At 41.4% G+C, this 55,479-nt stretch overlaps 2 protein-coding genes across 4 annotated transcripts; both read right to left on the bottom strand.

Moving 5' to 3' along the window:
* Window positions 1-4,300: 4,300 nt before the first annotated feature.
* Window positions 4,301-13,183, bottom strand: ccr7 (chemokine (C-C motif) receptor 7). Its single transcript, XM_034189066.1, has 3 exons — window positions 13,113-13,183; window positions 6,174-6,223; window positions 4,301-5,886 (listed from the first exon to the last, which is right to left on the bottom strand). The coding sequence occupies exons 1-3, from the start codon at window positions 13,126-13,128 to the stop codon at window positions 4,816-4,818; spliced, it is 1,137 nt and encodes a 378-aa protein (XP_034044957.1). The 5' UTR covers window positions 13,129-13,183; the 3' UTR covers window positions 4,301-4,815.
* Window positions 13,184-24,159: 10,976 nt separating this feature from the next.
* On the bottom strand, window positions 24,160-48,342 carry LOC117526873 (SWI/SNF-related matrix-associated actin-dependent regulator of chromatin subfamily E member 1-like). 3 transcript variants are annotated; one of them, XM_034188949.1, is made up of 11 exons: window positions 48,246-48,342; window positions 47,179-47,229; window positions 43,225-43,268; window positions 42,837-42,941; window positions 38,809-38,889; window positions 38,377-38,508; window positions 37,987-38,158; window positions 31,309-31,481; window positions 31,089-31,190; window positions 27,499-27,760; window positions 24,160-24,453 (listed from the first exon to the last, which is right to left on the bottom strand). In XM_034188949.1, the coding sequence occupies exons 2-11, from the start codon at window positions 47,183-47,185 to the stop codon at window positions 24,245-24,247; spliced, it is 1,287 nt and encodes a 428-aa protein (XP_034044840.1). In that variant the 5' UTR covers window positions 47,186-47,229; window positions 48,246-48,342; the 3' UTR covers window positions 24,160-24,244. The 3 variants fall into 3 exon arrangements, with proteins under 3 accessions (XP_034044840.1, XP_034044841.1, XP_034044839.1); XM_034188950.1 differs by lacking the exon at window positions 48,246-48,342 and adding an exon at window positions 47,888-48,077 and having other exon boundaries at window positions 42,843-42,941; XM_034188948.1 differs by lacking the exon at window positions 48,246-48,342 and adding an exon at window positions 47,888-48,071.
* Window positions 48,343-55,479: the final 7,137 nt, after the last annotated feature.

Genomic DNA, 55,479 nt, shown 5'->3' on the forward strand with positions numbered 1-55,479 from the left:
AAAATTAAACAACTGAATGAACATCCTCTGAGGCCGGTGATTCCATAATTTTTGCCAGGGGTTGTATATGTGTGTGTTTCTATATATATAAAACAGAACTGTGTCATTTTTACATCAAAGTGGTTTGTCTGTGTAGACTGCAAAACTGGCCAAAGTCCACAAAATTGTTCAAATTACAATAATGTGCTATGATCTTCCTTTAATCGAGAACCTGTGCTGTTGAGTAAATTCAGTAATAAGTCACAGCAGGCTCCACACAACCTGTTACAATCCTCAGCCATGAAGCGGATGAGGTTCCCGTTAATTTTAAGGCTTTGAGCAAACTAGCTCCTAGTATAACCTTCTAGGTCCTGCAAATAATGTCTCCTTGTAATTCCACACTGAAAACTAAACTGAAGCTGTACACACCAAACAATTGTGTGCACAGTGACGTGTATGCACTTGTATTTGCTGGCCCACAAGACAAAGACGAGCAGGGTGTGTGGAAAACGTAAGTATTCTCTCTGTTAAATGGTGCATTCTGAAGTGTTTTTAGGTACTTTGTATGTTTAATAATTTGTTCATGTACATATTATCAAGTGCATCAGTATTTACTTCTTACTCATTATGTACAACAAAGATACAAAATCTGATTCGTTGTATTTCTGATGTATTTGATTTGTGTGCTTTGTATAAAATTGAAATATGTACTGTCACAACATTAAATCCGGTAATTTTGTATTGAGATTATCTGAAAAGAAAACTGCCTATTTATCTACTCAAACTGGGCAAATAGCTGATGAAATTCTACCAGTTGATCAGTCTGAACTGCTCTCTTTTCCCAAAATTCCAAGGATTGTCATGTCCTAATATGGTGTTTTTAACCCACTTTGATGGTGTTTTTAAAATATTCTGATTTTGTTAAGGTTAGTACACCTTAAGCCAAATTTGAGTGTCTTTAGTCTTATTTAAAGGTGTCTATTATTCACTGCAATGAGCGATTTAAGCCTAATTTTTTCTAATACAGTTAAGAAGAGCAATTTCTACTTTCTACATGGACCATCACAGAATCGTGTGATTTCAAGGAAGTTTAATATGAAACCTTAGAGATATTTAATTGAAAAATGTACATAAATACAGATTTTGCACACTGTAACGCATTTAATTATATGACAATATTGTCCATAACTTGCAAAATACAGAGAAAGCTAAATAATTTCAGATGGTAATTCATTTTTTCTGTTAGTTGAACAAGCTTTACATGATACACATCAAATGTAAACTATTTTACAAAAGTTCAACAATACCATTCATTTTAGCAAAAAAAACCCAAAACAAAACATATTTTTTTTTCAAAAAATAAGAAATGCTTTTGCCAATGCCAAAGTAATAACTAAGCATGCTTATCTCCAGCATAGCAGCTATGTTTTTATCTGCATCGGCTAGTGAGATTCTTAGCTGAATTTTTTAAAATGAAGGAACCAGCTTGGTGACTTGGTCAGAAAGGTCATCAGAAGTTTTAAATAGATACTGTTAACGGTAATGACTAAAAGGCGCTGTGGTGACTTGCCCTTTCAAAACAAACGAAAAACCCTCAAGTCTCAAATATATTACTGGTGCCTGTTTTCCTGCTCATGACTTGAAATGGAAAGGCTGTCCTTTCCTTAGAGAGGAGGAATCTCTCCTTTTTTTTTTACCTCTTTTTTTTGGGGGGGGGGGGGGGGTCTGAGGACATCATGCAAAGCATAGACGAGTTATTTGGGTGTATCTCACAGAGCAAGCAATATGTCACATAGAGTATATTACAGTGGCTGCAAATAGTAAATAAAAATTGATTTTATGCAACATGAAACCTTTAAAGGTGCTATGAATGATTTTTCTGCTACTAGCACTACATTTCATAATGTAAACAAGGTTTCCCTCCTTGGCCACTCCTCCTCAAACCTCCACCCTCCCTCCTCCACATCAAGTAGATGTATCAGCGGTTAGAGCCAGATGTTCTTGGATTCTGGTTCCATCATGTTCTTGATCAGAAACATTTTTAGCCTTTAAATGTGATGTACATATTTCTGGAAAATGAAAAAAAAAATCCAACAGGTTTGCAGTGAGTGCTGAGTATTGCTGTCTCTTTGTAAACAGGGGAAGTACTACTAATTATGTATCAGGATGGGGCCCATATGCACTAAACATACACATGCAGAAATTTCATGTGATAAATGTGCATATGCAGCCAGACTGAACAAAAAAAGCTTTGAGCGTTGCTTCATTCTCCGCACCAGATGCCAAAGCCACTGAATTTTTACAGAGAAAATAGCTGTCAGTTGCTACAGTAATTCACTTCGGCTTCTCCCTTTTTGACTCTGGGTCACGAGATTTGGCCACCAGGTTTTATACCACATACCGTTCTTGATGCAACTCCATATTACAAGTACATGGAGAACAGGCAGGGATGGTCTTAAACCGGGATACAATCGCACTAACTGCTTGGCCACCATGTTGCAGTTGTTAACTGCTATATTAATTTTGGACACCTTTTAAATATCTCACATAAGTTATTTGCAATGCAAAGCTAATGAGAAAGTGGGTCATTTCAAGCCTCAATACCAGGAGCTGCAGAAGTCTCTTAGCAGTACACACTTATAAAATCAAGAAATTCAACAGGCGAATAAGTAAAATGTTCCCATGTTTAGCCACGGGAACAGAAATAATGAAATGAAAGTACTGTATATATTTACAACCCCTGGCAATAATTATGGAATCACCGGCCTCGGAGGATGTTCATTCAGTTGTTTAATTTTGTAGAAAAAAAGCAGATCACAGACATGACATAAAACTAAAGTTATTTCAAATGGCACCTTTCTGGCTTTAAGAAACACTATAGGAAATCAGGAAAAAAAATTGTGGCAGTCAGTAACGGTTACTTTTTTAGACGAAGCAGAGGGAAAAAAAATATGGAGTCACTCAATTCTGAGGAATAAATTATGGAATCACCCTGTAAATTTTCATCCCCAAAACTAACACCTGCATCAAATCAGATCTGCTCGTTAGTCTGCATCTAAAAAGGAGTGATCGCACCTTGGAGAGCTGTTGCACCAAGTGGACTGACATGAATCATGGCTCCAACACGAGAGATGTCAATTGAAACAAAGGAGAGGATTATCAAACTCTTAAAAGAGGGTAAATCATAACGCAATGTTGCAAAAGATGTTGGTTGTTCACAGTCAGCTGTGTCTAAACTCTGGCCCAAATACAAACAACATGGGAAGGTTGTTAAAGGCAAACATACTGGTAGACCAAGGAAGACATCAAAGCGTCAAGACAGAAAACTTAAAGCAATATGTCTCAAAAATCGAAAATGCACAACAAAACAAATGAGGAACGAATGGGAGGAAACTAGAGTCAACGTCTGTGACCGAACTGTAAGAAACCGCCTAAAGGAAATGGGATTTACATACAGAAAAGCTAAACGAAAGCCATCATTAACACCTAAACAGAAAAAAATCAAGGTTACAGTGGGCTAAGGAAAAGCAGTCGTGGACTGTGGATGACTGGATGAAAGTCATATTCAGTGATGAATCTCGAATCTGCATTGGGCAAGGTGATGATGCTGGAACTTTTGTTTGGTGCCGTTCCAATGAGATTTATAAAGATGACTGCCTGAAGAGAACATGTAAATTTCCACAGTCATTGATGATATGGGGCTGCATGTCAGGTAAAGGCACTGGGGAGATGGCTGTCATTACATCATCAATAAATGCACACGTTTACGTTGATATTTTGGACACTTTTCTTATCCCATCAATTGAAAGGATGTTTGGGGATGATGAAATCATTTTTCAAGATGATAATGCATCTTGCCATAGAGCAAAAACTGTGAAAACATTCCTTGCAAAAAGACACATAGGGTCAATGTCATGGCCTGCAAATAGTCCGGATCTTAATCCAATTGAAAATCTTTGGTGGAAGTTGAAGAAAATGGTCCATGACAAGGCTCCAACCTGCAAAGCTGATCTCGCAACAGCAATCAGAGAAAGTTGGAGCCAGATAGATGAAGAGTACTGTTTGTCACTCATTAAGTCCATGCCTCAGAGACTACAAACTGTTATAAAAGCCAGAGGTGGTGCAACAAAATATTAGTGATGTGTTGGAGCATTCTTTTGTTTTTCATGATTCCATAATTTATTCCTCAGAATTGAGTGATTCCATATTTTTTTCCCTCTGCTTGGTCTAAAAAAGTAACGGTTACTGACTGCCACAATCTTTTTTCCTGATTTCTTATAGTGTTTCTTAAAGCCAGAAAGTTGTCATTTGAAATGACTTTAGTTTTGTGTCATGTCTGTGATCTGCTTTTTTCTACAAAATTAAACAACTGAATGAACATCCTCCGAGGCCGGTGATTCCATAATTTTTGCCAGGGGTTGTATAAAGAGTGAGAACAAGTAGAGTATGTGGCCACAGTTTTTTTAGTTTTTGTTTTGTTTTTGTTTTTTTAATTCTAAGATGTCGTAGAAGTTTCCTATGATTGGGATGGAAAATGTTTTGTAGCAACTTGATAAAGTGACGTAACAAAAATATGAAATACCTTTTAAAAAACTGCAAGATGGGGTGTTTTGGACCGTAGCAAGGGTTATGTGTTGTAATGACTTCCCCTATAGCTTGTTCTTGATGTACAAGTAAAACACTTTAAAAAGATGAAAGACAAAGCATTTAAAATGTGCTACAATATGTACAGATGCTGTAGCACCTGCTTTGCTTTGGGGTTTTATCCTGATGTTGAACAGTCCACTGTGTTGTTCGTAGGTCTGCGCAGATGATTGTCGGTGCTGAAGTCTGGTTTTAGGGGGAGAATGTGGTGGTGGTCTCTGTGTCTGTGGCTCCTGAGCTCCTCCTGCTCCTGGTATATTTGAAGAACCTTTCGTGGCTCATGCAACCCAAATCCTTCAACAGCTTCAGCAGGTCATGACGAAACTTCACGCCAATGAAGGCGTAGACAAAGGGGTTCAGGCAGCACCTCAGAAAAGCCACACCCTGGGTAAGATCAGTGGCATAGAGTAGACTGTTCTCATATTGGCAGTCTGTGGTTCCTCCTTTGGCTGTGACGATTGTGGTCCAAAATAAGACCACGTTGTAAGGCGTCTGGAAGACCAGGAAGACTGCCACCACAGCAAGAATCACTTTAATAGCCTTATTCCGTTGAAAACTGTGAGTTTGACAAAGACTTTGAATAATAATGCTGTAACACACGCTCATGACAAGGAGTGGAACGACAAAACCCAGTATGATCTGGCTGATCTGAATGCCAACACGTAGCGGGTCGGAACTACTGGAGAACGGTGTGCATGTTTTGTTATTCACACTGGTGTAAACAATTTCTGGCACAGAGAAAATCAGCGCCACCGCCCACACCAGAACTGATGTCACCTTGCTGAGAAGCACTGCTTGGGAGCGATGGCGGTGTGCAGAGACGGCCTTGGTGATGGCGAAGTACCTGTCCACACTGATTAAAGAGAGAAGCAACATGCTGCTGTAGAAGCTGACTTTGTAGACCGTGTGAATGGCTTTGCACACGAACAGCCCCAGCAGCCATTCCGACGTGGAGTTAGCCGCCCAAAACGGTAGCGACAGGACAAAGAGCAAGTCTGCAAACGACAAGTTGAGCAGGTAGACGTCAGTCATGGTCTTGAGACGCTTGAAGTAGAAGAAGGTGAGGATCACCAGCAAGTTCCCCACCAGGCCCAGAATGCAGATGATGGAGTAGAAGGTATTCATGAACCAGAGGCGGAACTTATAGTTGGATTCTTTCACACACAACTCAACATATCCAGTATAATCAATGCTGGAGGGGTTAATGTCATCGAAGTAATACTCCGTTGTGCTCGTATTGTTTTCCTGTTGAGCCGAGCAGGTCTGTAATCAAAGATAAGCTCAGATAAGAAAAATGGCAACTCAGATATCGTGTGAGAAAATTAAATTGGCTGCTTTTTCACTGGCACCATGACATTTTCACACCTTTACCACTTCCTTAGGAGACACAGAGCACGTGAGAGGAAGGCTGTGGTAACTCAATGGCTTGTTTTCCACTCTGTGTGGATTCACTGACAAGAACTACAACAGTCGTCTTCTCTATCATGTCACTGTAGCTTTGATACACGAGGCCTGCTGCGGTTGTTGTGAGCATATGTTTTTATTCTTACCTTGATATTCAGCAGCCACATCAGTAGAGTTGGCAGAAGGTTCTGGAAAGCTGTGAAAACAGATTGAATGAAAATCGAGAAGCTCAAACTTCATGATAATTATGACTGACAATACGTGTGGTTCAAAGATTGGTGACCAATGCAGCCAGTCATTATGTGGTTTTATTTTAGCTCGTATAAAAAGACCAAAATGTGTCTTTGTCGAAAAAGCTCTCATTTGCCAAATGATGCACATTGCTGTTGATTCACTACTACTACTTTTATTATTATCATTATTATTAATATTATTAATATTTATTTATTTATTTGTTTGTTTTGTAGGTGTCCTTCTAGACACTCAAGGCCACCTTACAAATATAAAAAGTACTATATGACATTAAAAAAAAGGGGAGGGGCACGGGGCACCCAGACTGACATGCGCTCGGCTGGGGGTGAACCCCTGTATGTCAAAGAGGGAATTTCATTCACCCAGAAACAACTTATGATGTGAGACTGGGTTTGTGTCTGATCACAGTGCATCGTCGGCATTTACAAATCGGCCGATTTTCGATTATGACTCTGGAATTCTCATGCTTGTCTTTACTGAGGGATTGGAAGCAATAGAATTGCATAAAGACATTTTTCGTGGATGTGCAGTATGTGGTTCTGAGCGAAGCAGTTGTCAATGTGGCACATTTGCTGATATCATAACTACAAGATTCTGATCTCATAATTATGATACCTGTTCTTGTAATTACAAGATAAGGTGTCTATTTTTTGTAAAAAAAAAAAAAAAACTCCAGTGAATGCAATGTGCATCTGTGCTATGGGGATACAAAACAGAGTAAATCCTCCTTACCTGGATTTTTAAATATTACTGTGTTTCCAATATTCATACCTGGAAGAATCTTGTAATATAATTTCAGACGCCCCCAACGTTAATGATGATAGTATTTCTTTACCTCAGCTGAACCTCTCCTCTGCCTGCCTCACTCCCATAATTGCATTAATTAAGCTTAAGCAGCTTAAAGTAGCTAGCTAGCTTCTTTAATGCACTTTACTTTCTCAACTTCAGAGGTTCTGAATTAATCTGTCACATCTATGGATGAATGCTGATGTTAGTTACTTTCTAACTTTGCCTTAAGTTACTGTTTAACTAACGAACATTAGCTGGCAGCCGTCTCTTCAACATTGTGTTGAGGTCTGGGACAGTCACAGTGCCTAGGGAGTGGCAAACTGGGGTTGTGGTCCCCATATTTAAAATGGGGACCAGAGAGTGTGTGCCAATTACAGGGGCATCAGATGACTCAGCCTCCCTGGTAAAGTCTACTCCAGGGTGCTGGAAAGGAGGATTCGGCCAGTAGTCGAACCTCTGATTGAAGAGGAACACTGCAGGTTCCATCCTGGTCGTGGAACAACTGACCAGCTCTTCACTGTCACAAGGATCCTGGAGGGTACCTGGGACTATGCCCATCCAGTCTAAGGGAAGCCAGGGCACAGTGGATGAGAAATGTTGTTTGTGGCAGCATATGCATAAAAATATGGTATAACTGCTGCAAAAATATGTAGTTTTGCAAATATAACTACTGATTCACTGTGCCCTGTGATTCACCGTGCTCCGGTTTCCCCTACACGTGTTTTGTGGACTTGGAGAAGGCGTATGATCATGTACCCCGGGGGATACTGTGGGAAGTGCTGCACGAGTATGGAGTGAGGGGGTCCTTTCTCGGGGCCATTCAATTTCTGTACTCACAAACCGAGAGCTGTGTTCGGGTGCTCGGCAGTAAGTCGGACTTGTTTCCAGTGGGGGCTGGCCTCTGCCGGGGGTGTGCCTTGCCATCAGTCCTGTTTGTGATATTCATGGACAGGATATCGATGCGTAGTTGGAGGGAGGAAGGTTTCCAGTTTGGTTGGGCTCAGGCTGTCATCACTGTTTTTTGCAGATGATGTGGTCTTGTTGGCTTCATCAGCCTGCGACCTCCAGCACTCACTGGATCGGTTCGCAGCTGAGTGTGAAGTGGCTGGGATGAAGATCGGCACCTCTAAATCTGAGGCCATGGTTCTCAGAAGGTGTTCCAGGCACGTCCATCTGGGAAGAGACCCTGGGGAAGACCCAGAACTAGGTGGAGAGATTATATCTCCACAGTGACCTGGGAACGCCTCGGGATTCCCCAGTCAGAGGTGGTCAATGTGGCACGGGAAAGGGAAGTCTGGGGTCCCCTGCTGGAGCTCTTGCCCCCACAACCCGATTCCGGATAAACGGTTGAAGATGATTGATTGATGATTGACGTTAGCTAGCTAAAGCTAGCATTTACCTTACCCAACATTAGTTAACTAATATTAGGTAAGGACCCATAATTCATCCTCTGTGTGCAAATATGCATTTTTACAGTAAATCTCGTGTGCCTACTCTGGACATGCTGTTAATTCACACTTATAACACACAACTGATACAGCTAACAATAGTTACTGGTTACGAATTACAACACAACATTGACATGACACAAATGCAACTGAAAAATTTGGCAAAACTCAGGACAATAAAATCTTTCTTCTCAATTTTATCAGGTTCTAGTATACCTGGTTTGACATGGAAGTTATTTATATTTGTTCTATCGCACCGGATTAAACAGAATAACAATAAGAAGGATGCCTAGAGAGTGAACCCCTGGTGCTGCACATGTTTCACACAGCAAGTTGATTTCTTGTGATTCAGTGATACCATAATATTTGGTTCTGTGTGGCCTTGACATTTCATCAATTCTGAATTAAAGTAAACCACTGAATCCTTCACTAACCTTTCTGCCAAGTTTATACTCCATTGGCACGACACAGTGAGTGAAGGTGGAACTGTTATCTTGAGTTTGATCAGAGGTGATGGCAAATACAAAAAGTAACTTCTCACTTCAGACGAATGCTTTCACACTCTCATGTGTCACCTGTGGTGCTTCATCCCACTCTGGGCTTGAACTCACATCTCTGAGATGGGAGCAGTCTGACCACGAGGCTAAAACCCACAGCCTCTATCAACTGAGGTTCACTCACTTCTTCTGCACGGCACGTCCGTTACACACGCACACCTATGGTCAATTTAAAGTTTCCAGTTCACCTGACCTTTATATGTGGAAGAAAACTGCAGCACATGAAGGGAATATGCAAACTCTGTGCAGAAAGGCCCCAGATGAGAATCCCACAACCTTCTTGTTATGAGCCAAAAGTGCTACTGTGTTTGTATATATAAGCATCAAGCCCAAGTTTTGACCATGGCTTGTGACCTTGATTTTTAACTATTATTTTTCCTAGGTGGGAAAAAAATCCACTTGGACCTTTGCTGACTTTCAGTCATTGCACCAAGTTTGATCCACATCGGATTAAAACTATTCAAGGTATTTTGTTCACACACAGACAAACACAGAACTGAAAATCATAGCACAAATGAACTACCTTGGGTGGCTGTAATAATACAAAAAAAAAAAAAAAACACAAAAAAAAAACAACTTACATCCTTACATCATGTGACAGGTGCAAACTTGTTCGGTTGATTCCGGTGCAGTCTATAATCAATATCTCAGGGGTGCTGAGGAAACGGGGGGTGCTATAGGGCTGGATCAGAATTCTTGGAAGGGCTACAGTCCATTCATACCCCAGATCCACCTATGGGTCTGGATCCAGTGTAGCCCAAGGTTGAGCAGTTTTGGGATGTTCTGTCATACGTTGATATTTAGTCACTCTTGGGGATCTAACCCAGCATCCCTTTGGTTAGTGAGCACCCTACTCACCTAACTGCCCCAACCATGTTGGATTTATTGATGGATTCTTAGAGTGCCTAAAAATGAATAAATAGATACATTTAACCTTAAATAAAGAGTATGCCAACAAGAAAAAAATTATTTTTGTCACTTTGGTCAGCGAATTGGGTTTTAAAAACTTCTTCTTTCGACTACCCCCATTAGGGGTCACCACAGTTGATCAATCATGTCCATCTCACCCTGTCCTCTGTATCTTCCTCTGTCACACCAACCACCTGCATGTCCTCCCTCAGCACATCCATAAACCTCCTCTTTGGCCTCCCTCTTGTCCTCCTGCCTGGTGGTTCCATCCTCAGCATCCCTCTCCCTATATAGCCTGAGTCCCTCCTCTGCACATGTCCAAACCATCTCAGTCACGCCTCTCTGACTTTGTCTCCAAATCGTCCCACCTGAGCTGTCCCTCTGATATGTCCATTTCTAATCCTGTCCATTCTCGTCCCTCCCAAAGAGAATCGCAGCATCTTGAGCTCTGCCACTTTCATCTCTGACTCCTGTCTTTTTGTTAGTTTTACCATCTCTAAGACATACAACATAGCTGGTCTCTCACTACTGTCTTATAAACTTTCTCTTTCACTCTTGCAGATATTGCAGATACCACACTCTACTTTGGACAGTTGACCCCAAGTATTTAAACTCATCTACTTTCACCACTTCTCCTCTTTGTAATGCCCCATTTACACCGGACTGAGACCTGTAGAAAACATACAAGATCATGACATTTTATCAACTCCCACAAGTCTTGGCTGGTCTCCGATGTGATCTGTTATTTACGATGACAACAAGCTTGCATTTCAACGGAATTGTGCGAATGAAACATATGTTAATATCCACGATCAGTGATGCAGCCCCATGCAGAGTCAATTGAGAGTCTATTACGACTCACAGGATCAAGCTGAGAGTGAGCTGAGACATGTGAGAATTTATCAAGACCAATTATGAGACCCATGTATCTGTTAACTGGTCGCACAACTTGTGCAAGTGTTTTAAACAGTTCAGTACATTTGCACACCTAATGGAGACTGATGGGGAGTGATGTAGAGTGATGGTGACCAAAAGGGGTCTTTTTTCTGACCATGGAGACCCCATTGTGACCAGCCTGCAACCCCAGTGGGAGTCATTAAGAGTGAGCAGAAGCTGTTTTTCAATCACAACTCGGTCATGGACTCTGTGTAAATGGGGTTTAACTGCACTATTCCACCAGGCACCCTCTCATTCACACACATGTACTCAGTCTTGCTCCTACTGACTTACATTCCCCTGCTCTCCAGAGCATATCTCCACCTTTCCAGGCTAGACTTGACCTGCTGTCTATGCTGACTACAGATCACAGTGTCATCTGCAACCATCATAGTCCATGGAGACTCCTGTCTGATCTCATCTGTCAACTTGTCTATCACCACTGGAAACAAAACAGGACTCCTTGTTGTAATCACACCTCCACTTTGAATAAATCTGTCATTCCTACTGTGCATCTCACCGCTGTCACACTATCCTTGTACATGTCCTGTGCTACCCTTACATACTTCTCTGACACTCCAGACTTTCTCATACAAAACCACAGCTCTTCTGTTTGTGTCCTGTCATAAGTTTTCTCTAAATCCACAAACACACAATGCAACTCCTTCTGGCCTTCTCTATACTTCTCCATCAGTACTCTCAGAGCAAACATTGCATCTGTGGTGCGCTTTCTCGGCATGAAACCGTATTGCTGCTCACAGATCTTCACCTGTTTTCTAAGCCTAGCTTCTACTACTCTTCCCCATAATATAATGCTGTGGCTGATCAACGTTATGCCTCTGTACATATTGCAGCTCTGTACATCAACCTTGTTCTTAAAACTAGGAACCAGCACACTTCATCTCCACTCCTCAGGCATCCTCTCACTTTCCAAGATTTTACTGTATTAAACAATCTGGTTAGAAACTCCACCGCTATCTCTCCTAGACATTTCCATGCCTCCAATGGAATGTCATCTGGACCAGCTGCCTTTCTACTCTTCATCTTCTTCATAGCTGCCCTCATTTCATCCTTACTAATCTCTTGCATTTCTCCACATCATCCAGACTTTTCTCTGTCTCATTTTCTTCATTCATCAGCTCCACAAAATATTCCCTCCACCTTCTCAACACACTCACCTCACTTGTCAGCATATTACCATCTGCATCTTTTACTACCCTAAATGGACTGCATTTATATAGCGCTTTTCCATCTGCATCAGACACTCAACCGCTTTACAATGATGCCTCACATTCACCCATCCACACAGACACACTCACATATCGATGTCAGGGTGCTGCCATGCAAGGCGCTCACTACACACCGGGAGCAACTCGGGAATTAAGGACCTTGCTCAAGGGCCCTTAGTGATTTTCCAGTCTGGTTGGGGTTTGAGCAGAGGATCCTCTGGTCTGAAGTCCAACGCTTAACCACTGGACCATCACCTCCCCTAACCTGCTGCACATCCTTTCCAGCCGTGTCCTTTTGTTTGCCCAATCGCTACAAGTATGCCTTTTCCTTTTCTTTTGCCACTTCTCTTTTCACCGTATACTGCATCTCCTTGTACTCCTGTCTACTTTATTCATCTCTCCGACTATCCCAATTCTTTTTCACCGTCTTTCTCCTTATGCTTTCCTGAACACCTTTGTTCCACCACCAAATCTCCTTGTCTTCCTTCCACTGTCAAGATGTCACACCCAGTATTTAAAACCAGTGTTTAAACCCAGATTTAAAAACAATTAAAATAACTTATTTTAGATCCAAAATAGATATGAATTTTCACATATGCAATTCATGAGGTAATTGTCAGACTATAATACACTGGTATGCGGCAGTGAATAAAAACTGCAATATTAACAACTTTCTGTAATTCTCCATATAAATATGTACATTAAATATAAACAATTACCAGTTTCTTGTTTTACACATCATAAATGATTTAATCATCTCAAAAAGTTAATTCATGCTTCACAGATCACAGTTGTATTGTTAATAATTAATCGATTTTTGTTTGTCAAGCACAATTAGTTGATTTAAAATAAAATATGAAGTCTGTCAGTCTATGTATAAATAAACTTTTGTTCTTTTACATAATAATTAATGGCAGCACACACATGCATGCTTTTATTTAGTTAAGTATCGATAAAGGACTCACGATTGGCAGAGATCATGTTGACTGAGTTGGATGCTGCAGGTGAAGCCACCAAACGCAGATGAGTCAAATGCTTTTGTGCTGGTGGTTTCCCCCTGCTGCACAAAGCAGCCTCACGAAACTTCCCTTTAGTGCTCGAGCATCGTACGACAAAACCACATGCTTCAGCTAAAATGTGCTTCATGCAAAATGAATTTAAACTCAATTAAATGTGGTGTATTACACATTAAGCTGCACTGGTAATAGATATAGTTGTATATATTGAAACTGATGGTACAATAACACTTTGAAACGAGACAGGGCTACAAACGACCATTGTATTGCATCTTGTTTGCTTGTAAAAAAGGAAAAAATGAAATAAAATAACTTTGATGTGTGTGTAATTAGTTGGCTTTTATCAGTTTTACTATGCATTCAACAAAACCATGAATGCAACACTTTTTTTCAGTCCTATTTTTCAAGAGCTGATTGAAAAGATGAAAATGTTTATAGGTTTGCCACGATACTCCATCCACCTGATTGGCCTGGAAGGTGGATCCTGAATAAACATGATCACATGATCACAATAAAAGGTAATGTACAGATTCTAAAAATTTTTCAAAATAAGGGAAATAAGTCTTTACTGTGTATAGAAGAATTCTTTGATCTTTTACTTCAATGCAGGAAAAATTAGGCCGAAAACAAAAGTCTTGCATTGATATTTTTGAGTATAAAGAGGCTATTTATTAATGCAGAGCAGCCAGGATTGAGGTATTACACATAACTATTTATAAAAGTACCACCATAACAGTCACACTACTACTGTTCAAAGTCACCACTCAGTCTGCAGAGGCTGAATTAACTTGGAGAGGACAGGTGCTTAACAGCTGCACAAATTTGTAGGCTTTCGTTTCCTGTAAATGGCACAGTAGGAAAAGGACTGCTTTGCTATAGTGCTTTACAATGCTGCCTCACATTTACTACTCCAGCCAAAGCCGGTACACATTTTTACAGCTGGGTGGACTGAGACAATACAGATTAGTGTCTCAATCAAGGACACAAACCGGTAACATGATGAGGATTCAAATCCAGGTCTGAACATTGGCTGGTGAGAACCTTATCCACTGAAATGCTCTGCAGTGAAATCTTGTTATTTTATTTGAAAACTGTATGTCTTTTGGTTCTTTGTTTTCCTGTAAAGGGTGTGTGATGTAATTATGTGATCCTTCATTGTTTTGCAGTACTACACAAGCCGGGTACCTTTTGCACACATTTCTTGCCCACTAACTCTGCAAAGACACTGTCTGCACACCTGTACATCAGTGCGGTTGTGGTTGCGAAGTTTCACTTGAGGCGGTGTTAACCACACCGTACAAAGCATGGCAAGCTGCAACACAGCACAGAATAAAGCACTGCCAGATATGATTACATCTTAACACGTAACCAAAACAAACAAAAAAATAAAGTTTGCGTATAACACCAATTCTTCTACAACTCATAACTCACCAAGAAACATGCTGATTTTTGTCAGTGTATAGCACAGCAAAGCACAAAAACTTTGGAGGATGGGAGATCTGAACTGAAAACAGGAAACTGGTTCGAATCCTTCTCATCTCACCCACTTCCATTACCTGTCTGCTGCAGAGGACAATTATGCAAACAAAACATAACAGAAAGTCACTCTGACACAAGACTTTGCATACAACTTCACTAGTTTTTTTTTTTTTTTAGATTAATGCTAAAACACTTTTTTACTAGGGTTGGGACAAGTAATGAAAATCATTAAAGGACTAATCGGTGATTAAATTTAACATTGAATGAATTACGCCAATTTTGAATCTTCATGGCAAAACTCAAATGTGACATTTATTTTAACAAATATAAGCACAAAATCAAATACAAGAAACAGCATTAGCATGAAGACAATACCTGCATTCATTTACTAGGCATAGACTACCTGTTTGAGATAATTCACCTGCCGAGATTCACACACTTTCTTCACTGAGTGAAGCGAGGGGTGGCAGCTCCAGCAGGTCTATTCTTTTAAAGGCTAAATGAACTTAATAAATGGCTTTCGACTAGTCGATGAATATCAAATAGCCGACTAGTCAGATGTTAGCTAGTCAGTCAACTATTACGACTAGTGGTCTCATCCATACTTTTTATGCATAGTTCTAGTATAGTGCTCGTGTTTATTTACAATCCCAAATGAGAAAAGTGATTCTCACATGACGTCTATTTCATTGCCATATACTCTATACATGACAGTCTGTATTATAGCAGGAGGGAAAATACACAATAAGTTGAGAAGCATTGGTGTCTCTTACAAAGTAATGCAAACGTCTCTCAGGTTTTCAGATTTTCCACATTTTACTTTTTCGACATTCTTGTGATATTAGAGACCGACTTGTTCATTGAGATGTGAGAATTCCCCGCCCCATGCTACCGAGCTCACTAATCCACCTGAGGGCTTTTATAAATGTGGAAACTGTGCACAATGCGCAAACTCTAGGAGACTAAATATTTTATTTCATCAATTGCAGTAGTACCCATGTGCTCTATGTGTCAAACTGTGAGTCTTGGGCACATTGGTCAAACAAAATCTCTACTAAAAGTTAGATGAATTTCAATTACGCTATCGCACAACACAATACTCAAATCAAATCAGTAATGGTTCCTGGGCATTTAACAAATTCTGGGGTATTCAGAGGGCCTCCAAATCTTTGAGAGGTGGTGACACTATTTTTAAATTCGCTATGTGGAGAAGTATACCGGATACACTTGGGTGTTTCTTTTTTTAAATTTATTTATAATAAACAGCGGGTACTTTAGATAGACGTTCATTTTCATTGTTAGTACTAAAATAAATAAATAAAATAGATAAAGTTCGGTCAACCCTTTTTGGGTGTAGTTTACATTTATTTACAGCTGTGTTGTACATTACTGATACCTTGAATAATTGTGTTATTACATCGTATTGATGTACGTTTGTACTTGGACTGGTTGTGTGCAGAGCAGTGACATTGGCTTAAGAGCGCCCCCTCTATCTTACACACCTGTAAGTGATTACAACCCCTGGCAATAATTATGGAATCACCGACCTCGGAGGATGTTCATTCAGTTGTTTAATTTTGTAGAAAAAAAAGCAGATCACAGACATGACACAAAACTAAAGTCATTTCAAATGGCAACTTTCTGGCTTTAAGAAACTATAAGAAATCAGGAAAAAATTGTGGCAGTCAGTAACGGTTACTTTTTTAGACCAAACAGAGGAAAAAAAATATGGACTCACTCAATTCTGAGGAATAAATTATGGAATCACCCTGTAAATTTTCATCACCAAAACTAACACCTGCATCAAATCAGATCTGCTCAGTTTGCATCTAAAAAGGAGTGATCACACCTTGGAGAGCTGTTGCACCAAGTGGACTAACATGAATCATGGCTCCAACACGAGAGATGTCAATTGAAACAAAGGAGAAGATTATCAAACTCTTAAAAGAGGGTAAATCATCACGCAATGTTGCAAAAGATGTTGGTTGTTCACAGTCAGCTGTGTCTAAACTCTGGACCAAATACAAAGAACATGGGAAGGTTGTTAAAGGCAAACATACTGGTAGACCAAGGAAGACATCAAAGCATCAAGACAGAAAACTTAAAGCAATATGTCTCAAAAATCGAAAATGTTGTGTGTTAGTATTTCATGTATAGCACAAAGGGAGAAAAATAAATGTGTTTTCTTTTTGGAACTGCTTCTGATTATTTCATGCTGGGTTCAGTCAGATACTGGACCGCTCCTCAATCCGCGTCTTATCCATAAGAGAATTCTCCGGCCAAACCAATATGGACCCAGCGGCAGAAGCAGTTCCATTTCAGGAGAAAGTCCAGAAGCCCCTGGAGATGATTCGGGAGCAATAAATCATCACTGCTAGAATCCTTTGATGAATTTTCCCGTGAACTTCGTTTGGTTTTTGATCATCCGATGAAAACAAATATCGTGGTTCAACGATTGCTGAACCTCCGACAGGGGCGACGAAGCACAGCTGATTATTCTGTGGATTTTCGAGTCTTTTCCGCTCAGTCTGGTTGGCATGCTGCTGCTTTGAGGGGGGTGTTTGTAGACAGGTTGAATGACTCCCTGAAAGACGAGCTAGCCGTCCATGATGAACCGAAGGATTTAGATGAGTTAATATCTTTGGTTATTCGTCTAGACGATCGGATTAGGGAGCGTGGACGAGAGAGAGGGCGAGTGTCCGAGCGGGGTGTTTTGTCTCTGGGTTTTCCCCGACACAAGTCTGGACCGCCTCTTCTTCGTTCCTCTGAGACTCCTCCGACGGGACCTCTAGCTCCTCTAGTGGATGAGCCAATGCAACTTGGAAGGGTCAGAACAGCCATATTGCCCCGGTCAAACGAGCGTCAGGAGACAGCATCATAACATGGCTCCAGGTGTTTTATGGACATTTTTGTGGGATATAAATGGGAGTTTTTGTAAACCAGGTTTTGTGTATAGCACTTGAGGTAGTTCTGGTGGGGTGAACAGGCTGGCTGGTCGGAGTTCGTTTGGACTCAGGTAAGCGTGTGGTTTTTTTTTTATATTGTTTATAGTTATTTAATTTTTGTTGGCGGAATGGGTCGTTTTATTTTGTTGGTTTTTATTTCCCTGTCCCCTAACCCCAGCCTCACTCACTTCTGGCCGTTCGTCTTTGGTGTTTTGGGGTGGTGCAGGTTGGTTGCTGGGCATTCCCATGAGGACCTCTGCACCTGGGGGGTCCAGGGCTCTTTTCTTGGATTTGTTGTTTCCCGGTTCCTCTCCAGCCTCAGCGTGCCTCTGACCGTTCGCCATTGGCATTGCTGAGGTGTCGGGCAGTGGGGATATACTCCAGTCAGAGCAGTGGGGCCGATCAGTGCCGTACGCCTTTTCCGCTGCCCACCCCTCCCGGTAGGCTGGAGTATAGTCGGGGGGTCGACACCGGCCGTCTTGCCGGTTTTCCCCTGCCCTTGGGGGTGGAGCTGGGTTGCGTTTTTCCTATTGGCTTCTCCGGCTTAGTAGTCCTGTGCCGATTGCCACGACGTGTTTCCCGACGGACCTGGAGGGTCTTTCGGGGTGCTGGGGAGGTCAATGGGGCTTTCTGTAGTTTTTGTTTGCTCCTGGGGTGGTTTTTGGAAATCCCTGGGGGTTTGGGGTTTTTGCTTCCTCCTGTTTCCCCCCGGGGTTTGATGGGACGGTCCTCTGGGGGGGGAGGTTGACTGTGGGGCCGACCGGCCGTGTTGGGCTGGGGTGGGGTTCCTGGGTTGTGGGGGTATCTCCTGGGGTTTGATGGGACGGTCCTCTGGGGGACGTTAAGGCTCCCATGTATGCCTGGGGATTCCTGGATGGCTCCTGCCGTGGTCGTTGCTCCTGGGGTTGACGATGAGGTCCCCTGGGGGAAGTCGGTCTCCACATGTTAGGGGAGGGCGTTGTTTGTTTTTTCCTTTGACCTGTGTTCTAGTGTGTTGGGGGGTTTTTGTTGGGGTTTTTGGGTTTGTGTGTTTTTTGTTCCTCCCCAGGGTTTGACGGGACGGTCCTCTGGGGGAGGGGGGGGGGGTGTTGGGTTGGGTATTGTGTTTTTCTTTTGTGTTTACCCTGGTGTGCTTCCCTGGGGTATGTTTGTGGTACTCTCTGGGGGGGATGCTGGGGGCCTTTTTTTTGTGTTTTGTTTTTGTGTGTTGGGGTTGTTTCGGGATGTTTTTTTTTGTTTTGATGCCGGCCAGCCTTTCTACTGCATCTCCCAGCTCTGCTGCCTGCTGTGATCTCTGCCCTCCTCCTGCTTTGGCCTTTGATGTGTGGGGTTGTTTTTGGGTCTGGTTTGTGCGGTCGCCGGGAGGCTTCCCGTTGACGGGGGGTACTGTTGTGTGTTGGGGGGGGGGTTTGGCTGGACAAGGTTGGGTTGTTTTGTGTTTATTTTCCTTCCCAGGTGATTTGGGGCTGTTCTCTGAGGAAAATGTGCTGCAGAAGAGTCTCTCTCCTCTGTTACGATGATTGGCTGCACCTGTTGCATTCTCGTGCGGCTCTCTATCAGGACAATCCATGACACCTGTGATGTTCACGTGCAGATCTGAGGACTTCCAGCTGGTACCAATGTAGTGATGAAGAACTACATTTAAACCAGCAGTGAGTTGGATAAGATTGCCGAAGAATACGACCTTGCGACGACCGTGTGGGGACGCTGAGGGCCGTTTCAGAGTCTGACATCGCACCTGTGAAGGAGGACGAGGGTGAGAGGCAAACGTTGTCAGCACACGACAGAGGTGAATATTCTGAAAAGTTTGTCTGTGAATGTAAATTGGCGTTTATACGCAGCTATAAGTAATTATTGGTGGAAATTGTTTGGCGTGCTCCTCACGGCAGTGGCGTGCGGATTAATGATCCTCCACTAGCTGTGAGCAGCAGCTTCTTTGAACTAAGTTTTGAAACCAGACCTAAACGTGTAGCTGATAAGTTTGCCTCTAAACAATATTTCGTAGTAATAAGTGTTGAATAATCTCATCTCTGTTCCTCCTTCGCAGAGTACAGTCTGGGAAAGTCACCTGGGGGGGTGTTGGCGGAACTCCTGAGTCCTGAACGTTCGGACTCCGACTGTTGAGACGCTGAGAGAGCGCACCGCCTTTTCACCTCACCAGAACTCTAATTATTTAGTATTTCATGTATAGCACAAAGGGAGAAAAATAAATGTTTTCTTTTTGGAACTGCTTCTGATTATTTCATGCTGGGTTCAGTCAGATACTGGACCGCTCCTCAATCCACATCTTATCCATAACAGAAAATGCACAACAAAACAAATGAGGAACGAATGGGAGGAAACTGGAGTCAACGTCTGTGACCGAACTGTAAGAAACCGCCTAAAGGAAATGGGATTTACATACAGAAAAGCTAAACGAAAGCCATCATTAACACCTACACAGAAAAAAACAAGGTTACAATGGGCTAAGGAAAAGCAATCGTGGACTGTGGATGACTGGATGAAAGTCATATTCAGTGATGAATCTTGAATCTGCATTGGGCAAGGTGATGATGCTGGAACTTTTGTTTGGTGCTGTTCCAATGAGATTTATAAAGATGACTGCCTGAAGAGAACATGTAAATTTCCACAGTCATTGATGATATGGGGCTGCATGTCAGGTAAAGGCACTGGGGAGATGGCTGTCATTACATCATCAATAAATGCACAAGTTTACGTTGACATTTTGGACACTTTTCTTATCTCATCAATTGAAAGGATGTTTGGGGATGATGAAATCATTTTTCAAGATGATAATGCATCTTGCCATAGAGCAAAAACTGTGAAAACATTCCTTGCAAAAAGACACATAGGGTCAATGTCATGGCCTGCAAATAGTCCGGATCTTAATCCAATTGAAAATCTTTGGTGGAAGTTGAAGAAAATGGTCCATGACAAGGCTCCAACCTGCAAAGCTGATCTGGCAACAGCAATCAGAGAAAGTTGGAGCCAGATTGATGAAGAGTACTGTTTGTCACTCATTAAGTCCATGCCTCAGAGACTACAAACTGTTATAAAAGCCAGAGGTGGTGCAACAAAATACTAGTGATGTGTTGGAGCGTTCTTTTGTTTTTCACGATTCCATATTTTTTTCCCTCTGCTTGGTCTAAAAAAGTAACCGTTACTGACTGCCACAATTATTTTTCTTGATTTCTTATAGTATTTCTTAAAGCCAGAAAGTTGCCATTTGAAATGACTTTAGTTTTGTGTCATGTCTGTGATCTGCTTTTTTTCTACAAAATTAAACAACTGAATGAACATCCTCCGAGGCCGGTGATTCCATAATTTTTGCCAGGGGTTGTAGAAGAGCCTTAACAGGAACGGTCTGCTTTTACACACTGCTGAGTCTGAAGAAGCCGCTGTAGACAGTGAAAGTCTTTTGTACTTACTAAAAAGACAAAACTGTTCCATGTGCTCCGGTGAATGTTTTCTTGGTTTCATACTCTCTGCAATGAGATGCAAGTCAAAGTAAACGTAAAAATTGCAGCTTTTTTGCCGCTCCATACGTGTCAACTTTTTCTGATTTGGAGTTGTACAACCCCATTCAGAAAGTTGGGACGTTGTGTAAAATTTAAGTAAAAACAGAATACAATGATTTGAAAATCCTCTTCAACCTATATTCAATTGAATACACCACAAATACAAGATATTTTATGTTCAAACTGATCAACTTTGTTGTTTTTGTGCAAATATTTGCTCATTTTTAAATGAATTGTTTTATTTACATTCTTCACAGCGTCCCAACTTCATTGGAATTGGGGTTGTATATACAATGTTGTTACCATCTCAAAAACATGTTTTGGAACTCAACTAATGACACATGATTCCATGTAAAAAAAAAAAAAAAAAAAAACTTTATTGTTATAAATATGCAAAAGGAAAATCATTTAAGACTGCATTTTTACGACTTCTTCAAGCTGTTTGACATGAAACTCCATGTTTAGGCAAACCTCGTTAACACTGTTGACACGATCACAGTACTTTTAAAATCTTTTCTGCTTAAAACTGCAATACTGATCAAAACGTAAACATGTTCTAAGCATACTGCTTTTGATTTGATTGGTAGCGAGCAAACTTGAGAACACTATGATGAGCACTGAACAGCACTGATGACCATGTGATATGCTTACAGGTGGGCTGGCTCCAATCCCAGCACAACCAACATACAAGTATAAGGAAATGCTGACAATAAATACCCCCACCCTCACCACCCCCACCCCCCACAAAAAAGAAAAGGAGAAAAAAAAAAAAAACCCAACTACTATTGACTACAAACTCCTGAGACAATACCAACTTTGTAATACTGATACAGAGAGTAAACAAGGAGGCGGTTACCCAGCTCCGCTCTTCACAAGTGTGTTGAATTCATTTAAAAACATGCAAAAGTAACAATAAATCCAACAACACAATAATACAAAGGACAGTTAAATATTACACTGAATATGATTCGTGTAATTAAAAAAAGGCTTTTAATGGAATCTGCCCGAGTGCTAGAGAATAAGATATGTATCGATATGTGCTGAAGACGGTTCACGTGGTTTTGCTCAAATGACAATGAGGCCTGTAAAGGAAACATAGTGCTTTCACTCGAGGGGTTTAGCGGCACAATTAGCAGCCATTGATTTACGAGAAGCTCATTGCTTGGCAGGCTTCAAGGTCTTTAATTCCTCTGTTCTTTGTATTCTGCACATTTCTGCCAGCCTTACGGCCAGAGGTATAAACAATGAGTAAGCACAGATAAAAAAAATCATGCATATGCGTGTCTGCAAATGAAAACTATGAAAGGAATAACTAGTGCTAATGTGCAAACCCCATGAATACTTCAGAGCGCACGGTTTTCTATAGCAGTGCTTTGAGAAAGGTAAAGCAAAATGTAATGGCACAGTTATTTTAGGTTGTTCTCCACTTTCATAGTGCCAATATGTTCTAGTCACGCCACCTAATTATTCCAGTTAAAGCAACATTAAATATGTCTTCCTAAACAACTGCTTTATTTATTTTCTTGGTGTTGACATTCTGCTTTGGTAATTCTTTGTTTGTCCATGGCAACATCTTCAAAATGCAAAATGGTGGATAAACCCAGTGGATCATCTTTTCACAACACAGACCACGTCAAGGTCATAATCTAAGGTCAAAGTCAAACCAGAGGTCAATGTCTAAAGTGCATTTCTGACCATATCACAGGATCTATATGAGATAATGAAATGCAATTATTCTGCATAAGCCTCTGCTTATTTTGTACAACCGTGGCGTCAAATCAATTCATTTATCCAGCACCACATCTTAATGCACGTTGTGCTCAAGGCGCTACATATGAGCAAGAGTTAAACCTTACCCACCCCCTGAGCAAGCACATTGGCAACACATCAGGATAAACTCCCTAGGTGTTTTCTGATTATAGGAAGAAACCTCAAGCAGACCAGACTCAGTGGGGTAACCACCAGTTTTGGCCATACTAAAAGAAAACAGCAACAACAACAACAGCACAGGAAAGACTTGTAAAGCGTACAGAGACATTGCAGCAAAGCAACAACACCCAAGAGTCCAGTGATCACAACGATCAATTGCTCGCAAGTTAATAAATCGATGATGTCAAGTAATGAGGTTACACGAAGATTAAAAATTTGATGGTGGTAACAAGGCACTGCACTTTGTTCTGATGACCATTATATGTTATATTTATATTGCAACTGGCAAATGTTTTTAACCCATCCTGGTCTCACGGCAAGTTGTGACTCAGCAGCACGAAATATACATTAATCTATTGGTTCGTGATATTGTGATGAAAAGTGCCTCATTTTCGTCACGGCAGCACAAATTCATTCTAATTCATTCCGTGATGGCTGCACGAAATTAAAGGTGAAGCGGGTGGGTCGGGGTGGTTATGGTTAGGGTGGGGGGAAAGCGTAAGATTAGGTTATGGTTAAGGTTAGGGTCGGGGTAGGAGTAGGGTTAGGAATACTGAGTTAAAAAAAAATGTGAGACTGGGCTGTTTTAACCACATTAAACTACAAATTAAATTCTCAAGGCGTCTAGACCAGGTACTTTTGCACATCAGGAAAACAGTGCGGTTCCACGTCTTATGTCGTCATGTAAGCATAAGTAGCCATAGACTGAACCTTAACCATCAAACCTTCAATCAACTGACATCTTGGCTCTGCTGTCAGAGCAACAATCACTACAGTATCATTACAGATTTTGATTTGCGATGGAATGCTGAATTAATGCTTTGCTAGACTACCATTGATGGACGCAGTGGCCTTTCATGGTTGTGAAAATGATTTTAAACTGAGAAAAATCAGGCTCAAGCATGGTGCATTAATTTCTGATGGTGTATGCATGACTTTTTAAATGTAGTGGGAAGGACTGCATGTCCATTTTTCAGGTCATGTGCAGACTTATAGTCGTGACTCTCCAATATAGTTTATACATCTGGCCTTTGATGATTTAAGACTTAACAGAAATATCCTCTTTGCCTCATACTTGTTCAACACTGAACTCATCAAATGCTTTGACAAACTGAGATGATAATACTGTGCAATATATGTTTTTAGACAATCATTCTGGAGACCATCAGATGCAAAGACAGCCGTACAGTTCAGACAGTCTGAGTTTGACTCAGTGGGCTGGTCTCCCTCTGCCTGGACATTCTGAGGACGGCTCGCTGGTTGGGGCGTCTTCTGTTTGAGCAGAGGTGGTCTCAGAGCCTGTATTACTGTCACTGGTTCCCTCCTCCATGGCTCCCTCTGGGACGCTCTCTTTGTCCTCAGATGCTGCCTCCACGCTGCCTGGATGAGCCTCGAGCTCCTCCGAGGCCTTAGACTTCCCTAAATGAACAAAAGCAGCAGAAAATACGGCATTAAATCAAAAGCAATAAGTGATTTCAGACCCTCAATACTTGATCACTTCTTTACTTTGAACTATCACAATAGGCGAAAACGAGCACTTGTGCCATCAGGTGAACATGAAAGGCCTTATCTATCGCCGGAAGGAAAGCAATATGCGACGCAACCCAAAGGTGGAACTGTGCTTGTCTGTGTGTAAAAATAAAGTGACGATGCAATGTTATCATGTGGAAGCAAAACATTATTGTACCACAGACTAGGGATGTCCCGATCCGATCACATGATCGGAAATCAGGCCTGATCACGTGGTTTCAGACTTGATCGAAATTGGACGTTGCATCCCGATCAGGAATCGGATACAGATTTTATCCTCATTATTTTGATCAGCGCTATTTCATGCTCATTATTGCAGATTAATGGGCCTTTCACACGTCGGAAGCATCAGAGGCGTGAGACACATTGCTTTTTAGAGGCCGTCAGAAGCGGCGCTTTAGTTCAGGTTTTGACGCAACAGTTCTGATGGGAGCGCGCACTGCCGCTTGTCGGCAGGCTGACGCGGTCAAAGTTCAACCCAATCTTTTTTTTTTTTTTTTTTTTAACTGAACAAAAGAAAAAACATAAGTTCAACTGGACATTCTCACACACGCATGCGGCTGAAACCGATTCCAGAGGAGAAAGGGGAACAAGTGTTGCGCAATGAATTTGGGAAGAAGAGATGGAATTGTAACTCGGACAGAGGTGGGGGGAGTTACGCGCACAATGCTTCTTTTGTAGAACTGCTGTTTGTGTGGTTACGCGCTCAGCCTGACGCCTCGATGGAATGGCAAGAGGATGATGGACACTTTCCCTCCGTGCGCAGCAGGACCCGGTGCTGACCAAGTCCTCAGGACAATGATCTGTCATCTGATTAACAAAAAGAAAAAAACAAATTGTCCTGTGATAGTTTGTCTGCAAAACGGAGCGAGAGATGGTGTGCGCACGAGCAACGTGCACACTCATCACATTTAGGAACGCGTCTTAAAGAGCTTCGTCTTCATTCACGTTCACTGCGCTGCTCTAAACTTGTTGAACACTGATAAAGCATCAGAGGGGTACACTGAGGACTGTCAGGATGCAAATTTAAGTTGTTTTTTTTTGTTCCTTTTACTTTTCAAGTTGACTTTTGAACTTTCAACGCTCTGAGCTGTGACGTAGCTTCGTGCTGTCCAATAGGAACGACGCGTCAGGCCAAAACACGGAAGACTATGGCAGAAACCACTGATCTGAACAAATGGTAAATGGACTGTATTTATATAACGCTTTTCGATCTGCATCAGACGCTCAAAGCGCTTTACAATTATGCCTCACATTCACCCCAATGTCAGGGTGCTGCCATACAAGGCAGACACACCGGGAGCAATAGGGGACAAAAGACCTTACCCAAGGGCCCTTAGTGATTTTCCAGTCAGGCGGGGATTTGAACCACAGATCAGTGCAGAAACCACGTGTCTGAAGAAAAATCCTTGGAAATGTTTTTTGTTGTTTGTTACCTCAAAATTTCTGATTACTGTTTAAAAAAGTTTAGAACACTTGTAATTAAAATAGCTAAATCAATAAATGGTTCTTTAGAAACCTTTCATCTATAAATTAAAACCACCTGTTATTTCAGATTAGATAATTTCTTGTTCAACATACGGAACCTTGGACATTTATTTTTAGACAAGTAAAATAACATGGAAATTTGTAAATTTTTTAAGTCTGGTAGATTATTACTTGATTGTTCAAGCTACCTCAAGGAGAAGTGCACTGTTTAAGTGATAAATAATAAAATAAGGTGATTAAAATGAAATTATTATATATTTAGCATTTGTTCATTCAGTTTTTTAAAGTATCGGATCTGGACTCGGTATTGGCAGATACTCAAAATCAGATGACTTGGAATCGGATCGGGGCCAAAAAAACCTGATCGGGACATCCCTACCACAGACCAGTAAAAACAACTATAAACAAACAAAAAAAGACCTGATCTGAAGTTAAGAGCAGAGTATTTATGCTGTGTAAATGGTACAACGCTCAAGATGTCTTACATAAGAGAGTTACTGCTTACATACTCAAAAAAACAAAACAAAACTGAATTTAGGTAGAAGCAGATCTACTAATTTGCCAGAAAACCTCTCACTTGAGTCTGCTCTCTGTAAATAGAAGAGTGCTGTGTATCTCGTGCACTTCAGAAATAACTAACTGATGGGCTAAATCTAATAACTTTGTAGCCAGAACCTTATATTGCACTCAGTGAAATTTATAGTAAGGTCCTCCAGCTTCTACATTTTTTTCCACTCTGGGTCTCCACAGCAGATCAAAGATGGATCTGCATGTTGATTTGGCACAAGTTTTGCACCCTTCCTGACACAACTCCACATCACATGGAGAATGAACAGGGGTGGTCTTAGGGTGCTCTGGAAACAAGAGCACTAACCGCTTGGCCACCACGGTGCCTTGCGCTCAGATTATGTAACCTTTAAATAGCAGAAGGAAGCAGAACAAACCTCAGATACATTTGTGCTCTTCAATTTGGACCATCCACTATAGACCATCAGGAAAAAGCAGCAAATACTTTGACCTGCATCATTCAGTAGAGTGAGAAGGTCTCCCTTTATTTTTTATTGTTAGGATTACAACTGGAGGTCAAAAGGAGAACGCAAAATGAACCCATTAAAAACTTGAGTAATTTGGGTCAACATCAGGATTTGTCTGATGTTAAAGAACCAGTTCACTGTAATGTCCTGCTTAATTAAAAACATTGTGGTTAATCAAAAACATATCAGCTAGTTGCCAAAATGTTGAAACGTCCACCTGTCATGGCCAAGTCATGGAGTCATTGTGCTTCACGTAAGTTTTTATTGTCAGTGGTGTGGTAGTTTTCAAGTTATGTTACCACATCTCCTGTCAATCAACTCTTCCTGCCATTAAGGTTATTATCTGATGTTGAAATACAGCAGGAGGCCGTAGCTATGGACACTAAATGGTGACAAACCCACTTTGGCTCACCTGGAGTATCTGTTGGGTTGGATTCTGTGTCCTCGGCTTCCTTGTTGGTACCGTCGCCGAGAGAATTCTGCTGCGATTTGCCGCCATGTGTTACACAAACGTGTTTTTCTTCCTCCGCTAAGACACAAGTGGGGGCTTCTCTGGCACCTCGGTCTTTCGCGTCCTTCTCACGTTCTGCAAGTCGTCTGCGAGCTGCCTCTTCTGCTGCAGCAATCTCTGCAGAAATCTTCTCCATGTCCACTTCCACCTTCATACAGCACAACTGTATAATACAGTAACATGAGTTTAATTAATTTTAAAAATGATCCCCATAAGCCCATTCTGTCTCACTGTGCAAAAAATAAAAGATACCAAAATACTGCAAGGAATGCTACTGCCAAATTGCTAAGTTCATGCCATTTGAAACCAGACTGTGTGTGGTAGACGCTGGTCGGTGAACCCACACAGTGTCTTAGATAGATACAGCTATATTAACGGCCTGTGCCACAAAACAATCAATTTCCACAAAAAAATATCAAAATTTATGGTAGGAGTGGATAGTAGAAGTACACACATATCTTGAATTAACTGTTACTTAATCAATGAGCTCACTCAACTGAGGTATTAAAAGTCGACTGCTGGTGAGGGGCTTGTTCTGTAAGGCAGAACTCCTCGTCGGTAGCCTGACACAGCCAGACAAATTCCCATCTTGAGAATTAATCTGATATGTCTCCATTCATATTTCATTTATGCAAAGATGGCATGAAGTGGAGTAGGTACATTAGTGGATGACTTGTTGGTTTTTGCCATTAAAATCTGAAAGTCCACAGCATTTTTAGTCATTCAAAACATTTTTGAACAGAGCATGCAGCAAACACTGGTTTCTTGTTTGAATTGTGGCTGTTTGGCACTCCTCAATGAGTCATCACATAAAGCCAGCCCCATATACAGTTGTATACACAGAGAGTTGTAATTGGCCCGGCCAGTTGTTGGCCATGAGGAAACGACCGTGAACGGGAGGGGGACCAGACCCTTTTGCAAAACAAATTTATTTGCCAAATGATTTATGCATCTGGTGTACAACCCTACTTCCAATGACGTTGGGATGTTGTGTAAAATGTAAATAAAAACAGAATACAATGATTCGCAAATCCTCTTCAACCTATATTCAATTGAATACACCACAAAGACAAGATATTTAATGTTCAAACTGATAAACTTTATTGTTTTTGTGCAAATATTTGCTCATTTTGAAATGGATGCCTGCAACATGTTTCAAAAAAGCAGTATGTACCACTGTGTTACATCACCTTTCCTTCTAACAACACTCAATAAGCGTTTGGGAACTGAGGACACCAATTGTTGAAGTTTTGTAGGTGGAATTCTTTCCCATTCTTGCTTGATGTACAACTTCAGTTCTTCAACAGTCCGTGGTCTCTGTTGTCATATTTTGCACTTCATAATGCACCACACATTTTCAATGGGTGACAGGTCTGGACTGCAGGCAGGTCAGTCTAGTACCTGCACTCTTTTACTACGAAGCCACGCTGTTGTAACATGTGCAGAATGTGCTTTGGCATTGTCTTGCTGAAATAAGCAGGGACGTCCGTGAAAAAGACGTTGCTTGGATGGCAGCATGTGTTGCTCCAAAAACAATTTGAAATGTGGACTCATCAGACCACAGCGCACTTTTCCACTTTGCGTCTGTCCATTTCAAATGAGCTCGGGTCCAGAGAAGGTGGCGGCGTTTCTGGATGTTGTTGATGTACGGCTTTCACTTTGCATGGTAGAGTTTTAACTTGCACTTGTAGATGCAGCGATGAACTGTGTTAACTGACAATGGTGGTTTTCTGAAGTGTTCCTGAGCCCACGCGGTAAGATTCTTTACACAATGATTTCGTTTTTTAATGCAGTGCCGCCTGAGGGATCGAAGGTCACGGGCATTCAGTGTTGGCTTTCTGCCTTGCCGCTTACGTGTAGAAAGTTCTCCAGATTCTTCTTCTGATTATATTATGGACTGTAGATGATGGAATCCCTAAATTCCTTGCCACTGAAAGTTGAGAAACATTGTTCTTAAACTGTTGGACTATTTTTTTCAGACAGCTGTTCACAAAGTGGTGATCCTCGCCCCATCTTTGCTTGTGAACGGCTGAGAATTTTGTGGATGCTCCTTTTATACCCAATCATGACACTCACCTGTTTCCAATTAGGTGTTCTTTGAGCATTCATCAACTTTCCCAGTCTTTTGTTGCCCCATCCCAGCTTTTTTGAAATGTGTTGGAGGCATCCATTTCAAAATTAGCAAATATTTGCACAAAAACAAAAAAAGTCTACCAGTTTGAACATTAACTATCTTGCCTTTGTGGTGTATGCAAATGAATATAGGTTGAAGATGATTTACAAATCATTGTATTCTGATTTTATTTACATTTCCCACAACGTTCCAACTTCATTGGAATTTGGGTTGTACCAGGCTACCTTATCGACAACCAACCTGTAATACTGCTCAGTGGACAGCGGTACCTGTCGATGGCTAGGAGGCTAAGGTAATCAGCTAACATTATAATTGGTCACCTTAACAATTTTCTGCGCATTTATTAGTGAGGTCTACTGTTATCAGTGTTACACTGATTAATTTTAGTTTTGTCCTGAGTGAAGAGATGGCCCCTAAAACATCTAAAAACAGAGCCTAGGTTGAAAAATGTCAGAGCTCCTCATTAATGTTTTTAGACACACACACACACACACACACACACACACACACACACACACACACACACACACACACACACACACACACACACACACACACACACACACACACACACACACACACACACACACACAACCTTGTATTTAGAGCAAGTAACTCAATGGAATAAGGAGCTGGTTTACCAATATATAGACCTCGGTCAATTCCCGGCCATGTTATTCGTGTCCATGGATAAGAAACACTTTGCAAATATGTATCAGCCTTGGCAGTAATCTACATTGCCTTCCAGGGGGAGTTCTAGGCTGTCACAGAACAGAATCTTGGGAGAAGCAATGGCACCAATGGGTCTCAGATTTTATATCCGACTTACTTTATGCTGTACAGGGTTTGTCCAGTTACTTATGGCCTCTGTAAATTATTATTACAGTTAAAAGTCTACACTACAACCATATCTTGATTATTTCATTTCATCACCATTGTGGTGGTGTGCAGAAGGAAAATTACAAAAACTGTCATTGCTCAAACACTTCTGGTTCTGATGGTATACAGACTACAATAGTGCAGCAGTCTATATTCAATAACCGGTCCCTCTGTGTGGACAGATTAAGAAGCTCTGTAAAGGCTAAATGGCGCCTCCTGTTGTAAACAGAGCATGATGCAATGAAGAACTCAGCACTGTATCTCATTTCAGAACAACAGTATTATGAGCTCCACAAATTGTCAATGATGACAGCTATATGATTGCCAGAACATGTGGAGGGAGTTAGCAGCAGCTGGTGGCTTGAAGGCAGACCTAGACTGGCACAGAACCAGAGCTGCACGCTGCACAGTTAAACATACAAAATGAAGCTTGCGTGCGAGTAAGCGATGACCAAGCTCAGTGTAAAACATGCCATACCCGTTTGAGCTCATTTGTGAAAGACTCTGTGGCTTCAATGAATTTTCTTTTCTTGTCCTGGTGACGGTCTTCAATCTGCAGCAACTCTGCTTCCAACTTTCTCTGTGACCCGAGACACACAGGCACCAGAGTCATTACGTTATTAATCCAGACAAACCCAAACTGTCAGCATTCTCTCCACTACAAACATATTAAGTCTCAGGCCAAACGATGGTCGTACCTGGTGCACCATCAAAGACTGGACCTGCCGCTTGAGGACTTGCATGCGTGCGGTGGTAACAACTGACCGCACATCTGGAACTACGCTCTCACTGAGGATCTCACTGATCAGGCGGTGGTTACGCTGGAAACGAGCCGCAGCTGAATGTTTTATGGAAAATCCATCATCGTAATCTGAAAACATGCAAACATTTCTGAGTTTCTGTGATTGTTTCAGGTTATGTATTTGTGCTGAATTGTATACAGTTGTCATCCAGGCTGTGATTAAAAATCCAGCTGCATTACTCCATCAGTAACATGACATTCTTGCTCAATATTTACTATGCAGAGTTACAGTTATCAGGGTTCAGCCATTAATCAAAACAGATCTTTATAAACAGAACAAAAGCCATAATTTGGAAAGCCAACAACAAGCAGGTCATCATAACCGGCTACATGTGGGCAGAATTTTAATAAAAAATATATATATATATTCGCCAGAAAACATGTCAAATACAATCCATCTCTTGCATTTAATTAAGATAAAACACACAGCACAATCTACATTTAAAATTTTTTCATCAGGCAAAAGTCAACCACTGGCTTTTTCCACATTCGGTCAAGAATTAGGAGTCAAATCTGAAAATTTCCCAAAACTGACATTTTCTCGCAAACAGGTTTATTTACAAATTGTTGCAAATGCATTGAATAAGACACAGAATTACCACTTTATCTGAGAAACACTTTTGACAGAGATGGCACCACTTGATCTTAAATTTGGTGTTAATAAAAAAATAAATAAATAGCCAAGTTCAAAAAGACAATTTATCTGCTCTGTTTGCCATTTGGGTACTTCTAGTTCCATTTCTCAACACTATTCCTCACTGTCTTGGCTCTGTCCTTGTTGGCTTTTGTTGTGGCAGAATCTTTGCTAAACCACTGTGTGACGTAACAAAAACCTTCTGTGAGTATAACCAGACGGTGCTGGCACAGCACACCTAAGAGTGGAACCGAGAAACTTTCCAGAAGGCAGAAATGAAGCTCATCTGCTGCTTTGAAACCAGGGTTGGGCAGTAATGCACATTAGTTAAAAAAAACAAAAAAGGATTTTATTTGCAGTGCATTCAGAAAGTATTCACAGCTCCGCATGGTATTAACATTTTTTATGTTGCAGCCTTATTCCACAATGGATGAAATTCTCCCCCCCCCCCCCCCCCCCCCAAAAAAAAAAACTCTATACACAATACCTCATGATGACAATGTGGAAAAAAAGTTTGAGATTTTTGCAAAATTATTAAAAATAAAAAACTAAGAAATTGCATGTATATAAGCATTCACAGCCTTTGCCATGAAATTGAGCTCAGCTGTTTCCTGCTTCCTCTGATCATCCTTGAGATGTTTCTACAGCTTAACTGGAGTCCATTTGGAGGTAAATTCACTTGATTGGACATGATTTGGAAAGACACATACCTGTCTACATATAAGGTCGCACAGTTGGCAGTACATGTCAGAGCACAAACCAAACATGAAGTCAAAAGGAACTGTACACCTCCGAGCAGAAACATTTCTGCTGCTTTGAAGGTCCCAATGAGCACAGTGGCCTCCATCATCAGTAAATGGAAGAAGTTCAGATCCACCAAAACCCTTGAGAGAGCTGGCTGTCCGTCTAAACTGAGCGATTGGGGGAGAAGGACCTTAGTCAGGGAGTTGACCAAGAACCTAATGGTCACTCTGTCAGACATCCAGCATTCCTCTATGGAAAGAGAAGAACCTTCCAGAAGGACAACCATCTCTGCAGCAATCCACCAATCAGGCCTGTGTGGTAGTGTGATCAGATAGTAAAAGGCATGTGGTAGCCCACATGGAGTTTGCCAAAAGACACCTGAAGAACTCTCAGACTATCAGAAACTAAATTCTCTGGTCTGATGATACAAAGATTGAACTCTTTAGTGTGAATGCCAGGTGTCATGTTTGGAGGAAACCAGGAACCATCCCTACAGTGAAGCATGGTGGTGGCAACATCATGCTGTGGGGAAGTTTTTCAGCAGGAGGAATTGGGAGACTAGTTAGGATTGAGCGAAAGATGAATGCAGCAATGTACAGAGACATCCTGGATGAAAACTTGCACCAGAACACGCTTGACCTCAGACTGGGGACACAGTTCATTTTTGAGCAGGACATATGACTCGAAGCACACAGTCAAGATATCAGATGAGTGGCTTCAGGACAACTCTGTGAATGTCCTTGAGTGGCCTAGCCAGAGCCCAGACCTGAATCTGATTGAACATCTCTGGAGAGATCTGAGAATGGCTGTGCACTAGGCATGGGCCAGTATGAGATTTGGACGGTATGATGACGTGGGCAAAAATACCAGTTTCACGGTATTATGTATAACTTTAAAATGTGCTTTAACAACATTATGCCTATTTGCATATGAAGTGCGTGATTCAGGTGCACTAATTGACGCGATGTCTACCGCTACGAGCACTATACCACTGATAACTTTAGAGAAAATACCAAAATAATAGTCACTCTTTTAGACATGTAGCATCTGCCCCATGGGAAATGACTTACTTGCTTAGGGAGAAACGTGGCTGGAATGAGGTTCGGAACTCTGGATGCTCAATATTGGCGCAGCTTCACAAACAAAGTGCTTGGAATAGATGTATTTGTCATTCTTGACATGTTTGTGGGAGAAATTTGATTGACCACAAGCATGACTCGAGTCCACTACTTGTGGTTTCAAAGATGGGATAAAGTTTACTCCTTCCATGTAATCCTTTGCAGATATCTTGAATTGCTTCGCGTCCAACACAGGGCATAGCTACGGTGCTTTGTTGCCACCGTTTTTGGCTTGAAGGGCTATTCCACAGAAAATAAACCAAAAAAGCCAACTTGGTCCTTTTAGATGGAGGGAAAAGTTCAGTGCAGGCTTTGCCTCCTTCAGTCATTATGCAGAGCTAGCTAACGTTAGCTGCCTGTTTGTAAACAGAGACAGAGGTGCGCACCAGGGAGAAGGGCGGCAGTGACTGCCTCCGCTCTGCCTGTCAAGAATTCTCATAACCCGCTCATACCATAGGGACGGTATAACGGAAAATTTTAGTGGTTTTGATACCGTGGCTTTTTCATACCGCGGTATACCATGAAACCGGTTATTGGCCCATGTCTACTGTGCACTGATGCTCCCCATCCAACCTGATGGAGCTTGAGAGGTGCAGCAAAGAGGAATGGACAAAACTGCCCAAAGATAGGTGCACCAAGCTTGTGGCATCATATTCAAGAAGACTTGAGGCTGTAATTGCTGCCAAAGGTGCATCAACAAAGTATCTTGCAATCTTGTAAAATGTGTGAATACTTATGTACATGTGATTTCTTTTTTTTTTAATAAATAAAAATAAATAAAATAAAAAAGTTTTCTATGTTGTCATTATGGGGTGCTGTGAGCAGAATTTTGAGGAAAAAAATTCATTTACTCCATTTTGGAATAAGGCTGTAACATAATGTGAAAAAAGTGAAACACTGAATACTTTCTGGATGCACTGTATTTGTTTTGTTAAATAAGAGAAGAACACTTTTTGTTCCCTTTTATAGAACTGTATTACTACTCTACGCAAATCATTTTCTGTAGTAGTAATATACTTTTTTTGGCACAACTGATTTGCACAAGTGTATTTATTTATTTATTTTTTTGCACAATAGCTCTGTCATGCTGTTTGTTCCTTTTCATTGTATTTTATTTTATTCTTGCTCTTATTTGTTTATATTACCTTGTTTTAGTTTATTTAACCCCCGGGACCTTTTGAAACCTAATTTTGTATAATGTCATGTGGAATCTTATATGGTATGACAATATGTGGCACGCTGCACCATGCGCTCCAAAAAATTAGTCCAGCTGACTCCAAATGGTATTAAAAAGGACATTCATGTGTCCACTCTGAGAGCAGTGGTTGCATGTGGCTTTTTCTGCAGTTGTATGAGCGTCAGCACAGAGCAATGCAACAAAGTTTGTCTAATTATGCAACGCACATTCCTGTTATAATTTTTCTGACACAGGTACAAAGTGCATTTTTGTAGCACATCATTCCACCAACTGCATCCAGTGCACATGGGTTCGTGCATCGTGTACATTAATGCTTTACCTTCCTGGGGTGGAAAATAGCGCAAACCGGAGTCAGACTGTAACATGTACAAGAGCATATGCTTGAGTACAGGCAGAGGGTTCAAAAAAAGTAACATATACTTTGAGTAATTTATTAACAAGGTAGATAAGGTTATTTTTTTTATTTAAGTAGGTTTCCTAAATGGGAGTTTCACCTTTTTTGTATATATTTTCAGTAATCTACGCAACGTGCCTGAAAATTCATGCTCACGTGTATAATTTCAGTAGTAGTTGGTACTTACTGAAGAGCAGGTAGCTCAGTGCCAATATGTAAACCTGGGTTCAAGTCCTGCTAGTGCTACCTATCTGTGTCCTTGGACAAGACACTTAATCCGCCTGTCTCAGGCCACCCAGCTGTAAAATGGATACTGACGATGCCTGGGAAGTAACCTGCAATGGACTGATGTTCCATCCAAGGGGGGTCATGGACTCTCATCCGCTTCGTGCCACAGGAAGTGGAGAACAGCATCGGCCCAATGGACCTCAGGGCCTATAGGGACTTACTATGTTAGTTACTGATGGCAGTGTTTGATCAATAAATCCAAGTTCAGAAAGTATACCATGTGTACTATATAATATCAATCAATCAATCAACGTTTATTTATAGAGCCCTTTACAACACCGAAGGTAACCAAAGTGCTTCACAATAAAACAAAAACAATTTAAAATGTATAAGACAATTAAAACAATACATAAATGCACACAACTAAAAGAGAAAAATACATTCAGGTAAAGTGTCACTGTGCTACTGCGTGATGAAAGCCAGTCTGAAAAGATGAGTTTTAAGCCTAGATTTAAAGAGGCCAAAGTCAGTGATGGTGCGCATGTCGGGGGGCAGTTTGTTCCAGAGTCTGGACCCCGCGACTGAAAATGCCCGATCACCCCAGCGTTTATATTTCACTCGAGGGACGTCCAGCAGGAGCTGATCTGAGGACCTCAAGGCTCTGGTCGGGCTCCGAACCTTCAGGAGCTCGGACAGGTACAGAGGGGCAAGGCCACTGAGGGCTTTAAAAACAAAAAGCAAAATTTTAAAATCAACTCTAAAAGAAACTGGAAGCCAATGCAATGAAGAAAGGACTGGGGTGATGTGCTGACATCTATATACGTTTGTTAAAAAACGGGTAGCAGCGTTTTGTACCAGCTGAAGGCGATTCAGACAGGACCGAGGGACTCCAACATAAAGTGCGTTACAGTAGTCGATCCTTGAACTAATAAGAGCGTGAATTATTTTTTCAAGGTCTGAACGGTTTAAAAAAGGTTTTACCTTCGTTAAAAGACATAACTGATAAAAGCTCGCTCTAACCACACTGGCAATCTGGTTTTCAAATCTTAAAGAACTGTCCAAAATAACACCAAGGTTTTTTACTGTAGATTTAAAATTAGAAGCCAGTAACCCAAAGACTTCAAGTGAGGATAATATCATCTTTCTACTTTATTATGCTTCTTTTAGACTGTACCAGGCTGTAAAATATTTATTTCTGCTATAAAGTTGGAGATTTGAACATGGGGCTCAATGGGGATTGACTCTCAGCCTCAAGTGGCGATTCAGGGAACTGCAAGAAATGGTCACGTATACAGTGCGTACACTACAATAATACTGCCTTTCTACTTTATTATGCTTGCATTGACTTAGAAATTAGCCTGCACAGAAAAAATATAAACAGTATAACAACTACCATGACTGCTCACAATTCAAAGGAAACACAGTTTCAGTTAAACTACAATAGTTCAGTGCTTGTGCAGGTTAGTTTCAATTCCATAAATGGCCACCATACAATCTGCTTATACATGCAGTTTAAAACTTTGCTTGACAGAACCACAGCTCTGTGAGTGCTCATATACAGCGAAAAACAGGAGAAAGTCACATATATGGCAGAAGATGAAGCTTACAAGAGGATTTACTTGAAATTTTCCTTTAAATCATGCTTAAAATACTGCATCCAGCTGGAAAGCTACATTTTATTCAGCCATTAAAGTACGTGCAGTCTGCTGAGGATGTAACTAAGAAGACATTTAATGGTGTGTAATGTTTCCAACTAACAGCCAGTTTTATCTGTAGCTTTCCTGGACATCATTATCTTCAACTGTAACTCCTCCAGGCTCCAGACAAGCATCATTTCCTCAATGTGGGTGTAACTCAAACGCCTTCTTCTGGCTTACGTGTCTAACGTGTGTGTGTGTGCGCGTGTCAGGATCTGTCTCACTGTTTAAAACATGGAAAGAATGTAAATCTTGCAATTATGCTTAAACTAATGCCAAGAATACCCAAAAATGTAAACACTTATGGAAAAATGGTTTGAAATGGAACTACTTTTATTCTATTTGACAGCTTAAAAGTAGAAACGGCATATCAAAGGTAGCGTTTCCACAAAAGAGCATGGCTAGTGTTTGAGAAGGGGGAGCAAAGATAACACAGTCCCTGGGTGTGTGTGTGTGTGTGTGCACGCGCTGGCAGCTCTGTGTAGTCGTGCCACAGTAATTACAGCTCTGTTGTAGCGTTCTAAACCTTGGGAGACAAAGCATTTAGCTGAGTGGCCTCACCATCTGGATCTTCAGCTGGCTGAATGCTCATGTAAGGCTCGCCCTTGTCAAGTCTGGACTGCCTCTGGCGGCTCTCCTCTTCCAGTGCTGCCTCGGCACGACTTTTTGCATTGACATACGCCAGGTAGGCAGGCGAGTTGTGATAGGCCTTCATACTCTCGTTATATTCAATCTAGGGTGGAAAAGATGACAGGAATGACAACAAAAGAAGGAAAGCAAGCAGACACAACATGTGGAAGCTCATTTCTATCAACTACAACACAGTAAAGAAAGAGGTTTACTCAGGAGTATTAGAAAGGGAGCAATGACGACAGGAGGGACCCACAAGTAGACACATCTACTGGTCACCCATCAGAAAACCCTGTAAACAACCCTTGTAAAACAACCAACCTTCTCTGCTTCGTAGTCATTCAAATAATCCTGTTTCTCCTCATCAGTGAGGTCCCTCCACATGCCACCGATTATCTTCCCAATTTCCCATAGCTTCAGATCAGGATTGGAGGCTTTTACTTGATCCCAAACCTGGTGATGAGAACCAGACATGGGTGTGGGGTTGGGTTGGATTGGAGGGGCTATAAATGGTTATCTCTTTGCAGAGAGGTCACAAACCAGAGGAGGCCGTGTGCTTTAAGCTCCAGCTCAAAGTTGGAAAAAAATCCCACCGTGTGACCTGTTCTAGGTTAACTTTTCTCACACCTACCTCGACAAAAAATCATTATCCAAAACATCTTTTATGGCTTACTTCCTCTGAACATTTTTTGAAGCAAAGCATCCCTGTCACATGATGGTGCAAAAGGGAGAAGTTATACAGGGGGTACTTACTTTACGACTGTATCTCATGTATGGCATGAGTGGCTTATCAGGTGGCTTGGGTGGCTTTGGGATATTTATTCCAGAGGAATTCTGAAAAGGAAAGAAAAATTCACCTTAAGACCCCACTGCTGTCTGAGAGTCAAACAACCATTTAAACCTGCACTAAGCACAAGCTTTATAAAGCTATCTGCAAAACTGAGAGAAAACCAGCCACAAAAAACCTGCCAAATGCAAGATGTATCAAACTATTTACATATCACATCTGTTAACATTTTAATTGATGGCAGTATGAGGCCATAAACAAGGCGGGTACCCAACAGAGTACAATGAAACGGCACCAATTCTAAAAAACAAACAAACAAACAAACAAAACAAAACCCAGAAATCCCATTTAAGCTGAGATTTGCTCACTGTGAGAGATAATGCCATTATCAGAATAAGCCAGCCACAGCTTGCATGCAGCGATTGAGTTACTGCTGAGCAGCCACACCATGCCGAGCAGCAAGTTTGCAACGCCATAGCAACATTGATGGCATGTGTTACGTAGCATGGCTGTCTGAAATGCAGACTTTGAAGGGCAGGTGGTATCTGAGTACACACAGATGGACTATTAGCCAGTGTGTGCGGTGATGGAGGCAGCAGAGTGAAGTTAAAATGATGCATACTGCCAGCGCACGCGCGCATAAAATTATGTACAACCCCTGGCAAAAATTATGGAATCACCGGCCTCGGAGGATGTTCATTCAGTTGTTTAATTTTGTAGAAAAAAAGCAGATCACAGACATGACACAAAACTAAAGTCATTTCAAATGGCAACTTTCTGGCTTTAAGAAACACTATAAGAAATCAGGAAAAAAAATTGTGGCAGTCAGTAACGGTTACTTTTTTAGACCAAGCAGAGGGAAAAAAATATGGAATCACTCAATTCTGAGGAAAAAATTATGGAATCATGAAAAACAAAAGAACGCTCCAACACATCACTAGTATTTTGTTGCACCACCTCTGGCTTTTATAACAGCTTGCAGTCTCTGAGGCATGGACTTAATGAGTCTTAATTAATATCTGGCTCCAACTTTCTCTGATTGCTGTTGCCAGATCAGCTTTGCAGGTTGGAGCCTTGTCATGGACCATTTTCTTCAACTTCCACCAAAGATTTTCAATTGGATTAAGATCCGGACTATTTGCAGGCCATGACATTGACCCTATGTGTCTTTTTGCAAGGAATGTTTTCACAGTTTTTGCTCTATGGCAAGATGCATTATCATCTTGAAAAATGATTTCATCATCCCCCCAAACATCCTTTCAATTGATGGGATAAGAAAAGTGTCCAAAATATCAACGTAAACTTGTGCATTTATTGATGATGTAATGACAGCCATCTCCCCAGTGCCTTTACCTGACATGCTGCCCCATATCATCAATGACTGTGGAAGTTTACATGTTCTCTTCAGGCAGTCATCTTTATTAATCTCATTGGAACGGCACCAAACAAAAGTTCCAGCATCATCACCTTGCCCAATGCAGATCCGAGATTCATCACTGAATATGATTTTCATCCAGTCATCCACAGTCCACGATTGCTTTTCCTTAGCCCATTGTAACCTTGTTTTTTTCTGTTTAGGTGTTAATGATGGCTTTCGTTTAGCTTTTCTGTATGTAAATGCCATTTCCTTTAGGCGGTTTCTTACAGTTCGGTCATAGACGTTGACTCCAGTTTCCTCCCATTCGTTCCTCATTTGTTTTGTTGTGCATTTTCGATTTTTGAGACATATTGCTTTAAGTTTTCTGTCTTGACGCTATGATGTCTTCCTTGGTCTACCAGTATGTTTGCCTTTAACAACCTTCCCATTTTGTTTGTATTTGGTCCAGAGTTTAGACACAGCTGACTGAACAACCAACATCTTTTGCAACATTGCGTGATGATTTACCCTCTTTTAAGAGTTTGATAATCCTCTCCTTTGTTTCAATTGACATCTCTCGTGTTGGAGCCATGATTCATGTCAGTCCACTTGGTGCAACAGCTCTCCAAGGTGTGATCACTCCTTTTTAGATGCAGACTAACGAGCAGATCTGATTTGATGCAGGTGTTAGTTTTGGGGATGAAAATTTACAGGGTGATTCCATCATTTTTTCCTCAGAATTGAGTGAGTCCATATTTTTTTTCCCTCTGCTTGGTCTAAAAAAGTAACCGTTAGTGACTGCCACAATTATTTTTCCTGATTTGTTATAGTGTTTCTTAAAGCCAGAAAGTTGCCATTTGAAATGACTTTAGTTTTGTGTCATGTCTGTGATCTGCTTTTTTTCTACAAAGTTAAACAACTGAATGAATATCCTCCGAGGCCGGTGATTCCATAATTATTGCCAGGGGTTGTATACAAACCATAAGTGCAAGTGAACATAAAGATTATAATTTCCTAAAGCTACAGTATCTTGAATGTAGTGCTATCCAGTGTTGAGGTTGCAGATAGCGTTGTCGTCGCTGATCATGATTTTGTTTCCAATCACTTTTTTTGTGTCTTTTTTGCCTTCTCTTGTGATGTTGCTCATCACATATCCTCCTTTTCACAAAAATGAGGGTTAGCAAACCTGTTAGCCTGCACTAGAAACCAGCAGACAGTGTATATGTATCAACCACCAATTTCTCTTCTTTTTTTCTTCAATCTTCCAGCCAAATTGGCAAATGTGAAAGCCGAAGCATTGCTGCATTTGGAACCGTCGGACATTTGGAAAGACCCGACATACAAAACCCCTACTTCCAAAAAACATGCGTTCATGAGATTATCTCTGTAATTTGAGCCATGAACTGATTTATGAGCTGGACAGATCGCAGTCACGCTGTATCCCCCCACGCTGCAACCTACTGTTCACATTAGAAGCTTGTGTGGGGTCACAGCTTGAAGACGAAACACCGGACGTATGTACTAATTACAAGTCGCAATTACAACATCAAATACATCCAGGACATAATACAAGTAAAAATATATACCAGGGAAATCTCGTAAAAAACACAAGAACATACTGCAATCTGTTTCCAAATCTTTGCTTATTTGCCTCCATTGTATTCTCTCTCAACTCTGTGTCCTTGTAGTTTTGGTGGGACTTGGTCCCACAAAACCAAATATTCACTTACACAGGCAATTAATTCCTCAGTACATTTATCTTCCGTGTTTACAACCATGTTCCACCATCTTGTTTGTTTTTCACATTGGTTGCATGTTGTGTGACCTGGTTTTTGATTGGTCCAGCTGAATGATGTCATGGCTCAGTGACAGCAAAAACAGAACAGGTTCTATTTCCAAGTGGTGGCCACTTGCATAGACTCACTTGCAGCCCTACCCACGCGTCTGATATGGGCAACATAAAATTAAACAATCCTATTTTTGAGCAGACACACTTCACAAAACGTTTTCAGTGTGGGAAAGCCCTGAACCTATACCAAAGTAGAGCTCGGATAACATTATATTTTGGGCTAAATGAAATCGTCAAAGAGATTTTTGCTTATGTGTGGTGGTGGAAACTTTAATTATTGTACACAGAATGTGATTATATATAATAGTAATGTCTTGTTCAAAATGTATTTAAAGATGCATTTTCAACATTAGTATCAGTGTTGTCTCAGCAGTTGCAAAGGGGGCTGTCATAGCTGTGATGTTAAGTCAGGTCCCTAAGGCTGCTCAATTTCCTCATGAGTTTCCGATAAAAAAAATTCTAGCCCGACATACTGTTCAAGGCTTTTTCCCTGAGCTATAGGCCAGAATCTCTGAACGTCCGAAAGTTCTGAACGCAGCATAGGTATGTCCATTTTGGACTACTGTATCAATATGGCGGTGCAACATGCCAGCCTCCATGAGGGGGCCCGCTCCCATGTAGATATAAAAGGCTCATTCTAAGCTTATGAAAACACTGATTTGTTGTTGCAGGTAATAAATGCACACAAATGCAGGCTGCTGTATATTCCATTTCACATGAATACCCTGAAATCTTGAGTCTTCCTGACATTTTCTGTCACCTTGTTTTCTCTATGTTAGTATTCATACCGTTACCCGACTGTTGGTGCTTTGGCTCCCTCCCAGTCTGTAGTTGTTGTAGGCCAGATGACTGTATGGGTTGTACCCCACAAAGCCAGGAGTGTTGGGCATTTGCTGATGGAAACAAATGAGACAGAAACACGAATGAGAAATGATATAAAACAAAACACAACAAAATCAAATAAATAATTAACCAATGAAGGAAGCTGGGAAAACGCAAAAATAAATAATAATCATGCTGGAAAAAAAATACGATTTTCAACGGCAGTGATGTTGGCACATTATTTGTATGAGTAACTTATTGTGCATTTGCGCAAAAGCATTTCTGGCATTCTCTGGTAACATGTTAACGATGTGTTGCAACATACATGTTTGGTGCTACCTTTACAATACTTACTGTTGTCGGAGCAGGGGGAGGGGGAGGAGCATAGGATGGCCTCTCTGTTGTAAAAGAAAAGGTCCAATGGAAAGATTTTAACACAAGTTCAAGAAATATGAAGACAAATCTTCCAAATTTGCTAATCCTTTTCTATTTATTGTGCATTAAATGCTTCCTTTGACTACCTGAAATAAAACTGTAACTATATCAGCTTTCCTCAAGTACTTTCCATTCTACTAAACTGGTACTTTTTTCTTTAATCGACCATTAGGGGCAGTACAACCGTGATCTATCTCATGTCCTCAACTTTTTTTTTTCCACAACACATGAAAAATGCAAGTCACACATATTTTTAAAATGCAAACATACACTCACACCCACACACCACCTCCAGACACTCAGATGCACTCAGTGGGTTCCATCCAGTTGTGTTCCAGCTTGATTAAGAAGGTGTGATTGATTTTAGAAAAACACCAATATCCAAGGTACTTCTCCCCAGCACTATCTGTGGTTCTGAAGCCCAGACATTACAATCCATACATTACCACTAGTTAAAAAAATCTATTCTGCAATTCATATCCACACACATACATTATCATACAAAAATGCAGCTTTATAAGTAAATATGACATGTAGAGTGAGGTCCGTAAGTAGTTGGACAGTGATATTTTACAGTGTGGCCTCTGTACACCACCACAATGGCGTTGAAATGAAACAAATGAGATGTGTTTGTAGTGTAGACTGTTAGCTTTAATTCAAGAGGTTCAACAAAAAACTTTGCATTACAGCCACTTGTACACACAATCCCTTAATTTTCAGAGCCCACAAGTAATTCAAAAACAACAGATTATTGTTCATACAAGTCATCACTTTTGCAGCCAGTTTTCTTTAGACAAGTCAGGGGATGAATACAAGAACAGCTCCAACTATCTGAACATGTCTTGGACTTCGTTCTATGTTGTACTTTGATTTATTACGTCCAGAAAGGACGTAATAAAATCACTGGCGTTTATTTATTTTTCTATCTGTCTGTTAACAGGATTATGTCAAAACTACTGCACAGATTTTTACAAAATTTTCACCACAAATAGATATTAGGCCATGGAAGACTCCAATAAATTTAGGAGGTGATCCGGAATCAACATTTCAATTTATATAGGCTTTGAAATATTACGTCATAACTACTTAACGGATTCTCACCAAATTTGTACCACAAATAGATATTAGGGCAAGGAAGACTCCACTGAATTTGGGAGGTGATCCAGCTCCAGAGTGGCAACATCTGAAATCTCAGATCGCTCTTGTTTGTTGTTGTAAGTATGGCTAAAGCAGATGGTCACTCCACTGAGTCTAGTCTTCTTAAGGTGTCTTCCTGTAATCAAAGGGAGTTTTTACTGACCACTTTTGCCAATGTGCTTGCTCGGAGGATGGGTAAGATTAGCCCTTACTCATGTCAAGTGCCTTGGGGTGAGTGAGATATGTTATGATCTGTCACTGTTTAAATAAACTGAAATGAATTTGAAAATGGTTCTGTAATGCAAATCTCACTGGAATAGGCAGTTCTCAAAAACTGTGATTGTGCAGTGCACAAAAACCAACATGGTCTCACGGCAAGTCTTGATTCAGCAGCACGAAAATTTGACTCATTTCGTCACGGGAGCACAAAAAAAAAAACAAAAAAAACAAAACGTGAGAATGGGCTGCAAAAACTGCACAGCTTCTCCACTCACAGCCTCAGAAGCCTGTAATTCATTTAGCTACAGTTATCTGGGTGTCTTGGTGGCTTCCCACACTCATTTTCTTCTTCTTGCATGGATAATTTGGGATAAGGGCCTACCACAGACAGCTTTTCCATACACTACCATACTGTTTGCATTTCTTAAAGTAGACCTGCATTGAAATAAATGCAGTCAGATCTTTGGACCAAAAAAATGACATATTTACACATAAGATCCTTCTGAATGTAGTAAAGTAAATCTGCAAGCCCAGATCTGTCATTCAACGGAGAAATCCTCATTTAAAAATGACAAATTTACAGCTAAAATTTAGCCCTCCGCAAAACTGTCATCACATCCGGGACGCTGCCGAGACGTCAGGGAGAAGACCCTATCCCAGCATGCATTGTGCGCGCCAACTGTAATTTGTGGGTTTTACGTCAGTTTGCATCTGCACCTTTTTCTTGTCTTATACAGAAGGATCTACTTTTTTAAAACTTCATATTGTCTTGCGGTACGCTTGGTGAGTACACATTTCTTTTATTTGTGCTTGAAAATTATTTTTGGGGACTTTTTCATACGCTGTTTGATTGAGTGGTGTCGCATTGAAAATCTACTGTCTTTCACCTCCGGTGTTACCGTCGCGGGGTACGGAGGCGAGACCCGCAAAGAATTCAAGTCATTAAAAAGATATAAACCTCTCTCAGCGGCCATGGAGCTCCGTGGCTCCGATTACCGAGACGTGCGGCGCTGCGGATCTTGCCGCAAGAAGTCTGTCCTTGCGAGCAACAGGTGTCACCGGCTGCTCCACATCAAAACGGCGAGCATAGTCTCTGGACTTGTGCCAAGTTGGCTGCACCTCCATTCAGTAGACAGGGATGTGTCTGCGGCTGCACAGCAGACACGGGGGTGTGAGTGGCCCGCGGCGGAATTTAACGAGCGCATGCACTCGGTAAGCGCATCAGAGGCAGTGAGAGCGAGGCGTCGGGGAAGAACGGCGCCCGCTGTCGATGCCGCCGCTGATCTGAGCATGCAGAGCTGTATCTCGCATTCACTGCAGCTTACTTTTGGATGCTGAAACCAGGATGTGTATAACAGTAACATTACTAACAGATAAAATCAATTTCAATGCGGGATCGGACTGAAGGCACGAGCGCGTCGTCTTGTCCCCGACGTCATGGAAATGATCCGAATGTACAAACTGTTTTCATGGAGGGCTAAATTTTAGCTGCAAATTTGTCATTTTTAAACAAATATTTCTCCGCTGAATTACAAATTTGGGCTTGCAGATTTACTTTACTGCATTCACAAGGGTCATAAATACATATCAGCTATTTCTTTCTGAAATCTGACCACATTTATTTCAATGCAGGTCTACTTTAAGGACTGACCTAAATGTAGTCCAGCACTCAAGTAACAATAACCTTTATATTTAGTTTGTCAAATTACTTGTGGGAAAATGGAGAGAGGTTGTAATTCCTAAATGATTGATGCGCTACTTTTGTTAAAGCCCTTGAATTAAAGCTGAAAGTCTGCACCACAAGGGCATCTTGAATGTTTAAATTCAAATCCACCCGGCTGTAAAAAATGACACCGGCCTTGCCTGGGGCAGTAAATGTCCGGCGTCACTGTAATGTGCTTTAAGCATCTGCATCATTGATGGAAAACTTCTGTGTTCTTACTTTTGAATCCAATGCGGTGGGGTACAGAGGCAAAATTATAAAAATTGTGTCAACGTCCAATGGGGACTTACATTTATGTTTTTACTCATCTTTTTATTTTTCTTTAATCATTATTATATTGCTGGAGTATTTTATATTATAAACATATCTGTCATTTGGTCCATCATTTGGGATGCTTGATTTATTACAAATTTCTGTGACAATTGTAACATAACTTAAATTGTTTGATTTGTGCCTAGACTTTGGAAAGTACCTGCAAGATATGTTCATATTGTGCCTCTCATGTTCCTTTATCATTTATTGTTCTCACACAAAAAAAAATGTAATCAAATTTTGCTCCACTTTTGTATGACACTTTCCTGCTCCACTGCAATGCCTCCGTGTCCTTCAAAGGGGGCCCTCCCCTTAGTTTGAGAACCACTGAATGAGACCAACACATATAGAAAAGAAAGCAACAAACTAGGACTATATAATACAATTTTGATACAAGTATCACAATTACATAAGGCAAGACAAATAATATGGGGGGAAATATATATATGCTATAGAAATGTTAAGTCCTCCCAGTTCCTTACTTGACATCTTTGCAGAGAGGAGCAGGTATCAGTCTGTTCCCGTCATTGTCTCTGTAACAAACAGATTTAAGAGTAGAATAGCGTTTTCTAACGTTTTACTGAAATAATTTTTGACAGGACGCTTCATGCTCAGAACATAACAAAGACACGACGACTGGCACACAACAGAGATGCTAAGCTAACGTTAGCTCCATGTTAGCTTACCGCAATGACCAACAAAGTGTCGTGGTTTCATGCCAGACAAACAAATAGATTTTGCTGGAGCTAGACAATTTTTTGTGTGAAAACAGTACCACCATTGCATAGGATGCGTTTGCTTTTTTAAACGTGCTGTTAGACCTCTGTCCAGACAGCGAGCTAACGCTAAGCTAACACAGCTAACTGTTTAGCACTGCTGTATGCTGGGTTAGCTGTCTTACAGCAGCAGTGAAAAAGACCAAAGCCGCGACATTATGCAAAACTCTACTTTACATCTGTAATGCTATGTTTGCAGATATTCCGAACAAACTTTACAGCTTGGCTCATCGGCTTTTCGACCAACGGACTGGCGGCTAACTAGCATAGCTACCTCCGTTAAAAGGAAAGAAAAAAATGGCATCTCTGCGAAATAATGAACAACCAGCACATCTAAAAGTACGCAAAATTCTTTAGGTTTTAATGGTGGATAACTAAGAATAACATAACATTTAATAATGGCTAACAAACTCACCCTAAAATCTTTTTGTCTCGCCACACGTTGTGGCTTTGACAGGGAAAGCTAAACACCTAGCTCAGAGAAAGAGTCCCCACAATAAACGATTGAAATGGGGTCCACTCATAAGATTCCTGTAGAATCTTCCAGAATTGCACCCCCACCCTCTCCTCATTACAGTTGTGCCTCGCCTCAGTGATGCTTTTAGTGAACTGTCACTGCAAGAAACATGCAAATGATCAGAGCGCACTGCAGCCACATTTTACCTAAACAGCAGCTTTATCTGTAAGACGCAGATGTGCGTCATCATTATCAAAAGCAGATCCTTGCCAACAAACCTCTTTATTCCCGAGGTGCTTGGAAGCACAAATCTGACCTTCATTGCTATTCTGACTGCAGTATGCATCACTCAATACCTGCAAAATGCGACAGCTCAGAAGCAGCTTCTGCCACAGTTTAAACCCATTCCTTTTCTGTAGCGTATTTATTCCCAGGGCTCACGCTCAGACTCAAAATATGTCTATGTTGTGCATTCAAGGTGCAACCTTCTTACGTGTATAACCTTGTGAAAGCAATTCATATTGTGCACACGTTTAATGAGCAATTAATGATCTTGCTCACATCATGCAGGAACATGTTATCTTGATATTATGTTGTAGGACAGAGGTCATCAACTCTGCTCCGAGAGGTCACCTACCCCACAGCGGCAGGGATGGTGTCTTCTGACAGTTCCAATTCAGGAGCTGTATGCCCTTCGAAGGGTGTATGCCTTGGCCGCATAACGTCATAAGTGGTGCAACTAGGCTGTCCCATTTCGAAGGGTTATTGCCGCTGATGCATGCAGCCTTCTTTCCCCTGAAAATGAAGGATGCAAGAGGTGTATCCTTCATGGGCCAAACAATCCCATAAATCATTGCAGATTTTTTTTTTCTAAGACAAACCTGTTGGTAAATTTAAAAAGCAAACAAAAGGACACATTCATGCTCTGTGTATACAACTGTAAATAAGTAATGATTATAAGTATAAATGAGAATTGAAAGAAATGATAATTAAACTAACTGGTTATGCCCACTACGTTAACCTTTCGCGTTTCATGGTTACCGGATGAGAGGGGGAAATAATGATGTAATAGCAAAATGCACCGTGGGCTAGACAGTCCCATTTCTGAACAGTCTGGTTCAGCCTAGAGTCCCTTTATTCAGAGTTGCAACATGACAAGTCAAAAAAAAAAAAACTGTCACGTGACTCGTACTGCCATCTTGGGGCCAAAATAGCATTTGCTGTTAATCTGTCTGCATGTAAATCCAGCTATTTTAAATATTTTTTCACTGAAAATGATGGGTTGCTGTGCATTTGGATGCACAAATAGAAACAACATCGGCTTCAACATGTACAGATTCCCTTCAGATCTGAACAGAAGAAAAATTTTGGAAAATAGTCAGCCGTGTGGGATGGAAGCCGACTTCTTTGTCATAGTTTTGAAAGGTAAATTTATTGTTCAGTCCCATGTACAGTAAAACTCATCTAAACTGTCATCATAGTTTTGTAAACCGGATATTTGCTGTCACTGGACAAAAAAGTCCCAATGTTTTTGTATTGTTTTCCATGTAATAAACACTGTATATAATGGATTTTGTATAATGTATTTTTCGCTCACATCGGATAAAATGTCCCGTCCGATTGCAGTGCATTTCCATTAAAAACCCCTCATGTGGGACCGGAGTCATTTCCATGATCAAAAAAAACGGCTGTTTATTTTTTTCACACGTACTCAGACTCGGACCCGCAGCCTGATGTGCACCTGTTAAATCAGACAGCGCAAAAAGCTGTGATTTGACACTTTTATGCTTTCACTCATTCATCTCCCATCATATTTTATTAGTTTTTGCAGTGTGCACGCTGATTACAAATGGATCAGAAAAGTCCACAAATTTACAACATGGAGTCGGAAAAACAGGAAATTGTACAGGTTACCTTTGAACTGGAGGTGATGATTGTAGAAAGAAAAACTTGAGGGTCAAATTAATCCATAATAAAGCATAATCCAGTGACAAAGAACTTTAAAACTGTCACGCACTTCATTGCATGACACGGAGTTACAGAGGCAGAAGCATAAATCAGGCTATAAATTCATTAAATAAATATAAATTGTAAATTTATGTAAATTTGATAGCTTAACTATTTTTCTATTTACTTTGTTAGCACCTGTGCCTGGACGTGTTGCTGTATGTGGTTAAATGATAAAAAAAATGTTGAAAACATAAAAGGTTCACTTAGTAGTTCAGCACAGTTGTCCTCAGTTGACACTACTCTCTCAATAAAGGGACCCTAGTTCAGCCTAGCGGTCTCTGAAGGCTAGATCTTCACAGAACACAGTCTTAGAAGGATGCAGCCCCTAAATTGGGACATAGCATATGCTAAAAATAAGATATGGCATGCACAAGATAAATGTCTTGTGAGAGCAAGTCATCATTTGGTAATAATTATCTTGTGCTCATAAGATGCATTAAGAGAACACAACAGCTTGTTGGAGTAAGTAATTGTTTTAAGGTAACAAGTTATCCTGAGCACTAAAGATAATACTTTGTATAAACAAGTTGTGACCTTGCTCACACAAAGCAGTTACCTTGTGGGAGAAGTTTTTCATGCACTATATATTATCTTGGTTTGCGTTATGCTGCAGGAATAAGATACTGTGTATACAACATAATTATGGTGTGAGAGAAACTCATGTGGGAGCAACTTAACTTGTGCACACAAGATATGTTGTGGGAACAACAGAGTGTGAACACAAGATAAATATATTGCAGGACGAACACATTATGGTGTCCATTCAAGGTAATTATCTTGTGGGGCTGAGATATTACCTTGTGCCTGCAAGATAAAGTCTTATTTGTAGTATGATTTTGGTGCTTAAGATAATAATAAAAAAATTTATTGTGGGACTGTGTATAAGACTATATTAAATTTTAAAACATTTAGATGAGCCGTTACTGTAAGTTGCATGAAGGATTATTCACAGGCTGCTGCGCATTGAAAAAAATCAAGGCTGTGCTCGTTGCTGCTCCCTTATTATTAGAACTGAAATACTTTGCATTCTTCTTCACATTGTTTGAGAGCCATCAATGTCAGTAGTTGTAATAGTGTATTCTCTCATGATAATAATTCAAAGCCAGTAGGATTTAGCCAACATTGGATTTGTTAATTGATTTTGGACATTGTGACCCCACTTTTTTTTTCTGTTTACACTGCACACTTGAGAGCTTACTTTACTTCTGCTTGAACTGCATCCTGTGTTATATACATGTAGACATCGGCATTATCTGACCTTCACGTATGGTGCTTCATGCTCTTGTCGTTCTCCAGGCAGTGGCCAGACAGCTTCATTGTTTTGACAACGAGAGGACCCACAAAAGGGAAGAACAGGACCTTGTATAACCTCGGACACCTGCATTGGTGAGCATTCAGAGGTAGGTTGGAGGTCACATGCCTCCTGTAAGCTACAGTGCAGACAAACTCACGGGTCCTCCCAGGCACAGCTGTGGGGTTTTGAATGCCCGGGGCCAAAGTAGGGCCTGTGGGATTTTGAATCAATCAGAGGAATCCTCAGAAAGCTGTTCTTACAACACAGGTTCCAACCCAGTTCTTAAGCCTGCAGAGCTCTCCAAAATAGGCTCAGGCAGTGGAAGTAAGCAGACGTGAAAGTTTACTCTGGTGGTGGATGTTGGGGGTATTTTTAGACGTCGTTGCAGTCGGATCATTTTGATGTATTCTTTGGACAAATGCCTGGAGTATTGTCATTAAACTGTCCAACTAACGGTTAGACGCACATAATAAGATCACAAAGTTCATAGTTAAAATTCAATGGCTGAGCATTTAAAAAGTAAGGAGTGGCAAATCAGGAAGTTTCACAACCTTTTGGTGCAGAAAAGGCGTACTTTCAGTGGGAGTAGTTTTAAAGATACACCCAGACAAATTAGTGACAACAGGGAAAATTGGGTAAAGAATCTCTCCAACAGGGTTCTTACACAGACAGAAAAGGATGTGCTCGCTAAAAGGACTAAATTTCTCAGTGACCCCTAAACATATACCGACAGTAGATTACGTCACTGCAGTAGAGTCAGCCATTAAACATAACAGTTTGTCAGAGTCAGAAGCTGGGGACCTCCAACTAAGAGTCACAGCAGTGCTGACCAGTGCTAAGCCTCCTCTGTCCAACATCACAGGAGAAGAACGGAAAGCTTTGTCAGCACTGCAGAAGGACCAAAGCATCCTTATCCTGCCAGCAGATAAAGGCAGATGCGCGGTGGTTCTTAACACATCGGACTATGAGGCCAAGATCAACAACTTGCTCAGTGACTCCAATACATACAAACGTCTGAAGAGAGACCCCACAAGCGGCTATAAGAAGAAAATCATTAGCTACCTCCAAAACCTGGAGAAAGAGGGACTCATTGACAGGCAGGCATACTATAGACTGTACCCTGGGGACGCCACTCCATGCATCTATGGACTGCCCAAAATCCACAAACAGGATGTGCCACTCAGGCCTATTGTATGTAGCACAGATTCCATCATGTTGTTGTTGTTGGCAGTTTCCTCGCTTGCGAGGATAGTGGGAAGGCCTTTTTTTTTTTTTTTTAGTTTATTTTCTACAAGCCCTCTGGTGGCTGAAAAGTCCGATGCGGGATCCACAAGACCTGTTACACTTGGGGCAAATGAACACTTGAGTAGGCTGGGCTTGTGCTGCTGCCCGCTCTTTCTGTCTTTGACACTTCTGGCGTGAGGCCTCACTTCTTTCTGCCTCAAACTTCAGGCTGGCGGATTTGATGCTGGAATGCCAGCTGAGTCTATCTGTAGCTAGATGCTGCCATGACTGATGCTGAATGCCTGCAAGGGAGAGCTGTTTCTTCAGCTGGTCCTTATAGCGCTTTTTGGGGGCCTCTTGGTTTCGTCTCCCTTCCTTGAGCTCGCCAAAGAGAATTAATTTCAGCATGCGTGTATCATCCATCCTGGCTACGTGGCCTGCCCAACGAAGCTGTTGTTTGAGTATAATAGACTCCATGCTGGGCAATTTGGCTCTGGTAAGGATGTCCTCATTTGAGACGTAGTCCTGCCACTTGATCCCGAAGATGTTTTGGAGACAACGCTGATGAAAGTGTTCCAGTAATCTGATCTGCTGGCGATACAGAACCCAGGTTTCAGCTCCATACAGGAGGGCAGAGACCACAATGGCTCTGTAGACCTGCACTTTTGTGGAAAGGCACAGTGCATGATTCTGCCAGACTTTCTTTGAGAGTCGACCAAAAGAACTGCTGACCTTGGCAAGGCGACTGTCTAGGTCCTTGGCAACAGATGCGTCATTTGAGATAACACTACCGAGATACGTGAAGTGCTCTACTGCATTCAGGCTGGTACCCTCGATGTTGATTTGGGGTGGGGTATATGCTGTATGGGGGACCAGTTGATATAGCACTTCTGTCTTTCTCAGGCTGATGGTGAGGCCGAAGGCTCTTGCTGCTTCAGCAAAACAGTTGACAATGTGCTGCAAGGCTTGCTCCGTATGGGCGACGAGGGCGCAGTCATCTGCGAAGAGCAGCTCCATGATTAGCTGTTCTGTGATCTTAGTGTAGGACAGAAGGCGCCGCAAATTAAACAGACTTCCGTCGGTTCTGAAGCGGATATAGATGCCGTCTGTCAAGTCTTCTTTGGCCTCACGAAACATCATGCTGAAGAAGATGGAGAACAGAGTGGGCGCGAGGATGCAACCTTGTTTGACGCCATTTGAGATGGGGAAGCTGCCGGACAGAGTCCCGTTGTACTTCACTTGTCCCATCTGGCCTTCATGCAGCTGGCGGATGATGGTGAGGAGCTTTGGAGGGCAGCCAAGGCGTGCAAGAATCTTCCACAAACCCTCACGACTGACCGTGTCAAAAGCCTTGGTTAGGTCTATGAAGGCTGCATAAAGGGCCATGTTCTGTTCTCTGCACTTCTCCTGGATCTGTCTCAGGATGAAGATCATGTCGGTGGTTCCCTTGTTGGCCCGAAATCCGCACTGACTCTCGGGAGTATTTTCATGCGCTATGGTAGGGGTAAGCCTGTTGAGCAGCACTCGAGCCAAAATCTTACCTGCTATTGAGAGGAGAGTGATGCCCCGGTAATTAGAACAGTTGGACTTGTCGCCCTTGTTCTTGTACAGGGAGACAATGACTGCATCGCGAAGGTCATGTGGAACCATTTCCTTTTCCTAGCAACTGGAGAATAGAATCTGAAGCTTGTCAAGCCACTCAGGCCTATTGTGTGTAGCACAGATTCCATCACGTACAATTTGGCCAAACACCTCAAGTGGATTTTGGCTCCTCTAGTGGGTAACTCAGACCACCATGTGGAGAACACACAAGATTTTGTGAACAAGCTCAAGGACCTGCAGCTGGAGGCAGATGAAACTATGGTGTCATTTGATGTGACATCGTTGTTCACCTGCATCTCCACCGCTGAGGCTGACTCTGCTGTGAGACTGCTGGAGGATGTGTCTCTACTTGAAAGGAGCAAACTCACACCAGATCACATCTGCCAACTTTTGGAGATCTGTCTTAACACCACGTATTTCCTGTTTAGGGGGAATTACTACAGGCAGATCCATGGTTGTGCGATGGGGTCTCCAGTATCCCCCATTGTGGCCGATCTGTACATGGAGCGAGTGGAGAAGACAGCCTTGACGTCTTTCACGGGCATCCCTCCCAGTCACTGGTTCAGATATGTCGATGACACATGGGTTAAAATCAAGCAACAGGAGATTGAGGACGTTACAGAACACATCAACTCGGTGGACTCCAATATCAAGTTCACATATGAGGATGCCAGAAACAACCATTTAGCCTTCTTGGACTGTGATGTTACGATTGGAGAGAACAGGCAGCTCCAGACAGGGGTTTACAGAAAACCCACGCACACTGACCAATATCTGTTCTTTGACTCAAACCACCCCCTTGGACACAAGCTCAGGGTGATCAGGACTCTTCAACACAGAGCCCTACAGGTGCCCACAACTGCAGAGGGAAGGGCTAAAGAACAACAACTTGTCCGGAAAGCCCTCACAGTATGTGGGTACCCACAATGGTCCCTGAACAAAGTGCAGAAGTCCCAGGGAACAAAGAGACCAGATAGACAGGAGACAGAGACAAGAAGAAGAGGAGTGTCTCTCCCTTATTTAGCAGGAGTAGGGGAAAAACTACAGAGGATCTTCAGACAGTACAAAATCCCAGTTTACTTTAAACCTGTTAACACCTTGAGACAGAAATTAGTTCACCCTAAGGACAGGATCCCTAGTTACAAACAGAGCAATGTAGTGTATTCTATCAGATGTCAGGAAAACTGTAACGAACACTGCATAGGTGAGACTAAGCAACCTTTACACAAAAGGCTATACCAGCACCGCAGAGAGGGCACCAGTGGACCTCAGTCTGCCGTTCATCTCCACCTTACAGACACTAACCACACGTTTGAGGACAAGGAAGTTAAAATCTTAGCCAGAGAGAATAAATGATTTTAGAGAGGGGTCAAGGAGGCATTCTATGTGAAACAGTTGAAACCCAGCCTTAACCGGGGAG

The sequence above is a fragment of the Thalassophryne amazonica genome, chromosome 15 (genome assembly GCF_902500255.1).
Source record: "Thalassophryne amazonica chromosome 15, fThaAma1.1, whole genome shotgun sequence".
Lineage (NCBI taxonomy): Eukaryota > Metazoa > Chordata > Actinopteri > Batrachoidiformes > Batrachoididae > Thalassophryne > Thalassophryne amazonica.

Bases quoted from the DNA above. Each gene is read 5' to 3' on its own strand.
- ccr7 (XM_034189066.1), bottom strand. The intron at 5,887-6,173 runs GTAAGAATAAAA...CTTTGATTACAG, and splicing joins TGTGGCTGCTGAATATCAAG to ACCTGCTCGGCTCAACAGGA.
- LOC117526873 (XM_034188949.1), bottom strand. The intron at 31,191-31,308 runs GTACGACCATCG...CTCGGGTCACAG, and splicing joins AGTCTTTGATGGTGCACCAG to AGAAAGTTGGAAGCAGAGTT. The intron at 24,454-27,498 runs GTGAGCCAAAGT...TTGTTCATTTAG, and splicing joins CAACCCAACAGATACTCCAG to GGAAGTCTAAGGCCTCGGAG.